This window comes from Pyrus communis, chromosome 6 (genome assembly GCF_041283825.1).
Source record: "Pyrus communis isolate YQ-2024b chromosome 6, ASM4128382v1, whole genome shotgun sequence".
NCBI classification, from domain to species: Eukaryota; Viridiplantae; Streptophyta; class Magnoliopsida; order Rosales; family Rosaceae; genus Pyrus; species Pyrus communis.
In genome coordinates this window covers 18,920,797-18,990,188 of record NC_142570.1, presented here as the reverse complement: position 1 = coordinate 18,990,188, position 69,392 = coordinate 18,920,797, and the positions used below count along the sequence as shown (strand labels likewise).

The 69,392-nt window shown below is 37.0% G+C and overlaps 4 protein-coding genes, 1 long non-coding RNA gene and 1 pseudogene across 5 annotated transcripts; 4 read left to right on the top strand and 2 right to left on the bottom strand.

Moving 5' to 3' along the window:
• Positions 1–5,423: 5,423 nt before the first annotated feature.
• On the bottom strand, positions 5,424–6,036 carry LOC148696394 (uncharacterized). Its single transcript, XR_015963829.1, has 2 exons — positions 5,876–6,036; positions 5,424–5,759 (listed from the first exon to the last, which is right to left on the bottom strand). It is a non-coding gene; the product is annotated as an uncharacterized LOC148696394 (long non-coding RNA).
• Positions 6,037–16,253: 10,217 nt separating this feature from the next.
• LOC148696393 (uncharacterized) lies at positions 16,254–20,827 on the top strand. The gene is made up of 2 exons (XM_088695858.1): positions 16,254–17,374; positions 17,492–20,827. Exons 1-2 carry the CDS (start codon positions 16,768–16,770, stop codon positions 17,578–17,580), a joined length of 696 nt encoding a protein of 231 aa, XP_088551984.1. The 5' UTR covers positions 16,254–16,767; the 3' UTR covers positions 17,581–20,827.
• A 3,050-nt stretch (positions 20,828–23,877) lies between these two features.
• Positions 23,878–25,757, top strand: LOC137710513 (Eukaryotic aspartyl protease family protein). Its single transcript, XM_068449556.2, has one exon. The coding sequence runs from the start codon at positions 23,999–24,001 to the stop codon at positions 25,478–25,480; it is 1,482 nt and encodes a 493-aa protein (XP_068305657.2). The 5' UTR covers positions 23,878–23,998; the 3' UTR covers positions 25,481–25,757.
• Positions 25,758–40,650: 14,893 nt separating this feature from the next.
• On the top strand, positions 40,651–45,102 carry LOC137710328 (vesicle-associated protein 1-2). The gene is made up of 8 exons (XM_068449275.2): positions 40,651–40,979; positions 41,101–41,171; positions 41,532–41,613; positions 41,706–41,821; positions 41,915–42,079; positions 42,173–42,220; positions 43,460–43,537; positions 44,508–45,102. The coding sequence occupies exons 1-8, from the start codon at positions 40,928–40,930 to the stop codon at positions 44,616–44,618; spliced, it is 723 nt and encodes a 240-aa protein (XP_068305376.2). The 5' UTR covers positions 40,651–40,927; the 3' UTR covers positions 44,619–45,102.
• Positions 45,103–47,868: 2,766 nt separating this feature from the next.
• LOC137711125 (small heat shock protein, chloroplastic) lies at positions 47,869–49,154 on the top strand. The gene is made up of 2 exons (XM_068450332.2): positions 47,869–48,275; positions 48,556–49,154. The coding sequence occupies exons 1-2, from the start codon at positions 48,038–48,040 to the stop codon at positions 48,963–48,965; spliced, it is 648 nt and encodes a 215-aa protein (XP_068306433.2). The 5' UTR covers positions 47,869–48,037; the 3' UTR covers positions 48,966–49,154.
• Positions 49,155–49,515: 361 nt separating this feature from the next.
• Positions 49,516–50,704, bottom strand: LOC148696392 (uncharacterized; annotated as a pseudogene).
• Between the last annotated feature and the right edge of the window lie 18,688 nt (positions 50,705–69,392).

The following is a 69,392-nucleotide window of genomic DNA, read 5'->3' as shown; positions in this document are numbered from 1 at the left end:
CCTTTGGCGTGTGAAGGTGCGAGTTGTGCTAGTTCAAACAAGGGTTACTTAAGGCAATAAAGGGTGTGGCAGCCTTGCCACAAGATTGGTCTGCTGAAAGAAAAGAAGACACTTTGGATGGAGCACATAGTGCAATTATGTTGTCACTATTTGAAGAAGTTCTTCATGAGGTGGATGATGAGACTACTACAGCTGGTTTGCGGCTTAAGTTTGAGAGTATATATATGATCAAATCCCTCACTAATCAGTTGTATTTGAAGCAACATTTGTATATGCTCCATATGACTAAAGGTACGCCTATCTTGATTAGCTAAGTTTAATACGGTTATTATGGATTTGAAAAGTAAAAATAATAAAATTGATGATGAGGATTAATCTTTGATTATGTTGTGTTCTTTACCTACTTCGTATGCGAATTTTGTTGAAAACTTTTTTATATGAGAGAGATTCTATTTGTATGGAGGATGAAAAAGCCGCTTTGAATTCAAGAGAGTTATAGAACAAAGTATTTGGCAATTTGAATTATGCTCATTCTGAGGCTTTGGTAGAAGAGGCAGAGTTAGGGAATATGGTTCAGGTAGTAATAGAGAAACTTCGAGGTCAAAGTCTAAAACCAGCAAAAATACATGCAACCATTGTCACAAGAATAGCATTGGAAAGTTAATTACTTAAAGATAAATTTGATGGTTCCTCTAATGTTGGGGCTAGTGCGACCGTCGTTGATGACGACTTCGACTATGTTCTATGATGATAGTAGGCTGCACCAGATTTGAAAAAGGAATTTGGTGTTTTGGGTACATTTGAATCTCTTCACTACATATGGAGATTTAAGAGCTTTTAAGGATTCTTTTGTCATGATTTGCAAAAGTTGCTTGGTAGACTCTATGTATGTTCATGTTATGTCAGTTGTCCCTTCATCTTTTTTTTGTTTTGAATATTGGTATGGTTTTGCCTTTTGGTAGAGTTGTATTTAGTGAGGGCCAATTTGTTGAGTTCTACAAAGTTGGGATAGTGTGACACCACATTATTTTGGATACACCACATGCAATGCGGAACATTTGTGTGGAACCCTCTTGTAGAAGGCAAGTTATATGCTTTCTAACTCTGTTTGGTCTATGGACGTTTGGTTGGATTTGTTTGCCACTGTTGTTTGGTTGTTGGTCTCCATAATATGCAACTGGCTTTCTTGAAGACTCCAGTTCAGGTATGTTTTTGGATCCTCTTCTAATTATTTGAATTTGAAATTTTTGGTTGTTTTGTTGGTGTTCATGTGCGGATGGTAAGTTTGAGTGAAAGACATAAAATTTAGTATTCCTAGGATTTGAATTTGGGGTGAAAAAGGTTTAGTATGCGGTATGTTGGAACTATGTCACCAAATTTGTAATCAGCTTTAACTTGAAGAATGTGCCATTATATGTGAAGGAGTTTGTTATTGCAGTTTCACACCATGGTGTTTGGGAACAGGTGGAGTTCGTTAGGTGTTCAACTATGTTATGGTGTGCTTGGTTTTTGTTGGTGTTATTGAAGAAATTCAGTTTCTTTGTTTGAATCACTTGTTTTGATCAAGGCATTTATGGTTTGCACAATGGGAGGCGACGGTGAAGAAATGTTCTATGTTTGTTGACTTTGGTATATTTGAGTCGAGGTGGAGAGTTTATGAGCACCGAGCTTGAGGAATTTGATTTGGATTCAGTTGTTGTCTAATTCGTATTGGAGTTGCTTATGATGATTGTTGATTCGACTCTTCATGTTTCTATGGGAATTTTGCCAAGGTGGAGATTGTTGAATATGTGGCTCATTCGCTCACCCCTTTCCAATGGGTGCCCACGTATCCTCTCTCTTTGGTCCTAATGTTGCCCACTTTTTCAAACTCACCGACTCCAACTATCTCTTTTGGCTTAGTCAGATCAAGTCGTTTTTCGTGGACATAATTTATTTGGCTTGATGGCTGATAAGTCAATATTATATTACATATTTTACCTTAATCTTAGTTTATTTTGGTAATTATTTTGGAAGAATTTTGATACTTTTAATTGTATTTTAAATCCGACTTCTTTTGGGGGAAAATGTGATCAAATGGATGAATTTTGGAGTAATTCTACTTGAAAGACGTTCGAGGGTTGCTTAGCTTGGTCGTATCAAAATATCAGATTTTTCCATTAAGCGGTTATTTTCTAGCAATAGAATAAAGGAGTAGTGCGTGGTGTTGAAAAAGTGACATTTGGGTGCGTGGTGTTGAAAAAGTGACATTTGGGGCTTAATGTGAATTTTGAAGCCTATTTTAGGTTCAGGCCCTTCCAGAGATGTGTTTAGATTGTTCTAATCTTTTAAAACAAGCTATCATGGGCCGAATTTCGAAGAGATTTAGGTCTAAAACGTGGCTGGACAGATTCATTGTAACATCCCTCATTGCCCAAGGGAGTGGATCCTGTAAGCCTTATATGTATATTCCCATTTCTACCTAGCACGATGCATTTTGGGAGCTCACTAGCTTCGAGTTCCGTAGGAACTCCGAAGTTAAGTGAGTTCGCACGATAGCAATCCCATGATGGGTGACCTACTGGGAAGTTCTCGTGTGAGTTCCTAGAAACAAAACCGTGATGGCATGGTGGGGGCCCAAAGCGGACAATATCGTGTTACGGTGGAGTCGAGCCTGGGATGTGGTGGGGGCCCAGGCCGGATGTGACATTCATGGGCAGATTCTCCTAGTTAATTTGGGATTTTGTTTCCTACTTTATCTTAATTTATTTGTTTCCTAGTTTTATTCTATGACCTTTTCTAGGAAGGATTTTATTTTTTATTAGTATAAATAAGGCTATTTAGCTAATAGAGGGGACACACTACTTTGGAGAATCCGGCTTAGAGAGCTTTTGACAATTCGGGTTTATTTTTAAGGTGTTTTCTATCCATGTTCTTAATAATATTTTGTTTTATGATTGTTCGTAACTAATTTCTTTTACTACGGTGAGACCATGAGCATTAGCAAAAATATGTAGTTTCTTTCAATTTACTTAAGATATTATGCATGCATGTTTTGAATTATTAATCACCGTGTTCATACTATCTAATTGTCTTAGTGATTCGCAACCATTAAGATATTTAGAAAAGTAATTTGATGCAATTTTAGTTGGAAAGTTCCCTGAAATTGGCGCTGGCTTATGGTTAATAATTGTAATTTCACTTGGGATGAACACCATGTCTCAAGGGTTGCATGATTTTTCAAAGGGTTTTCACAAAACTTAATGAGTCTTTCATGTTCATATCTGAGCCAAATGTCCAGATAGGTTGCATGTTAGATGTAGGTTTTATGTTGGAGGTTCTAAGTAAGACATACTTTATGAAAACCTTACCTTCAAAATATGTATGGATAATTCATAAGTAATTGAGAGAACTACGAATGGCGGAGCTAGGAAATTTTTACCGGTGGGCTAGCTTAAAGATTTAAATCTTTATATACAAAGAAACTTGATATTGTAGTTTTCACAGTACCCTCTAGCTTAACTTAATTTTCACAAGGTGAGCTATTAAACAAATAGTGTTAAAATTCAAACAAATTCAAACTTGTACATGTACAAGAAGTGATGAGAAAAATGATGTATAAAAAGAGATGGTTTGTAAATTTTATTATATAATTTTATATGGTCAAACCAAGAGAATTTTGATTAGTGACTAAATATATGATGAGCTACATTTGAAAATCAATAAAAATTACATGTAAAATTTTAATTTCTTATGGAAAACTACATGGGCTATAGCCCATGGTAGCTCTTAACATGGCTATGCCATTGAGAGCTACGTAGTATTATTAAGGTGATCATAGAACCCTAGTGCTTTTACAAATTGATTTTCAAAACCGTTTTGTTTTAGTTTATTTTAACTTTGCCAATTTCTTTATTATTCTCATCTAAATTCGTTTTTATTATTTTAAAATGCAAATCAACTTTTTTCAAATTTTGTTTCAAATAATTAATTAAGATTTGATTTTAAATACAAATTATTTACTCAATCCCTGTGGAAAACGATCTTGCTTGAGTTGCTATACAACGATAACCTTGTACTCTTGCAAATATTTTTAAGTGTTTTTATTCCTACTTTTGCAAATGGTAAAATTCATATCAATGGCTCTATCTTGGCTCCTGTTGCCACTCTTCCTGCTGTGGACAAGGAGCCTGCCAAACCGAATCCAGCCTTCGCTACGTGGTTTCAAACTAATCAACTGGCCATCAGCTATTTGACTTCCACTCTCTTTGAGCCTATTTGGTCACTCACCGTCTTCATACTTACTTCTCTCAGGCCTCCCTAGCCAATGCTACTAATCTCCGTTTTCAACTTTTGGCGCTTACTAAGGGCTATCGTTCCATCTCGGACTACCTTCAACAAGCTAAGTTTACCGCTGACTCTCTTGTTGCTATTAATCAACCTGTCTCTAATAACGATTTGGTGAGTTGTGTCTTTAAAGGTTATGGTCCTGATTATTCAATGTTTGTCCCCTCCCGAATTTCCCCGACTTGCGCTCTCGCCTCGTGACTTTTGAGGCTCAAATCAAACCTGACTATGGCAGTCTTGCACTCCTTGCTGCCGTACCTGCAGCTGGTCTCCCTGCCCAGCTCAATCCTTCCGTGGGCCCAGCTGTGCAGCCCATGAAGCCAAATGCCTTGCTGCAGCCGCATGCAGCCCATCTTCCTCAACAGCCCGCTGCTGCCTTTAATGTCCCGGGCCCGGATTTCCAGCAGGCTCTACATCGTCCAAGGCCCAATCCAGGCCGTGGGGGCTTCCACAACCAGCGCTTCTGTGGCGGCTGAGTGTGTGGTCGTGGTGGTCTTCGCGGTGGTGGCCGCGGTGGTCAAGGCGGATGGCACTCCAACCAATGGGCGTTTCATCCGAATCAAAAACAAAGTATTCGAGGTGCCCCTCCTGTACTTTGGTGTAATCTAATGATTGACTGTGTTTATGGTCGTTCTTATATCTAAACATACTCTAATCATTAACACTCATTGAGCAGACACTGAAGAATGAAGATCAGTTTAACAAATAGCACCTAATTATTTATGCTTTAAATCATTTTTTTTTTAATTTAGAAAGAAGGGTCGTTCATACACAGATTAATTCGTATATAACAAGTCAAAAAAGCATAGACTTTATTAGCATAAACAATAATATATGTATATGTATATGCAGAGTCTGGTCACTGCTAGGTCAAGCTAGCTGGCGTCTGGAGCTTTACAGTAATAAGATGAAAATGACAGGAGTCGGACAATGACACCACTACGTCCACGACCAAGGATTTTTCGTATGTTTTAGGTATGCAAATTTGGTACCATGCATGATTAGAACAATATATATATATGCTTGGGGCCTCGAACATAATTATGTGGGGGCATGGATGAAAGTGAAATATAAAGAATACGGACTACAAGAAAATATTATTTGCCTGACAATATTTGGCCCGATGAACGACAAACTACATTTCATCGGATCGGTTGGATTTGCCATATATGTAATATATACGTGTATCTACATGATTGTGGTTGTGGATGTTCGGTCCAAGCTACATGTCATGAGCGCATGTAGTTGGATGCAGCTATATATTTGGTTTTTATGCCTTCAACTCCGTATTCTCTTGCCTGTGTGGCCTGTGTAAATAACAGGGTTTGTTTTTTCCGATGGAAGAAAGCCATGTTAGTAGCAAGGTATTTTGGCAGTTGCATGCAGAAAAAAACTTGCTTGATGTCGCTGACAGGTATGTAACGTGGAAAAACCTGCTATTAGAAGGGAAACAACAACTGAAAACGACTGTTAATTCCTCGTAGACTGAGATGTATCCAACTTAGGAGTGAATGTGTTTGATTAGTTAGTTGGAGAGGCAATAACTTACCAATATGTTGATCATTCACTGATCCGAGAGGATAATCAACTACACCTAGTTTGAAAAGTAGCCAAAACACCTACTGTGAACTTTCGAAATGGATAAAAACCTAACGAAGAAAGCATGAGATAGAAAGCATCTAGATCGTGAACTTCTTTTTTTGAAGAAGAAGCAATGACGATACTTATGAATTAACATCGGCTAACACTATATTATATGCTAACAACTGTGGTGATACACAAGCACGCAAGCATGATTCGAAATGATTGGCGTGGAGAGTTTAATAATTGATGCTTTCAAGTCTCCAATCATTACATGATGTAGAATATAAGGATAAAGAGACATAGTGATTACGGTGTCCTCTAGCTCAGCCTAAAATACCAGAAAAATAAGTCATATCAAATGAGCGTTTTATAACCTACTCCTTCCACGCACGCACGCACGCAATTGTATATTTTTCGAGTTATGTTACCGTCGACAAAATCCTTGAACTGATGCGATTTTTGACCGCCAATCGCGTGCATGTACACATAGACGACTAAGCGTATACGTTGACGGAAATGGATCTTGTTCTCATCCCTTCCATCAAATCCATCTAATCAACTAATCCGGACTCTTGAAACTTGATCAAACGGTTAAAATTATTATAACCTTTAAAGGGGTCCCTTATTTGTAGCTGTTGGATCAAATTTTGTTGGTTATTTATTTTATTTTCTTAAAGAATCAAAACTTTATTTATTATTATTTTAAATAATAAATATGAAGAGTCATATCACTTAGAGAAGTCGTGTATTTTACCGAAGGTTATATAGAGTTTTATAAATGGGGAACTCCACAAACATTAATAAAAATTAAAAATGTTTTCCTTCTCTCCCTACTACAGTACTCATATATAATCCTTATTATCTTCCTACTCATCATGATCATCAATGAGCAATTGATCACTACTTGGCACCCTGTCTACCGTAATCGTGCTTATGGATTTGACATTCTGTGAGATTCAAGGGTTATATCTTGGAGTTGTAGGTAGCCATTATAACCGGCATGTAGGGAGCTGTCTACGGCTTTAAGACAGTGACAACATGCTTCTCTTGATATCACAGGCCAGATCATTCTTTACCTTTTCCTTTTTATTGTTATGCTTATTGATATATGTGTTTGATGCATTTGAGTATTATCTAATTGATTGAATTTACATGTGTATTATGATCATAATCATTTATTTTATCTTACAACTAAAGCGGTAAATTGTATCCTTACTGTCGTGGAAAACCCTATGAAATTATATACGCTGTTATTTTGGTTGTGTGATCAATTATCGCAATTTATTAATTTCGTAATTTAACGAAGAGGTGTTTGCATGTATATGCATCGATCATCCATGTTACGTATCTTTATGGTGTTTCGTGATTGAGTAAGGCGGGTGATGATTAAAACATATTTTGCCTACATTGCTTGATTATCTCATATTATTGAGATAGTGATAAAACTCAAATGTATCTGAGTCCTCTGAGGCCGTCCTTCGTACTGATTTGGTACTGAGGTGCTTTTATAAAAAGTGGGTATAAAAAAAGTTGATCTAAAAAAAGTGTTTGGTAAACACTGAAAAACAGCTCATTTTCACATTTTTGGGTAAAAAAAGCTGAAAACGTGAAGCAGCAAAAATGAGCTTATTCTCACAACACAGCAGAAACAGTTTTTTTCCTTCAAAAGTACAGCAATACCAAACCAGCCCTTCCTCTTACTGGGAAGAACAAGCTTTATTTTTTATGTTAGTTTAATATTTGGGTAAAATGAAAGAAACTTTACATTACAGACCATGTCTTTTCATACGGATTTTCTATTCGTTTTATAGGAATACAGTATACATAGAAATATTTTAAATTAGGGTTCTTACAGGTTTAATATAAGTTCAATATTCTTTGCGCTTTCTTGCTTGTGTAATTGTTTTCTTGGTACCTCCGATGACTTAGCATTGTGGTTTAAAAGATTGATATTAGGGGTTTGCATCTAGAATTATTTGAAAAAACCAAAAATCCTTCTAAACTCGTCACTTTTCTTGCCTGGTAAATATTCGCACGGGCATCAAATGCCAACAAGAATTATGTAGTCTTGCATATCTTTCCTAGTATTATAAAATCCATATATTATTTGCTAAATTTCTTTGTGAGTTGATTGAGTTATGATCATTTCAAACAATGACTTAGAATCTGGAAATTCTGGACGAAAGCATGTTAATTTGGGTTAATTGGGTTTCGGATTCTATGTCGTCAAAAGGGAAAAGTAATGCTCTATGTAGTTTTATATATATCATACTAAGAAATAAGTGTGATTGGTTTCCTGGAACCAGTCATTGGAACAATTAATTTTATATATGATTATTCCTACATGCTTCTTGTTCTTGAAACTGAATAACTGTTTGGTAATAATTAATTTGACCGAAAGGGGCCGGTATTATAGTTTGATTGCATCTTTACATGGTACACAACTTGGAAATGCAGTTATATCGCATCTCTTTGATATTAGACATTTACCTCTGATCATGTTTTTCGCAAATTTGCATGGTTGCAGTTAAAAAAAATATTTAGACACAATCTGTCAAAAATCGTATAAAAGAAATACAGTATGACTTAAACGCTATAGGTAAACTAAATCATAGAATATGAATTTATTGAGTTTTCATGGTTCCTTGATTTCGTATGTTAGACACCTTGCTATGTATTAAAATTCATTCATTGTGTATTATATCATCATCCTCATATACAGTAACCTGCAAACAGATTTGCAGTATGTATTTTCATAAGTTTTACTTGCACTATTAATTTTTTTTTTATGTTACTAATATTGTCAATTATTATATATATGAACGATTATATATTGACTACAGAGAAGTGTAATTTAGGATGGACCGCTGACTTTGTATGCCTTGGTTCTTTCAATGCATTTGATGATAAAATAAAATCAAAAGCGTATATATAAGTCCGTGCCGTGGGATTCGGTCAAAACAATATATTTGTTGATCATCTTGGTTTATACTTTTGAAAAGAATAAAAAAAAAAAAAAAATCATGGGAAAGTATATTTGTGAATTATATGTTGTTTGAGTTTTGCTTTGTTGAGCTTTGATATCACAGTGAGAATAAAGTCACAAGAATAGATTAATATTTTGTCTTCATTGCGAGACATGTAAGTTACTCTTTGAGAACAAACAAATAATATTAAACTTTTCTTCAAGGCGCATGTAATTTACTCTTACTTTTGATATCTTGTATGTACTGAAATTGATTTGAGATTTTCATGAAATTAATTTTTCCAACAAGCTCCTATAATGTGGGGGTATGTTTCATTGCTTGTACTCATGTTTATTCTAGTGAAGCTATGAATGATTATGCACCTTAAACAACTTATTTGTGAAATTATGACTAAAATATTTTTAGCTTGCAGTTAGTTATAACGTGCAGGTTTAAAAGTGCTGATGAGCAAATATATGACCAGAAAGAAAATATTTTTAGCTTGCAGTTAGTTATAACGTGCAGGTTTAAAAGTGCCGATGAGCAAATATATGACTAGAAAGAAAACTTACATATACCTTGTGAAGGCAATCATAATAAAATGACTTGTTAGTCAGATATCTGCATGCCTCGCGGAGACTAAATGCAAAATTGTCGAGGGGTATGTGCTTAAGCCCGTAAGGGAGTCACCTAAGGAAGAAGCCAACTTCTGTGATTGGAGATCCCATGAAGGAAGTTCAATGTGGTAGAAACAATCCATATTGCGTGATTCATTATAGCACTCTGTTGACCCTATAAATTACAATGCCTACGTGGCGCGCAGGCCGAGTAACTAACCGGCTAACTAAGTCCTTCGGTTGAATGCGGGGCGTGCCAACTCGTCGACCGAGCTCGACCGAGGAGTAAAATCCGTTGTTTTCGCGTTGAGCGCGTTGCTGACTTCTTAATCTTGCGATTGCGATCGAGGAAGGAACACTCTCGGTCTTTGGGTTCTAGAGCCTGAAGACGAGGCTGCTAGTTCTGCGAAGTTCACAAATCGTCGGTGCCTGATTCGGTTACCGTGATTATATTCATAAGAGTATAAGCACGTCGAATCGACACCAGACTATACGGACACAAATATTCAAAGGTAATGTATGTCTTGACATTGAACGTGGTTCGGCCGTCAGAATGCCGAACTCTAAAACTCACCCGTGAATACCTAATCATAAAATCACTCAGCGTTCGATACGTCGAATGTCGTAACTCGTGACACCTTACTTTGCCGAGAAGGCTAATAAGATGACCCCTGCCAATAAGGATCCGAAAACCCTCCTCGGCCGAGACTTGGATAGGTAACCAGTCGGCCTCGACGCACTGCTGTTTATCCAAACCGAAGATGCCCCTTGGTCAGCTGATTCTACGGCGCCAGTGCTGTTTATCCAAACTGAAGATGTTCGCCGGTTGCCTTCACAGTGCTGTTTATCCAAACTGAAGGTGCGTTGGCAGAAAAAGAAAAGGAAAAATATCAAGGTGTTTGAGAGGTTTTGCGCAGGGCAATTGTATGTTGAATTGAAGGTCCTTTTCTGTTGCATGATTTCTTGTATTTATAGCACCCATTCCTTGAGACCGAATCGAATCCCTATCTGGATTGGGAGTCATCGTCCCGTTCCAACTTTACTTCGAACAAACCTACTCCCATTAGGACTTTGAACTTTCCCCCCTTCCGAGGCTTTATTCCTTGCTGGCCGGGAATCTTGGTTGCTCCAGGACTTCCTCGACCCTTTTTATTTATCTGGACTACTCCTTCTTAAGACAGGACTCAACCGACCCTGCTAACTGGCCCGGAATCTATCACTCAGCCCATAGCATTTGACACAGCTTTGGGCCGAGCACAACCCTCTGCTCGGCCCAACAATATTATTTCGGGCCCAAACACACTCATATTATAATGAAGATATCCAGGAGATATTCTTTCGCTCATCCCTAGGACTTTAGTGCTATTTTATGTGGCGTTAGGAAGGGTATTAACCCTAAATGAGTTTTGAGGCAGGCAATCTCCCGCAGGGTACATGTCACATGTACTCTTGGAAAACTCACCTAAGTGAGAGTAGTTGTGAGGCTGCGACTGTGAGGATTGGGCTGTCCCCTAATAACTCTCATGAGAATCAAGATTAAGCTCATGGCCATAAATAGCGCTAACCCGCACCAAGTTTTCGATTGGTACCATGTGTGTTACATTTAGTATTCTGGTCAAAAAGAGTCTAGTTCAAGACATAGTTCACTATGATTCCTTCATATGAAAGTTGTTAACACTAAGTGTAGGTTCAAGTTCAAAAAACACCTACATCCATTGCATGGTATACAAGTTGCCCAAATTTTTTCCATTCATATACACACACACACACACACATACGTCTTCTACATTTCTATGGAGTTTTGAATCTTGTAGGGGATTGTTGGTTATTTATTATTATTTTAAATAATAAATATAAAGAGTCGTATCACTTAGAGAAGTCGTGTCTTTTACCAAAGGTTATATAGAGTTTTATAAATTGGGAACTCCGCAAACGTTAATAAAAATTAAAAAAGTTTTCCTTCTCTCCCTACTACAGTACTCATATATAATCGTTATTATCTTCCTTTTCATCCTGACCATTAATGGGCAATTAATCACTACTTGGCACCCCGTCTACCGTAATTGTGCTTTATGAATTAGACACTTTGTGAGATTCAAGGGTTGTATTTTGGAGTTGTAGATAACCGTTATAACTGGCACGTAGAGAGGCGTCTACGACTTTAGGACAGTGACAACACGTCTCACTTGATATCACAGGCCATATCATTCTTTACCTTTTCCTTTTTATTGTTATGCTTATTGATATATGTGTTTAATGCATTTGGGTATTATCTAATTGATTGAATTTAAATGTGTATTATCATCGTAATAATTTTTTCTATCCTACAAATTTTAAGAGCTCGGATTGATGGATTAGGTGAATTTAATAGAAGAAATCTGGAGGATCACTTTCCTACGTCGACCTCAAAGTTTTGTCCTCATTAGCGGTCCCCATTCACACGTGGAAGAAACACACCTGTGTAGCAGCGAGAGCTTGGCTGTGATAGGCAATTGGAGTCCATGGCCTGAACTCTATTGGCCGGCATTGAGCGGTGCGGGGCTCACGAGAACCTAGCTGTTTGCCAAAAGCTAAGAAACCAAACCAATAGGCCCACAAAAGAACTGCCATTTTGTCGGGAATCGAAGATGAGGATCTTAGAGATTTTCATATTCCATACGTTTTTTTGTACATCTTGTGATCAGTTTACGTAGATATTATTTGTATTTAATTTTAAATAAAAAAAATTTAAAATGATTTCTATTCACACAATATACAATGAACGGATAAGATGTGAAGATGAAAAAGAATTCGGATGGAATCGTCTTCATCCTAGTTTCTTCTCTTCCATACTTTTTCCTTTATTTTTTAGATTTTGCTAGGGTTAATTGCTCTCTTCCAAAAATTTTGCTTAATTTTTAGACCTGAGAGGTGGTCAATTTACAGAACTTGCTGGCCTTGATATACTTATCTGAGTGACGGTTGGATTATGAACTTTATAATCACTGATCAATTAATATTTAACTCAATAAACCAAGTTTTAACAGAAAAAGAAAACAAAAACATTCCTCCTGTTACATAGAAGAAATTTTCCTTAAAGAAAGTATGGTTCTTTCTCAAATTGTTTTAGAGCCTCGTATGAGCCTTCAACACAAAATATGCGAAGAAAATAGAATAAGCCGCATAATTAATCATAGGGTGCTTTAGATTTAGCCCCTTACAACTATTGAACTCTAGACATAAACCCACCTATATTAAAACATCTAAATAAAACCCAAATTTTAAATTTGATGTCATGTAAGATAAAAGATGTCCATACATTTAAATTTATTTACAACACCATGCCACCAACATTAATATGGCTATTACGGTTTTTTTGTAGACTTTTAATTTATTGTCTTTTGTTTGTCAACAACATTCAATTAATTTAAGTTTTTTTTGCTTTTAATTTAAAAAAACAAAAAAAAGAAGTTCTTTTCTTCTTTTATGTGAAATCGCCTAATCCAAATCTAATTAGTTCAATATACATTCTATTGAAAAAGTAGATACATTAACTTGTGAAAATTCAAAAAAAAAAAAAAAAAAGGTAAAAATAAACTTGTAGATACATTGTTTCTTGTAAAAACTAAACAATAGTTACATTTTTTTCTTAAAAAAAATAAACAATGTGTAATTTTTTTTTTTTAAATTACACAATAGGTACACAATTTTTGTAAAAATTAAATAATAGGTACTTTATTTTTGGAAAAATAAATAAATAAACTAGTAGAAACATTGTTTCTTTTAAAAATTAAACAATGAATTTATAAGGTAAATTAGTTTTTATGTATTTTGCATATATGGGTTTGTTATTATGTAGGTAAACTATTTTTCATGTATTTTACATATACTGGGTATATTATTTTTCTTTTTTTAAGCAATCTAACATTTTAAAATTTTAATAGTAGGTGCACTATTTGAATCAAATGTTTTTTTTTTTTTTTTGCAGGTAAATTATTTTGCATGAATTTTGTGACATCCCACATCGCCCGAAGGAGTGATCCTTAAATGTATATTCACATCTTTACCTAGCACGAGGCCTTTTGGGAGCTCACTGGCTTCGGGTTTCGTAGGAACTCCGAAGTTAAGCGAGAAAGGGGCTAGAGCAATCCCATGATGGGTGACCCACTGGGAAGTTGCTCGTGAGTTCCCAAAAACAAAACCGTGAGGGAATGGTAAGCCCAAATCGGACAATATCGTGCTACGGTAGTGGAGTCGGGCCCGGGAAGTAGTCCCGCCCGGGCCGGGATGTGACATTTGGTATCAGAACCTAACCTTGGTCGCGTGTGTGCCGACGAGGACGTTGGGCCCCTATGGGGGGTAGATTGTGACATCTCACATCGCCCGAGGGAGTGATCCTTAAATGTATATTCACATCTCTACCTTGCACGAGGCCTTTTGGGAGCTCACTGGCTTCGGGTTCCGTAGGAACTCCGAAGTTAAGCGAGAAGGGGGCTAGAGCAATCCCATGATGGGTGACCCACTGGGAAGTTGCTCGTGAGTTCCCAAAAACAAAACCGTGAGGGAATGGTAAGCCCAAAGCGGACAATATCGTGCTATGGTAGTGGAGTCGGGCCTGGAAAGTAGTCCCGCCCGGGCTGGGATGTGACAAATTTTGCATATATCAAGCATTTATATATATGTGTGTGTGTGAGAAATAATTTACCTACATTAATATGTAAAATATAATTTTATGGAATTAATTAAGCTTGTATAATAACATATATTAGCCATGTTTTATGTTATTATATATTAGGCAATGAATTTAATTATAACATTATTGTTTTTTTTTTCTGTAAAATCATTAATTCTCCCTTACCATCTATCCGCATGGCATTAATTATGTACAACAAACATTCAAATAGGGTTTATAAAAATAAAAAAATTGGGTATTTTAGGCATCCGAAATTTTTTAATGTGTGAAGTCAAACATAATTAATGAATTTGCTGATATCACATCCCATCCCGGGGCGAATCATTTCCCGGGCCCGCTCCACCACCGTAGCACGATATTGTCCGCTTTGGGCTTACCATTCCCTCGCGGTTTTGTTTTTGGGAACTCACGAGCAACTTCCCAGTGGGTCACCCATCATGGGATTGCTCTAGCTCCCTTCTCGCTTAACTTCGGAGTTCCTACAGAACCCGAAGCCAGTGAGCTCCCAAAATGCCTCGTTGCTAGGTAGGGATGGGAATATACATTTAAGGATCACTCCCCTGGGCAATGTGAGATGTCATAATCCACCCCCCTTAGGGGTCCGACGTCCTCGTCGGCACACACGCAGCCAGGATTAGGCTCTGATACCAAATTGTCACATCCCGGGCCCACTCCACCACCGTAGCACGATATTGTCCGCTTTGGGCTTACCATTCCCTCACGGTTTTGTTTTTGGGAACTCACGAGCAACTTCCCAGTGGGTCACCCATCATGGGATTGCTCTAGCCTCCTTCTCGCTTAACTTTGAAGCTCCTACAGAACCCGAAGCCAGTGAGCTCCCAAAAGGCCTCGTTGCTAGGTAGGGATGAGAATATACATTTAAGGATCACTCCCCTGGACGATGTGGGATGTCACAGCTGATGTGGAATCTAGTTAATGGGTTTTATTCAAGAAAAAAACTTATGTCGGGTTTTATGTAGAGAAAATTAAGTTTTAGGGGCTAAAGTTATAATTTCAGTTAATCATATTAGACTATTAGTGAAAACTAATTGTACTTTATTACTACTAATTGATTTTGTGATGAATATCGTAATGAAGAGAAAGTCGCCGTATTGCCTAAAATAAATTGAAGAAAAAAAGTGTACAATTTGTGAAGCTAAAAATTCAAAAATAAAAAGTTCGCAGTTTTGAAAGTTTAGCTATATATTCACGCCATGCATGTCCATGGCCGAATTGCAAGCCATTACAATTAAAATGTGGATTCAAAATATTAGGTATTTGAAATTCCAATCCAATCGCGCAATGCCACGTTCGTACATTCATGCTTTGGAGGCCAAGGGATCAATCGTAGTGAAATTACTTTGTTTTGGCTTGAATTTATTGAGCTGCATGAATCTATGTCTGCATCTAGAAATCAAAGCTGCAGTTTTATACTTGGTATAAATGATTCTGGATTTCTGATCGTCGACCGGAATCGGATCGGAACAGCTTGGAATTGTGGGAAGAAGAACCCTTTGGTTGTTGCAACATTGCTCTCCTTCCTGATGATTTGAAGGTTCGCCCCAAGCTTGCGCTGCCTGCTGTAGAAAAATTGACGTGGCTCAAATTAATGTTGAGAGAAATATTTTATGTTGAATTAAGCTGATTAATTTTGTCTTGTTTAATGCACAACTTTACGTGTTTTTTTGCATGTATTTATACGTACATGGGAAAACAAAAGCGTGCGTGAGCTGGAAATGACCACTAAGTAACCAAATGTAACTAATTAACCAAAACTTGTTTCGACTAATTTAATCAGCTGCTTGAAGCTTGATGAAGATAAGAATGATGGAGATAACAATTAAGCAAAGTTTCAATTGTGGATACAAAGTCAAGCAAACAAGATCAAGCAAAATCATACTTTGTGATTGCAAAGTCAAGGGTCTATTGTATAGGCACTCATTGTTGTATAGCCTAGCTTTTATTACATGTAGTTGGATGTAGTTGGGAGTTGCTGCCTTTATTGCATGAGACTCCGACACTCCTATATAAGGAGTTTCTTGTACCATTTCTTAAGTGAGACAGATAAACAGATTATTTCTCCAAAACAGAGTTTAATTATAAGTTTTCAAATACCATTCTCTTCATGGTATCAAGAGCCATTTGTCTAACGATAAATCTTTGACTATAGTTTTATTTTTAGTTTCCTCTTCTGCCTTACCATCTTCTCGACTTTTCTTCAGCTTCCATGGCCGCTTCTTCTCTTCTTACCAGCTCCCTTCCTAATATTTCCTATTTGGTTTCCATCAAACTTGATTGAACCAATTACATGTTGTGGCTTGCCCAATTTAATCCCTTACTTAAAAGTAATGATCTTGTTGGCTATGTTGATGGTACAAGAACATGTCCAACCACGTTTCTTGAGGATGCTACTACTCTCAATCCCGAGTACGTGACTTGGCAGCGACAAGACCAACAATTGTTGAGTTGGATTAACTCAACTTTGACACCAAATGTGTTTTCCATCATCTCAACTTGTGACACGTCCCGAGCTATTTGGGATACTTTGAAAACACGATTTGCTTCTCAATCTCGCACCCGTGTTCTTCAACTTAAGTACTAGATGCAGTCCACTAAAAGAGGTAACATGTCCATTACAGAGTATGTTGATAAATTAACTAACTTTGCTGATCAATTGGCTCTTGCGGGAAAGCCTATTGATGATGATGATCTTATGGAGCTGATTTTAAATGTTGTTTGTCCTGCTTTCGAAAGTACCGTTACTTTAGTTAAAGTAAGAGAAAATCTTATGAGTCTTAACGATATGGTTGTTTTGCTCTTGAGCGCTGATAGTTGTATGGAAGACTATAACACTACTTTCAGTCCTGATCACACTACTACAGCTCTTTTTGCACCTTATGGCTCCTCTACAAATCATGGTCGTGGAACCACACTTCACCGTGGTAATGGTCGTACGTCCTCATTCCGTCATGGTGGTTTTCAAGGTGGTGGCTCCTTTCATGGTCGCGGTGCTGGTAATCATTTTGTTGGCCGTCGTGGTGGTTCAAATAGTGGTTTGTTTCACGGTGGATCCAGTCGCGGCTTATTTCAGAGTCGAGGAATTCTTCCTACACCTGCTGTTGCTTTTCTTCGCTTTTCCTATCTTCCCAACCATGTTGCGGTTGCTCCTTCATCTTCTGGATATCGTAACATTGGTTCTTCCCCTAATGGTTGTTACTATTGTGGTGATCATCGTCATTCTACTACAAACTGTTTCAAGTCTCATTTTTTCGAAGGGCGATATCCGTTTTCACAATCTCATGCTATGATGGCTGCATCTCCTGTAGGCAATGAACAGTCCCCTACATGGTATACCGATAGTGGCGCATCGTCACACATCACCAATGATTTAGCTAATTTGAGCCTCTCCACATAATACACTGGTCAAGATCAAGTCGTTGTTGGTAATGGTGCAGGTTTTTCTATAAAGCATATTGGTTCCGGTTTCGTATCTAAATTTCCTTTAAATTCTGTGTTGCATTGTCCTTCTACTTCCGCTAATCTACTGAGCGTTCATCGATTTTGTTGTGATAATCATTGCTATTTCATTTTCACTCCTACTGACTTTTTTGTGCATTTTCACTCCTACTGACTTTTTTGTGAAGGCTCTATCCACGGGGAAGACGTTTTTCCATGGCAAGAGTGAGAATGGATTGTATCTGTTTCGTGTGGGTTCGTTGAAGTTTCCCTTCACGAACATGGCATTCTTTGGACAACGAACCTCTTCATTTATGTGGCATCAGCGTTTCGGCCATCCATCTCATGCAATTTTTACTAAAATTATGTCTTCTTTTCCTATTAAGGATTCTAAGTTACCTAGTTTTTGCTCTACTTGCCCATTGGGCAAAAGCACTAAATTACCTTTTGCTTTGTCTCCATCTGTTTCCGTTTGTCCTCTTCAATTGATCCATTGTGACGTTTAGACTTCACCAATTGCCTCTGTTAAGGGTCCCAAGTATTTTATAATATTTCTTGATGACTATTCTCGTTATACTTGGATATTTCCTATGAGATTTAAACATGAAGCTTTTTCTTATTTTCAAAAATTTAAATTGCTTGTTGAAAATCTTCTATCTATTCATATTGTCTATAAGATAAAATCTTTACAAACTGATGGCGGAGGTGAATTTATGAGTAAGGAATTTCAACAATTTTTAACTGATAATGGCATTAAGCACCGGTTAGCATGCCCTCATACTCCTGAACAAAATGGTGCTGCTGAACGGAAACAACGACATATTATTGACATGGGTCTTACTTTACTTGCCATTGCTAAAATGCCTTCTTCTTTTTGGGTGGATGCTTTCTACACCTCAGTCTATTTAATTAACCGTTTTCCAGCACACCAATTGAATTATGTTTCGCCTTATGAAAAATTGTTTAGTCGCAAGCCTTCTTATTTATGTTTTCGTGTTTTCGGTTGTGCTTGCTTTCCCTATTTACGACCTTATAATAAAAATAAATTGGAATTTCGTTCAAAATAATGTGTTTTCATTGGTTACTCACTTAATCATCAGGGCTATCGCTGTTATGATATGCCAAATGGGACGAGTTTATTTGTCACGCCATGTGGTCTTTGATGAGGAAACTTTTCCATTCGACAACCCTGCACAATCCTCCTCAATCCCGCCGTCAGAAGCTTATTCTCCTGTGGTTATCACTCTTTCTCCCTTACCACTTCTTCCTCAGGTACCTTCATCATCTCATATTTCTATTTCTCATAATCTGACATCCTCTTCTAGTGCAGCACCTCTCCCCCTTGCAACCTTCCTTTCGAGAGGCAAATCAATTGTCTCATTGGCGTGATGCAATGACATTAGAGTTTAAGGCCTTGAAAGATGCTGGTACATGGGAGTTGGTACCTTCCTCATTTGCTACTCATGTTCTGCCTTGCAAGTGGGTCTATCGCATAAAGCGGAAATCTAATGGTACGGTGGAGCGATATAAAGCTTGTCTTATTGCCAATGGATTTCATCAAAAGATGGGGGTTGATTACATCGAGACTTTTAGTCCAATGGTTAAGCATGTTACCATTCGTCTGGTTCTTGCCCTTGCAATTTCTTATAATTGGCCTATACGCCAACTTGATGTACAGAACACGTTTTTGCACGGGAATCTCTCTGAAGAAGTTTTCATGAAACAACCACGTGGTTTTGAAGATCTGAGTATCCTCATCATGTTTGTCGTTTGCGCAAGTCCTTATATGGCTTGAAACAACCCCCAAGAGCCTGGTTTCATCGTTTTTCTTAATATCTTATTGATTTAGGCTTTGTGGCATCACAAGCAGATCATTCTCTCTTCATTTTTAATAACCATGGAGTGTATTTGATTCTTCTAATCTATGTTGACGACATCCTTATCATAGGAAATCAATGCTCTTATGTTGATTCACTTATCCATGCACTTGGTTAGAGTTTTTCTATGAAAGATTTGGGACCCCTCCATTTTTTCTTGGGTCTTGAAGCAACTCGTGGAGATGATGGGTTACATCTAAAGCAAACAAAATATATTGTTGATTTGTTGAAGCGTGTAGATATGTTGGAAGCCAAGCCTTGTGCTACTCCAGTTCAATCTAGCTCCCCACTTCGCTCTCTTGATGGTGTTCCCTTGCATAATCCTACCAGCTACTGAAGTGTGGTCGGCGCTCTACAGTACTTAACCATCACCAGACCTGACATCACTTATGCAGTGAATCAGGTATGTCAGCATATACACCAGCTCACCTCAGTTCATTGGATTGCAGTCAAGCGAATCCTTCGTTACTTAAAAGGCACAACTGAGGAAGGGCTCCAGTTTCTTCGTGGTGGTACTATTTGGTTGGCTTTTCAAACTCGGACTATGCCGGGGATCCAGACACTAGACGCTCCACTAGTGGTTTTTGCATATATTTTGGTCCAAATTTAATTTCTTGGAGTTCCAAAAAGCAATGCACAGTTGCTCGTTCAAGTACCGAATCAGAATATCGGCAATTGACCATCACGGCAACTGAACTTGTTTGGCTCCAACAACTGCTGCATGAGCTTTGCATCAGTATTTCGACTCCTTTGATTTGGTGTGATAACACAAGCTCCATTGCATTGGCATCTAATCCCGTGGTCCATGCTAGAACAAAACATGTTGCTATGTATTTTCATTTTGTGCGTGAGCTTGTAGTGGCAAGGTCATTGAATGTCCGTCATGTGTCTACTAAATTTCAGATTGCAGATATCTTCACTAAGGGCTTGTCTACTGATTGTTTTCATTTCTTAAAGTCCAAGCTCGTTCGTCGTCCGCTCATGAGCTTGCGGGGGGATGATGAAGATCAGAATGATGGAGATAACAATTAAGCAAAGTTTCAATTGTGGATACAAAGTCAAGTAAACAAGATCAAGCAAAATCATTCTTTGTGATTACAAAGTCAAGGGTCTATTGCATAGGCACTCATTGTTGTATAGCCTAGCTTTTATTACATGTAGTTGGGAGCTTCTGCCTTTATTGCATGAGACTCCAGCACTCTATTTAAGGAGTTTCTTGTACCATTTCTTAAGTGAGACAAATAAAAAGATTATTTCTCCAAAACAGAGTTTAATTATATGTTTTCAAATACCATTCTCTTCAAAGCTTTCATTAGTTCAGTTCGATCAGTTTTCTGCTGCTTTCCTTTTTGTGATTTGGGTTGTAATATCAGGTGCCAAATAGGATTAGTTAATGGAATATCTTTCTTTTCAATCAATTAAGGTTTTACAAGTTGCTTCAACGTGCTTCGTCTCAATAAACGTTTTTTTAACAAACAATAAGATAAATTACACTAAATTGATTTTAACTACGAAAATGGAAAAGAGTATGAACCTGGAAGACAATCAGTTGAAGAGGTCTTGGCAAACTTAATGCATTGTCATCGACTGACCAACTACCTCTTACCAATGATAGCTTGGAAGAGATCTGACTTTTCACTTAACGAAAATAATATAACAGTACCAAATTATTCTTAGAACCTAATTTGTTTTGTTAAATTTAACTATAAAAAATAAAAAAAATAAAAATAAAAATAAAAAATCTAAAAAGTAGTATATTTCTTGAATACATAAAAGTCAAATTCTTTTCACTCCTACAAGTCCCTGATCGTATCCTCCATATGGACCAAAGCATGTAGCAACGAAGAAGGTCGAACCAAGGAAGGTACGGTTCCCGGCCAAGTCTACCAAAAAGTCTAAAGACCAAGAAGATTGAAAGGAACTGAGCTGTTGGCCTGTGACCTGTCACTCTTCAAGTTCAAATTCCACTTTGCTTGCATTATTCGTCGACTTTGTTTTTGTCTCGACTTTGGGCTGCTCAACCTGCTTTTTGAGGGGAAGTTTCCCTAACGCCCAGAAGATATCTTTTGAAATCATATTGATACATTAGAAAACCTAAACTCCAAACAAGTTGTGCATGTAAGCAAAGTTCTAAAAAGTGTTAGGCGATAGTTGAAGTAGTAGTCAGCTACTTAGTGTCTGGACAGAGCCTAGACGGTGCTAGTTTTTGAATAATATATAAGTTAAGTTAATTAATTAAGATAATATGTCGGCCTCTTGGATGCAAATTTCGAATTCGTATCAAAGACAACAAATGTTTGTCCTATATGTATGATATATGAGTGTGTTTAATCACATATAGCCTGTTATTGGTATGGTAAATCCTCTAATTAAGATTATTAAGTTGATAAGTAGTGGTATAGTTGGACTTTATTGTTGATAATTAAGCCATGACGATTCCTATTCCGACTTTAATAGGTGAGTTAGTGGCACTTAATATTGCAGTCTAGTGATATTCTTCTTCACTTGTAAGTGAGAGGTCTTAGATTCAATTCTTGTCAAATGCAAATTTGAACCATGTTATAGCTCGCTAATTGTGAGGCTTAACCCATTCTCCCATCCCTTAATGTAATATCGTTTGTTCATTAAAAAAAAAGAAAAAAAAAGCGGTGAGTTAGTTATAAATTTAGAGGCTATAAAGGATAGGTCCTTGCTCTCACAAATATACGGTTTCATATGGAGCTAAAGCTCTATTGGATGGCAGAATGATTTGCTGAGAATAGAATTGTTGGGTGGGGGTGGGGGGAAGCGGGTCAAGCCGGGTCTATTTAGGATGGATCCAGACTCGACTTTTTTTTTTTTTTGGGTAAATGAGTCTGAGCCAATTGGGTTCATATGGTCATGTTCCTATGGATTGAACGGATCCGTTTCCAATCACATGTTGTATAACAAAAAAAAACAATATAAAACAATCTTTATTTGTTTCTGCTAAGAAAGAATTACGTCTAACAAAGTCAATACCAACAGTTGTTTTACTTCTTAATGTTAAATAGATATGGAATATAAATCATGTGCTTCATTGTGGACCACGAATAAAATGACCAGTGCTAAAATACTTAAACTGACCGGGCCGGGTTACCGCACATAAGCAATATGAACTTGACTTTGGACTCATTTTTATACAAGTCATGTCCATTAAAATAAAAACTGAATGATTTTATATTTGACCAGATTAGTATGAATTTCTTTTGTTAGTAATTGTTTTGGTTAATGATTGTTTGCATTGTTGTCATTGAAATATAGATGTATCTTACCTTGTGATCTTGTTTCAACCTGTATATTGGTCTTAAAGTCGATCCAGTTGTCGACTCTTTTTAGCTGGTCTTTCCTTCGGTTTCAAGCGAATCACGCCCCGAAGTTTATGGTTGACAATGGCCCAGGCCATGCGTCTTTGAGGAGAGAGACTCAATTGTAACATTTTGTATACCTCACTTTATTGCACTCTTCCTGGATGAGCTTATCGCATTGCAAATAACATATTTTGATTGTGCAAATGTTATAAACAGAAGTGTTGAATTTTTTAATCTTCGTTTCTAGGTCACTCCTACAAAAAATTATTTCAATTGGAGACAATTTAATCATTCAAATGTATAAAAAAATATTGACAGTATAAGTACTGAGTAATATTTTCAGGATGAACTTTTTATTTATTTGATTCGTTTATATGACTAAATGATCTCCAATTTGAATGATTTTTTTTTATAAAATTGATAATCAAAGGAAGATTAATAAATTGAACAATACTAATAGTTGATTTTATTCGATTAAGATACGTTATTAGTAAATAAGGTCTGGTCTTTTGTTTTGTTTGAGTTGTACTTTATTTAGCTCGACTACAAGCAACACGCATCATTTGAGTTAAAGCACATTAGCTCATAAATAATGTTACGGATATGATGAAATATTAGTCTTAGGCAAAAATTAGTACATTGTTCAAAGTACAAGAAGCTTTACTTCAGTCACACCCATTCGCTAATTGACCCCGTTTTTGGTCCATTGCCCTTAATTAAACTTATCTTATTAAGTTAAACACAGATTAAACAAAGCAAACTTAGCTGATTAGTCCCTTAATCATGTTTCCCATTTACATGATTAGAGGATAATCCTTTCCTCAAAACCCCTCCTCCCACCCACCAGAAGCTCCTCCCGTCTCACTCCCCTTTATAAGACAGAGGTGGATTGTCTGCCTTCTCATTTTCATACTCTCTCATGCCCTCCTGTGATGTGTGATCGTGGTTAAGTTATGTTAATATTTTTTATTAATTTTTTTGTAGAAATAATAAATAAAAAAAATACTAAAAATATAAAATATTGAATTGGCTTAACTATGATCACACAAACAGAAAGTTTTAATATAGAAATGGGAGGGCAGTCGATCCACCTCCTTATTAAGACCCCTTCACTACTCTTTCTCTCACTCTCTCTCTCTCTCTCAAACATCATAACTCTACTCTGTTTTCCATGGCTTCTGCTCTGTTTCTAATACTCTGTTGCATCACGCACTTCTCCCTTTCATCCTCACAACCACTCTTTCTCCCTCTAACGCACACCCTCTCCCAAAACCAATTCAACAGTACCCCCAGCCTCCTCAAGTCCACCTCAGCGCGCTCCGCCGTCCGCTTCCACCACCACCACAACCGCCACCACTACCACCGTAAAACCAACCAAGTCTCCCTCCCCCTCACCCCCGGCAGCGACTACACTCTCTCCTTCACTCTCAACTCCAACCCTCCCCAACCCATCTCCCTCTACATGGACACCGGCAGCGACCTCGTCTGGTTCCCCTGCTCCCCCTTCGAATGCATTCTCTGCGAAGGCAAACCCAACTCCACAACCCCTCCTCCCAAAATCCCACCCGCCGCTGCTGTCCCATGCGACACCACCTCCTGCTCCGCCGCCCACTCATCCCTCTCCCCCGCCGATCTCTGCGCCATCTCCCGCTGCCCTCTCGACTCCATTGAAATCTCGGAATGCTCCTCCTTCGCCTGCCCGCCCTTCTACTACGCCTACGCCGACGGAAGCTTCATAGCCAAGCTCTACAAGCACAGCTTATCAATACCCATGTCATCTCCTTCTCTCGTTCTTCGAAACTTCACTTTTGGGTGTTCCCATTCTGCCCTCGGCGAGCCGATTGGGGTGGCCGGGTTCGGACGCGGTTTGCTTTCTCTACCGGCCCAGTTATCCACCACCTCCCCCCACCTCGCCACCCAATTTTCATACTGCTTAGTTTCTCACTCATTTGACCAGGACCGAGTCCGCAGGCCGAGTCCACTCATTCTGGGACCCTACGACCAGAAGCAGAAGCTACTCGGGGACGCCAGCGTCGGCGGTGAGTCGGTTGAGTACGTCTACACCTCCATGCTCGACAACCCCAAACACCCTTATTTCTATTCCATTGGACTAGCCGGAGTCTCGGTAGGCAAAAGGGTTTTTCCGGCGCCGGAGACTCTGAAAAGGGTCGACGAGAACGGGAACGGTGGTGTCGTCGTTGACTCGGGGACGACTTTCACTATGTTGCCTCAGAGGTTTTACAACTCACTGGTGGCCGAGTTCGACCGCCGAGTCGGGCGAGGCCACAAGCGGGCGACTCAGATTGAGGAACAAACCGGGCTCGGGCCGTGTTACTATTACGACAAGGTGGTGGAGGTTCCGGGCGTGGCGTTACATTTCGTGGGGAATAAATCCAGTGTGGCGCTGCCCAGGAGAAACTACTTTTACGAGTTTGTGGACGGCGGTGATGGGGCGGGGAGGAAGAGGAAGAAGGTGGGGTGTTGGATGTTGATGAACGGCGGTGATGAGGCGGAGAATAGCGGTGGCCCCGGGGGTGTTTTGGGAAATTACCAGCAGCAGGGGTTTGAGGTGGTTTATGATTTGGAGAAGCATAGGGTTGGGTTTGCAAAGAGGCAATGCGGATTGCTTTGGGACAGTCTCAACAAGCGGTAGAAGGGATGGGAGTTGAAAATTTGGGGGTGGTCACCGGTGGTTTGACTCTTTTGGTCGAGGTCAAAGGGGATTTGACTTTGACCGTCTGAGGGGTCTGTGTAAATGGGTCGGGTGTGTTGAGTAATAAGGTGGGCTGTACATTGTAACTTGTTTATGTTTTTTAAGTATTTTCATAGGTTGGATTTGATGCAAAAGATGAAGTGCAAAAACAGACACAAAAAGAAATCAGACAAATTTGTAAAGTTTGAGATTAAATAATATTGTGTAATTAATCTAAGTGAAGTTTTTTTTATTTCTGCAATGTGAGCTGGCATGTACCTTGCATAAGCATCTCAACAACTTTCACACAATGTAATTCTTAAAATTAAAGTTTGTTGTCAGTACTATGATTTAGTAGTATTTATCGTTCTTACTTGTAAATAAGATTAGGTTCGATTCTAATCAAAGATGAATTTAAACTACTTTATTGTTAGCTTTTTGTGAAACTAAACTTATTCATTTCTCTTAATATAAATAATATCATTTTTTTTCAAAAAGAAAAAAAATTATAGTTTGTTTAATTTACGAGCAATTTGAAAAGTAAAATTTGTTACTTGACAATTTTGTTCTCCAATAAATTCTACAAATTTAATATTATTTTGTATACCATCTAATATGAAACGAGTTTGTTTCACATTTTTTTGTTATTGAATTAAATAATAGGAATGGTGAGAAAAGACGCATTATTATAACAAAAAGAATGTTTAAAGGTTTAGAGCATTTATAAAAGAGATGTCAAAAGATAAATGTCAAATGTTAATTTGATAACTGATGTGGAAATGTCAGATTTTCTCTTTTTCCAACCGATATGTTTTTTGGTTATAAATGATATTTGTAGGACTCATTTTAAAAAGAAATCAATTAAAATACATTTTTCAAGATTTATAATTGGTGCATTAATAGGATCCACATAATAAAATAATTAAAAAAATTGACATCACCTTTTCTCATATGTCAAATTTGACATATGAAAACTCATATATCAATCCACGTAAATTTGACATATCGGTTGGAGCTCATTTCTACCTTCAAATTTGATTACATGGAATTTCATCTAGGATTTGACATCTCCAAAACTTCTTTGGAGATGGTCTTAGAAACTCTCTAAATGTAGAGGGTGCAACACAAGTTATAAATTTAACAACCCTTTTAGAGATGTTCTAAGCAAATTGCTGAAAAAAGACCAATTTTTTTTTTTTTGGTCAAACGATAGATTTTATTAGCTTAGATATTAGATTAACTATAGACAGACTTTGAATTCACACCATCATATAAAAGTTCAATATCTTTCTATCACTGTTTTAAAAGACTATTTGCACCCAAAACAGATTTTGACTTGGTTCAGAAAGTATGCGCAGAGGAAAGGACAAGGATTGTCTGCCCTCCCACTTTCGATGCCCTTACGTTCCCTCCTGTTTTGTGTGGTCACGGTTAAACCAAATCAACATTTTATATTGTTTTTTTATAGAGATAATAAGACAAAAATGAATAGTAATATAAAATGTTGACGTGACTTAACCGTAACCATACAAACAGGAGGGCACTGAAAGTGGAAGGGCAAACAATCCTAGAGGAAAGCTTTATCTTAGGAGGGTTTGTCTGATTTTTTTAATAAATGGGCATATAGCTTTAGCCCATAGGCAATAGGACACCATCAAAGTTAATAGAGGTGGGCGCACCATAATTATTGCTAATTAATGTTTGTCATGTTAGTACTATAATAAGGTGATGTTCTTCTTCAACTACAAGTATAAGGCTATCTCCAACTGAATGTTGGCTAGTCATCTTCAACCAAAATGTCCAGAAGGTTAGAAAGCCAAAAATTGCCCGAAAATCGTCTCCAAACGAGGGCCCCACGGAATCTGAAAGGGCCAAATGGCCAACCGGTTGGCCCATTCCAGCCAGCCAGCTAGCCCTGGGCTGGCCCAAAATTTTTATTAATGCTGTTGGATATAACTGATAGGAATAAAAGCAATAGTGTCATTTATAACCGACATGAATAGTAGGCAAAAATTTGAATGCAACAGTTAGTTGACGTGAGCTAGCTGTTGTATTCAAATTTTTGTTAATGAATTCAAACCTTTTTTTTCCTATAAATACCTAAGTCATTCCTACACAATTTCTCACATAATTTTCACCATTCCATATTATCTCACTTCATTCTATTTCAATTCTTCACATTATATTTTCTTACATCTTCCAATAATATTTCCTTCAATTTTTTCAATAATTTTCAAATGGCCTCATCTGTAATGAAAGGTAGGGCTTGGACTTGAAAAGATGATAGGAGCATATTCATGCTACTTAATTAGCTTGTTCTCGTGCATTTATGTTGTGTTTACTTAGTTATTTTAGTGTTTAAGGCCACTTTTGTGTATTTTCAGATCATAAGGCCAAAGTGCGCAAGAAGATGCAAATTGGAGTCTTTTGGAGCGAAAGAGGAATGAATGAGTTAAAGACTTGAAGAAACGACGAATTCCTACTCCAACGATGAATTCTTACCAAAACGAGGAATCCTACTCAAACAAGGTTTCCTATTTGAAGTAGGAAAGTTAACCCTAAGTTTCCCGTTTTGGTAACCTTTCCTAATCTAAACGTCCGTATTTTCTAGCCACTTTGTAGGCCTTGTATGCACTTTAGGACACAAAACCAAGGCCCTAGCCCAATTACATAGCCTTAGTCGTGACTTTTCCCTTCTCCCCTTCCCTTGCCGTGCAAGGGGGGGCATTTTTGTCTAATGTTATGTAATTAAACCCTATTTCCTTCTCCTAACCTAACCCTAGCCGCACCCTTTAATCTTTCCCTCTTTAATTTCTGATTTTATTTCCTAAATTCTAGAAGCCTTTGAATTTATTTTCTTTAATAAAAATAAGCTAGGGTTAATTTCTGGAACCAAACATATTTCAAACCCTAGATTTTACATAATTAGCCGCACCTTTTTCCTAATCCTAGTGCAATATTCATTCATATTTTCATCAATCATTCAGCCACCAAAAGCTATTGCTACCACCTAAGCCGTCACTCCCCTAAAGAATCTATCCCATTCTTCTAAGCCGTGGCCCCCCCATCAATTTTTCACCCTAATTCATTCCAGCGGCAGCAACCATTCATTATTCTTTCCAGCCGCACTTTTTCCCCTCGAACGCAGCCACCATATATTTTATTTTCTTCTCTGCCGTGCAGAAGGGAGACCAATTCCAGCCTTCCCCCATCTTCACGTAGCCACCATCATTCTATCCCATTTTTTCCTCCCTAAGCCGCAAGAATTCTCTCCCAAAACCTAACAGCCGCAGCCACAATACCCTTTCTCCCTTCAAGCCGTGCATTCACCACACCAATTCCAGCCACAATCTACCATCACACACACACCATTCAGCCGTGATTCCCCCAAAAATTCTCCCATAATTCTTAACAGCCGTCACTACCATATCCCATTTTTATTTAACAGCCGCAACATCCACCATCACCTTTCCTACCACCATCCACACATCCACACATCATCCACCCTTCTTGCCGCACCACCAAACCTCCCTAAACCCATCTATAACCCAGAAAATCTTCCAAAAACACCATTTAACCTCGCTGCCGCAGCAAGGAGAAGAGGAAAGAGGAGCTTCGACGCGCAGAAATTCAAGTGGATTCATTGGGCGTTTTAGGTGTAATCAATCCTTTGTGCTTTATGTTTAAATTCAATTGTATTTCTCTTTTTGTGAACATGAGAGGCTAAACCCCTATTTAGTTAGGGGGTGATTCGAAACCATGTTTATGCTTGCAATATGATTTGATTACTTTTGGTTGGAATTTCATGAATGGTGAATTCAATTTGTTTAACTGCTTGATTGATAACTTATTTGTGTATGTTTATTGAGAGTGCACGCTTAATTTTCATGCATGAATATGACGCTAGAATATAAGTGAATTTCACCTAATAGTTATGAACTTATTTTCACAAGTAGTGGAGGTTGCTTATAAACAATCGCGTTAAATGAATTCTTGGCACTAGTTTCATGCTCATCATAGTAACGAATGTCTCGTCAACACTTATAGTTTTCATGATGCTTAATGATCTTTGATTGTATCTTTATTGTGCTTTTCACGTAAAGGACTTTTGGAGAATGTTTTGAATTGCGTTGCGCTAACCCATCCAATTCATTAACTTAAGGAAAACTTGACGGTTAATTTAAGCAGACCTAATTAACCCGGGGTGTTGAGTTTCATAATTGATCGAAAGACCAACTGAAAATCAGCTTGTATGCAAGTGTAACGTGTGTGGAGAAGAACCTTCTAGCTAGCATTCATCCATATCTTCATTACATTCATATTTACATTCTGTCTTTTAATTACAATCTGTGCATTTAGTTTAATTTTGTCAAAACCTCAATCCCTTTTTACTTTAGTGTCCAATTTAGTTAGAAAGTATCTTAGTTTGTGTTTATAAGTGTTTTGCATTCTTTGAGTCTTTTGATTTGTTTTAGTGTTTTATTGTTTAGTTTTGCATACTTTGAGTCTAGTTTAGTGTTTTAAACTTTATTTTACGTTTTTGAGTCAGTTTCCAAGTGATTTTGCAATCCCTCCTAATCCCCGGTTAAGAACGATCCCTACTTATACATATACTACAATTGTCACAAGAGGGTTTTAATTTGTGTGCTTAATTATTTCGCATCAAAAGAAGATGAAGCTCTTTGCAGGGCCTATAGATAGGTCTCGGAAGATAGTGTGAGGGAGATTTCTCAAACAAGCGAAGGTGTTTGGACTTATGTGTTCAAAAAATACTCAGAGTTCTACGAAGGCACCATTCCATTGAATACCCAAAACCGCAAGAGTTGTTCTTCAAGATGGAAGAAACATCTTCATCTAAGTTTGAATAAATGGCAACAAGCACTGTTAGCATCCGCAAGTAGACATGAAAGTGGCGCCAATTACTACGACGAATTTAGTGTTTTCATAGTTTATTTTAAATGTTTAATTATATTACATTTAATTTCATAAATTAATTTCCTTTAATTTTTGTAATTATATTTTCTAGGTATGCCAAGCGGAGGAATTGTATATGGAAGGCAGCTCAAAACCCTTTCAATTTCACGGTTATTGGGAAATTTGTAAAGGGTGGGTGTTATTTGAAGATCCAACTGAACATAGAGTAGGTCCTACACCGGTATTCGGAATTGCATCCCCAACTGTAGATATGGATGAAGATGGATCTCCTACCATTCAACAAACAAGGGTAGAAAATCCATCTCTGGACGAAGGTTCCTTACCTAGGGCTATGGGACGAAACAAGGCTTGAAGGTTGAAGGAAAATGGTAAGGCAAATGATGATTACACCGCTCAATAGGAAGTGGCGACCTCATTGCGATTACTGGCTGAGCAAAATGCCATTGTCGTGGAAGAAAGGAACTGTAGGCATGATGAACGGGCCAAACAAATACAAGAAGAGATGGATGATAAAAATATGGAAAGGAACACTACAAATTACACTCCATTGCGTAAAGCCTATTTTGATAGGGAAAAAAAAAGAGATTATGACCCGGCAGCAGTTGTTTACCTCTGACTATACTCCTATAATGGCGGATGATGAAGATGATGTTGATTATGGATATTAAATTTAAGTTTTGTAGTTTTTAAATTTAAGTTAATGTTGTTTTTAAATTTAATTTGTAGTTTTAGTTTTTAAATTTAAGTTATTGTTGCTTTTAAATTTAAATAATAAATTATGCTTGACCCTATGACCCTTTGGTTTTCGGTTGGAGACGGTTTTTTGTGACGGGGCTAAAAGGAGCCCTATGGCCCTTTGGCCCTTGGTTGGAAATGAAGGCAAATATGGTCATATACTGTTCATTGAAATATTAATATCTTGGAGGGCCAGATGGCTAAAACGAGCCCTCTGGCCAGCCATCAGTTAGAGATAGCCTAATGTTTTAATGAATAGTACATGATCATATTTGCCTCCATCTCTAACCGAGAGCCAAATGCCCATTGGGCTCATTTTAGCCCTATAACAAAAACCCGTCTCTAATCGAGGGTTAAAGGATCATAAGGCCAAACATAATTTATTGTTTAAATTTAAAAATTACAACAAAGATCCTAACACGATTTTTTACGATTTAATGGTTTCATGATTTTTATGTCGACCCCTAATTGAGATGAATATCTGAATATCTGAATATCTCTGTCTTTGACAAGACCTCTCATTACTCGTATAACCTTTACAGCCACGTTTCCCTTTGGACAGTTGGACGTAGTCTTAATCATCCACCAAAGGCATGGACTTCCCTATACTTTCCTATTGGCCAGAAGTTGAATCAACCGCGAGGGTTCGTACGCCATTTAACCCTCGGTGGCGTAAATCTAAATCACATTGCACATAGGATTTACATGTATTTATTATCGAAAATCAATCATACACGTACCCATATGCTTTTGACTGGAACTACTCTCCAATAAGTTGAATTTTGGAGGCAGAGTAATTGCCCATATTTGGATGCTTTTTTCATCATTTTTTATTCATACAATCACAGTTAAGTTATATTAATATTTTATATTTTTATTATTTATATAAAAAAATTAATATAAAATATTAACATGATTTAATCGTGATCGTATAAAATAAGAGAGGATGAGAAGGGCATCAAACAAGGCGGCAGACAATCTGCCTCTCTTGAATTTTGCTCATGTTGTTATTGGTGAGGGATTATTTATACTTATGTGCGTGGCTAATCACAACTGTTCTTTTTCTTTCTTTTTTTTTTTTTCTTTTTGGCATGAAAATGATTATTAAACACATTTTTTCTCTTTTTGCACTCCTACTTATGTTTACGAGAAAATTGTAGTAATAGTCCACCAACTTCAATTTAATTGAAGTAATAGTCTCTCAATTAAAATATTTTGATCCTTAACTCATCAAAACGTGCAACTATAGTAATTTTCGTCAACTCCGTTAGTACTTCAGTCAAAATGAGTCGTGTTATGCACATGAAGCTGAATCAATGTGCAAATATGGAAAATCAAATGAGAAAAATTATAGAAATGATCTCTCAACTTTAATCCAAATTGAAGGAATGGTTATTCCAACATGACTTATTTTGACAAAAAAAATGAAGTTGACAAAAAAAATCATAACAGCTTATTTTAATAAGTTAAACGACTAATGATTAAATATTTTTAGTCGAGAAACTACTACTCCAATTGAGTTATAATTAGAAGATTATTTTTATAATTTTCTGTTTTGATTCATTAAATTTAGTAATAATAACTAAAGAAAACTGTGTGAGAAAGAAAATAGTGCGTGCAAAATCACTTTCATGCATTAGGTTCTTTCGTGGTGTAGTGGTTCATCAGTCCATCGTATCGATCATATTCAGTACTCCTACCCTTATAATGTTTATTCTTTCCAAGCAATAGAAATGATAGCTAGCAATCATGTCGCAGTAGGAAGAGTCCAAATGCATGCATGCCCCATACATTTGTCTGTTCCTTTCATGTCACAGATTCACATTCAGCTTTCCCTCCACGAGGTGGATGTGACAAAATGTGTCAAAAGCAAAATATGCAGCTAATGCAAACTGTGCGTGATAAATACAGCATTTTTTGGAAACCCGAGTGCACCTTTCAAAGTAACTCGGAACTTTTAAATAAATGAATCCCCTCAATGTTCCCTTGGAAGAGGGATTGCATGCATGCTGCAGAACTTGGTGTGCATGTGACTTATGCATACGACTGTGCGTGATAAATACAGCATTTGTTGGAACCCCGAGTGCACCTTTCAAAGTAACACGGAACTTTTAAATGAATGAATCCCCTCAATGTTACCGTGGAAGAGGGATTGCATGCATGCTGCAGAACTTGGTGTGCATGTGACTTATGCATACTGTTCACTAACTAAGAATTAAAGTAAGCAAGAATCGGAGTGAATAAGAATTTGAGTACGCAGGAATCAGAGTAAACATTGATTGTAGTTAGACAATCTCATTTAACCATTTACTAGTTGTGAAGAATAAGAATGAAAATAGAGCTAATTGACATTGAAACTATTTTACAATTTGTGAGTATCGATATCCAAATCAATCAATCTGATTACCAAAATCCTCAATTTTGACGTCCTAGATGGAATACGTTTACTTCTATTACGACATTATTCTAAACTACTAATATAATGTCATGTGGAAAGAGTTTTACATATGACCCGAGCTACTAATACAATGTAAAAGTAGTGGTAAATTTGTTTTGTGCAAGTTCATCTCCTACTGAGGACCAACTTGCTCTCGTATTTACAACCAATTTTTTTTATCAGAAACAAAACAACCTAGACGCGTTTTAATTCTAACCTATTATCTCACGTTACTGTACCAATTTGGTCCATTGTAAAGGACTTAGAATATGTGGTATACTTATTTTATTTTTGGAGGAAATTGTAACAATGATTCCTCAATTTTAACTTAACTGGAGAAATAGTCATTTTAACATAACTCATTTTGAATGAATTCTGACGAAATTAATGAAAATGACCATAGCTGCACGTTTTGATAAGTTAAGGGACCAATGATCATAAGTTTTTAATTGAGAGACCATTGTTCTAATTGGATTAAAGTTAATGGATCATAAGTATAATTTTTTCTTTTCTTTTGGTAACAAAAAGTTCAAAAGAAATTAGCTACTTTCACCACAGCATACCCATAATTTTATTCACATTACACATAAATGATTACATAATTTTAGAAAATGAAGCTGGTAAAGCTTGTTTTAGAGTAGCATCTTAATTCTACAGTTTTCGTTTTTGTAAGGTTCTTCTGAAACTTGGTACATAGTTTTCACGCCTCACCGATTGTCTTGTATAATCACTTGCACTCTCTTTGTAATAAAAGTAGGTCGCTAATGTATTTGAGTTTGACCTTTATTAGGTTTAGTTTGGTACTGAGGTGATTCTGAAAAAAAATTGGTATAAAAAAAAGTTATGAGCTGTTTTTGTGTTTGGTAAACATTCAGCTTTAGTTTTTTTTCACAATTTTGGATAAAAAAAACCAAAAACAAGAAGATGCAAAACCCACCTTTGAAAAACCAACATTTTTTCACATATGTTTTACATAAAAGTTTACCAAACCCTATACTGCTTTTTTTTTTTTTTTTTCAAAAGTACTTTTACAAAAAAATTTACCTAAAACTCTGTTGGTTTATTTCACAGCTACTTATTCTCACAGCACAACAGAAGTATTTTTTTTTAAAACACAGCAATATCAAACTAGCCCTTAGATAGATGATATAAATAGATAGTCAAAATAATATTTTGTTAAATGTGTCTCTGTCCAGAAATATTTTTGCTCACAAATTAAGTGGAGATATTTTTTAGTGTAATCGTTACACATGGTGGTACACCATGTGTAATTATACAATTGATGAGATATGTGTGTTAAAAAGTTAATAACTTAAAAAATAAAAATTTATCATCACTTATATATAAACACGTGATGTACCATCTTTATTCCCATCACAATGAAAAATTTCTCCCTTCAATGATGGTGATATTTACTCTCTGTTTATCACTACGAATGTGTTTAAATTTCAACATCTATTTAATAAATAGACACAGATCTTAAAATATAAATTTATTCAATAATAATAAATAAGATGACAGACTCGACTTTGGTGAGTTTTACCGAGTTCGGATCCTCTTTGTGAGGATCCCGAAAATCAATGAATAATGTCCGTTCATCATACATCGAACGATCATAAATTATTTTAAATATTTTTATTTAAAAATAAACATAAATAGTATTTAATAAAAATTGATTGCACGATATACGATAAACTAATATAATTTACATATCTTTAAAATGCAAAAAGATTTGAAGATGATCCTGTTGGAGTTTTACCAGCACTTAGTGATTTTGCAGCGTCTACGTCACCCAAAGCTGCCAGAGACTCCACTCATTGAAGCCAGCTGTACACGCACAAGCAGGTTGATTAGCCTTTTGGCTTCACTCAAATGAAAGATTAAATGCCCTTAATTCCAATTATTTTCTTAATCCGATCCCACATAGTGAGCATTGCCATTGTTTTCGATCAATCATATGAGTCCTGTTTGTTGGTGTAAATAAATATCGTAGGCCTGACCTTATAATATTACTTCCTTTGCCTTGGCATTACACGTGTACAAATAATATAACAAAAGAAGCCGCCAACGTCCCACCAACTTTCGTTTGAAAGCGTGGGCATGACGTCAGCATATTTGCCGTTTCCCAAGGGTCTGAAAGCGTGTCTGAGAGACTGGATACAGCTAGCTCATGCTGTCACCATACGTGTTCTTCTAGATGCTTCTCCACGTCCATAGTCATCTTCTTCCTCGAAAATTACAAATAAAATAAATATAAAATTAAATGTTCAAGAACAATTGACCTGACCAAACATGGGATGTGGATGTGTCATTCATGAGTGTCTAGTGTCTGATCGGAGTGCATGAATGTTGTTTAGAGAAATAAATTATTCGACATCACATTTATTAAAATCACATGGGCATGTAAAATGATGTGATTAAAAATATTGATTTTACGGTATAATCGTGTGGCATTGTAATAGAGAAAGTTGGACTAAGTCATATAATGGACAGCTTAATTTGAAATTGAATTCGTCATTCACGAGATTCGAACTTAAGATCTCTTACTTCCAAGTGAAGAAAAATATCATCAGATTATAGTACTGAATAGCAACTAGTGGATCAATTAGAACAATTTGAATAATCATATCACACACTAAATAAAATGTTAATCATCAAAGGAGCATAAAAAAGTTCTAAATAGGCATAAGGTTGTTTTCAGGTTTGAAGGTCCAGTGGTTTTGGGTTTGAAGACCCATTGGACATTGACTCATTGAGCCGATTGATATAAATTGTGTGACAACTGAAAATTCAAAAACCCATGGGCCTATAACCCCACCAAAATCGGCCACTTGCACTCCTGCATATACACTGTCGTATTCGTAGGAAGGCGGAGAGGTTGGATGACGGCGGACTAGTGCTTTCGCACCATAGACGCCACTGCATGTTCGTGGCTTGCTCATCAGTAGCCACTGTTATTCACTGTTATACAGTAACAGTGCCTTTTGAAGCAAAAATGTCATAGTTACCCTTGTCGTGGCCTCCAGATCAGAGGGTATAGATCAAATATCTTGTAGTGACTAATAACACTTTTTTTTTTTTCCTTTCATAAATTTAAAAAAGTAATACTTTTAAGGACATTTATTCATTTGCAGTTGCGTTAAAATCCGCTCTACATTATGCAATGATTCACATTTAATCTTGCACATACAATTAGAGAGATAATATACAAGATGATTAGTTAACTAGTGACGGTTGGCAAAGCATCTCACGTTGTAGAGGGTTAAATGGTCCAGCTCGGGCTAAAGCCAGCCTAACTTTGGGACCGGACAGGAAAAAATGGGTCAAGTAAAGCATGCCAATGTTATATATAATAATTAAATGGTCCATGATGTGTTGAGTTGCATTAAGTTGGACTCCCACTTTAGCTTTTTCATGACATTGGACAATTCTGAAAATCTCCCCCTACATTTTGAAGTCAATATTGTCGTCCCAACGTATATGACAAAGCAACTTTTTAAAAAAGAAGCTGATGATGTGATTTAGCTTTGGTACTAGTGAATTGTGTTGTCTTTTCGCATCGTCTCGATAAGCTGTGGCTGCTCATTGTTGCAATAATTTCATGTCCAAATGATGCATGCAACTAGAATTTCAGATGAGAAGTTCTTCAATCATTTGGGTAATAGATGGCATGCATCTGGTTAGTCATTGTAATATAATTGTAAGGTGTCGTATTACAATCTGTTCTTTTTTACTTATATTTAAAAGGGTTTAGGCTTGAATTTTGTAAATAAGAGATCTTAGGTTTGAATTTTTTAAATTGCAAAATAAAATTACCTATAAATTATAAATGATTAGAACATATTGAAAACGTGAGGAACAAAGTATGTAATGTGTCACATCCCGGCTCGAGGTCCACCACATCCTGGGCCCGCTCCACCACCGTAGCACGATGTTGTCTGCTTTGGGTCCCGACCATGCCCCTCACGGTTTTGTTTCTAGGAACTCACACAAGAACTTCCCAGTGGATCACCCATCCTGAGATTGCTCTCGCGCGAACTCACTTAACTTCAGAGTTCCTACGGAACCCGAAGCCAGTGAGCTCCCAAAAGGCCTCGTGCTAGGTAGGGATGAGAATATACATATAAGGCTCACTCCCCTGGGCGATGTGGGATCTTACAATCCACCCCCCTTAGGGGCTTGACGTCCTCGTCGGCACACCACGGCCAGGGTTATGCTCTGATACCAAATAGTCACATCCCGGCCCGGCGTTCACCACATCCCAAGCCCGCTCCACCACCGTAGCACGATATTGTCCGCTTTGAGCCCCGACCACACCCTCACGGTTTTGTTTCTACGAACTCACACGAGAACTTCCCAGTGGGTCACCCATCCTGAGATTGCTCTCGCGCAAACTCGCTTAACTTTAGAGTTCCTATGGAACCCGAATCCAGTGAGCTCTCAAAAGGCCTCGTGTTAGGTAGGGATGAGAATATACATATAAGGCTCACTCCCCTGGGCGATGTGGGATCTTACATAATGAGTGTTTATTCAAGTATTCAATAAGTATCTTAGATTTTATTGAAAAAAATAAAATGCAAAATGAAAGTTATTGATTTTCTTTCTAAGTAAGAGTCGCGACCTGGGTACGTGCCTAGGTGGGTCTAAGCGGTCTAGGCACCATTTCTTAATTTCTAAACGCCTAGTGATTAATTGGGGCGGTGGACAATAGCTTAACGCTTAGGCAATGTTAGGTGGGGATAGAACAATGTTTCTACCTGCAAGAAATATATCGATTTATGATACTCCAATTTGTTTAACGTATAAGGTTAGCAAGATTAGTTATTTTCTGTCAAACATAAACTTCATTGATAGAAGAAGATGTCACATAAGATAAACATAAATACAAGCTGCAATTAGGCCAAAAGGATAAGAAGCCCAAGCAAAGCACATACTGACTTAATCAGACTTAGTCCATTGACACAAGTAGACACTACCATAGCCACCGTGCACCTCGCCATTCCACCGCTTAGGCCAATAGATTCATCATCAGCACCAACAAAAACCAAAGGCCCAAAACAAAAACACATACAAAGCATACCCAAATTAAAAGCCAAACAAATTCCTAATTTCACAACATCCAAGATCCGTAAACAATACATTAAATTTCTCCAAAAACACTAAGCCAATGAAAGAAACAACCATGTCCACTTGGAAGCTAAACGAAAATATGTCAAATCTCCAAGAGATGGCGGAAAACGAAAATGAGGGGGACAAAATTGCCAAACCAAGGTTGATCTTAGGCCCACCACCACCAAAAATTAGGGATTGGGGGCTCACCACCGATAGCTCCCTAACTAATCGAGATGTGGGGAATATCATATTCCATGGAAATGGAAATGGATATGTAGAGAAGAAGAGAAAGAGGGAGAGAAGAGGGGAGAAACGTGAAGGGAATGGGTTGCCACCGACCCCAAAGGTAGATAGAGGGGACGGCGGCAGGAGTTGCTTCTGTTCTTTTTCTCTCTAGTGCTTTTGTGTTTCTAAGCAAAAGTTCAGGGAAAGCCATTTTCAATAATATAAAAAACGATTGTTAGCTCAAGAACTACTAAAAAAGTTATTGAAATTTCTCACCGTGAGCAATGATGACGCTAGAGAACACGTCTTTGAAGATCCCGATAGTATGGAGAGAAATATGCTAGCTAATTAAGTTGTATAACGTGGAATACAACTTCTTTTTTTTTTGTTGTTGTTGAGAATTTTCAATTTCTAGCTATTGGATATGTTCACATTTTTTGGTTGGTTGTTACTCAATGTATCGGTTGATTGCTACCAAATACTAGTAGTGATGATGAACTTCCAATATGCGGTAAAAAGCAACCAAATATTTTGAAGATTTCCGATTGGTGGCTATTGCATCGTTATATATTGTATAGTGCATCCTCGATAATAATTTCTTGTTAGAGAAAACATATCTTTTCATATTGAATTTTAACAAATTGTGGGATCGTAATCCAACCATATAGAGAATCGTTAAGGGAATTAAGTACCCATACAAGTCTAATGACGTTTCCACAAAGCAAAAGCACTACTTCATCCAGATTCATGCGTTATGTATTCACATTGCGATAAATGTTTTTTTTATGCTCTTTCTAGCCATGACCTTTGTAATTTTGTATACACGTAAAATGCTGCATGAGAGAGAGAGAGAGAGAGAGAACGAATGTGACATATCATCCGTTTCAAGTGATTTTTGTTTGTTTTTTTTACCTAGACCAAATGTGACATATCAAATAATATGGAAGGACAGCAAACCAACAGCCAAGCCTAAAATTAAAGTATCGATACATCCCGTAAAAAATCCAAATAAATGGATCATAAAAAATAAAACAAAATAAAAAGACATGAAAAGAAAGAGAGGGAATGCTTTTATAAAAGTACGTAGCATTGACCAATATAAAATATAAATAATAAAATTAAAATTTTAAAATTTAACAGTTGTAAGAATTAAACTTAATGATTAATACTTATTGTAACATTGACTCATACATAGCATTAAATGGGAAATGAGAGAGTGCGATGTTCAATGAATTTTGTTAGTGTGCTCGTAAAATGGGATGATCCGTCACATATTATATAAGTGAATTTTTTTATTTTATTTTTAAGTGTCCATTTCTTTGAACAATGACATGTGGTGTACCACCTCATGTTCCGAGTACATTGAAAAATCTTTTCTGTTCAACACACATTTGACTCGATTCTCGTCAAAAAGTGAATTCAAACCACATCATTATTGCTTGTCCACTATGAGAGGGCTCGTTTGGATGTGCTTTTAAAATGATTGAAAAGACTTTTAAAGAAAATATTTTTGAATTCCAAAAACACTTAAAGTGCTTTCTCAAAATTTACTTGCATCTTTACTAAAGAATGATTTCAAAAACATTTTTACTAAAAACACTTTCAATCATTTTAAAAGTATATTCAAACGAACTCTTAATCTACTTTCTCTTGTTGATAATATGGTTCCTTAGAAAGGAAAAAAAACACACACACATTTGATAAAAATAAAATCAAAATTGGTAAATCTTTCATCAAAATTCAGAATAAAAAAGTAATAATAAAAACAAAAGTAATTTCTTTCGGGAAAAAAACCCACTCAAATTTATTATTAATTCACAAATCACAACCATATTATTCCGATTTCTCAATCTCTCTCCCTCTCCCTTTCTCTCGCGATCTCTCCGCCTAATATCTGTTTTCGTTTTTGTTTCCAAAATAATTCCAGCTCCACCAATTTTTTGCAATCGAATCGATCGAATCCGATGAGCACAGGCGAGCTTCTCAGCATCGAGCCTCTGGAGCTCAAGTTCCCCTGTCAGTATAACACGCTCTCTTTCTCTTTCGATCTGTTTTTCGTTTCCAGAAATTTGCATGTTGTGGTTTCGTTTCTGTTTTCAATTTGTGTTTTTTTGTTTTTGTTTTCAAATTTCTCCAGTCGAGTTGAAGAAGCAGATCTCCTGTTCGCTCCAGCTCTCGAATAAGACCGATAGCTATGTCGCCTTCAAGGTCAGCCTCTTTTGTTTGTCTGTGTGTATATATGTATGGATATATTGTAATATACACTCTGTTTGGTTGTTGGGAAAATGTAGGAAAAAGGAGAGCACTAAGAATGTGATGATTATATGATTTGCTTTTCTTTTTGGAACCTGAAAAATTACTGTTTCCACTTGGTTGTACTTAAATTTTTGTTATCTTTTAAAATATTTACGTGTTTTTGTAATTCGTACAACATCAAATCTGTAATTCGAATGGGGTTTGAATTTTATCTGTATTTTGATAATGCCAGGAGGCTGGTAGAATTTGAATTTAGTTTGTGAAATTTCTAGTTTTGCTTTGGAGGTTTGATATTTATTTGATTATGTTCAGGTCAAAACTACGAACCCGAAGAAGTATTGTGTTCGTCCGAACACCGGAGTTGTCTTGCCTCGATCCACATGTCATGTTATAGGTGCATACTAATTATTATTTGTTTCTGTGATACATAGATTCATAATATACATTATCGGTTTCTTTAAATATTATTTGTTTGTTGCAATATAGTTACAATGCAAGCCCAAAAAGAGGCTCCTCCGGACATGCAATGTAAGGACAAGTTCCTCCTCCAGAGTGTAAAAACTAACGATGGTGCAACGACAAAGGATGTTACTCCTGAAGTGGTAGTTATATTACAGAATGTTGTTAGTAATTTAGCACTGATGTTTTGTGTACTTATGCCGAGTTTTATTCATTGTGGAATTGGCTCTGTGTAGTTCAATAAAGAGGCGGGACATGTGGTTGAGGAGTGCAAATTGAGAGTGGTATATGTTCCTCCACCTCAACCCCCTTCTCCGGTTCCAGAAGGCTCAGAAGAAGGGTCTTCACCAAGGGTTTCTGCTACAGAGAATGGAAACGTGAACATTTCTGAGTTTTCCAATGTGAGTACTCGAGTTATGAAACCATCTGATAGTCTTTTTGTCTTCAGTCAGCAAAAAGATATTGACTGGCATGCGGTTTGTTGATGATTACAGGCTGCAAAAGCATTTACTGAGCTTGAACCTCAGGAGAGATCTGCAGAGGTACAACATCATGTCTGAGTATATGTGTCTTATACCTTATCCAGTTTCTGAATTTTTCTTATTTGTTGTTCAGAAAGTCTGGTATGATGTTGTTAGGCCAGATGATTGTTACATTAATGTCTGTTTATTTAACTTTTATTATTAATTATGACCAAGACTGTGTTAAAATTTGCTACAAAAATTGAAAGTTGGTTTTAACTAATAAGAATGTCAATAAACTTCATGCGAACTTTTAGTATCTTTGTTTTTTTTTTTTGGCTAATGGGTTTGATGTGGAGTAACACAATTTGTCTAGCCTGATATTTTTTGGTGAACCTCTCTTCTTCTTCTGTTCTGTGCTTTATTATACTAAAATTATATCTTAAGTGCAATCCTTTTACAGTGTGATTCATTTTATATTGTGAATGTTGGTCAAATGTTGGCTCTACACGGAATTTGAGTTCTTTTGTGTGATATAACAGTGCATGTTGTACCAAGGTATTTTCTTTTTCTTTTTATTAGGTTTTGCATTTGTATACTTTCAGAATTTTAGTATGGGATGTGCTCTTTAACGTTTTTTATGTTCTTAATGACTTATAATAATCTATAGAGCCGAGTACCTTAAGTGATGAATAAAAATAACAGGCTTTTGGTTTGTTTTCGTTTACCTTGAAAAAGGCAGTTAAGTGTTCATGGTCTGTTTTTGGTAACTTGGTTTCTTACACATAAGTATATGTATGGTGTTACAAAGAAAACTACGGTTTACATGTTCTGGATTAGGATTAGCCCATCATTTGAGAAAGGACTTGAAATATCATGGTTTTTGTCCCTCGTTCTGTCACCTTCCATGGCTTAGCCTTCCCTGAATTTGAGGCTTGTCCGTAAATTGTGGAATGTTTCCAGATTCCATGTTTTAGTTTATCCTGATTGTTCCTTGGATGGCTAGTGTTTTCTCGCTCATTGACTGCCCTTGAGATCTGGTTGCGGGATCTCAAAGCATCATAAACATATCAGAAATCTTAACTATTTTATGATTTTAATGGGGGTAAAAAAAATCTTACCGTTTCTTGTAAATGAAAGAGTATGTATTTTTTTTTTCATTTAGACAGCTTCTTTTGTGTTTTACCTTCTTCCCAAAGTTTTGCTTCTACCAATATCGCAATCTGTCTACACAGGATATCTCCCTAAGTAGTAGTCTACCACGTAACTAGTGGTGCTTGCAGTGCTGCTTCTTATATACGTTTACTTTTAAAATTGCAGGCAAGATCACTTATTTTGAAATTGACGGAGGAAAAGAATAAAGCAAATCAACAAAGTAACAGGCTTCGTCAAGAGCTGGTGAGGGCTTAGTATGCAACTTTAATGGGATTGTATTTGTTCTTTTCTTTACCCTTTTTCTTTACCTTCTCACCCTTCTGTATGCATATTTATCCTCGAAAACATATGCCATAGTGATTATATAGTTCCAATTTGCAATGGTCATAAATTGGTATATCATAAAGTGGGATGTAATTATGGTTTTACTTCGTTCATCCCGTTGACTGTTCCCAGAAGCTTAAGCTGTTAGGATGTGATCCAATAAGATATATATATTCGTACACTATCCCTCATATGTGTCTCTCTCCACCACTAGAGCCCCCAGTAGATGTTAAAGTATGTTGGTGACCCCTATTCCGAAAAGTTTTGTTGTGTATTCTAACGATATCAATAGAAAATCTAGCAGCTCTATAAATTCACTGTGTCATCCTCACCTTTTCCCTTCCAAATTTATGCAGTACAGAAATTCCTCAATTTAGTTTTTGACAGTTTCTGATATGATTTCTGATATATGTTTTATTTGATAAAATGCGCACCAAGAGTAGATGAATTAACCACTCCCTAATGTGGGTACTAGGTCTTGAATCTTGATAAGAAGTCTGAGGGTAGATTTGTTTATGGGAGTTTTAACGAAAAGCCCATGGTAATGTTCACTTTAACGGAAAACCACATTTTAACACAAAAAAGTTAATCCTGGTACTATTCACTTTACCCTTTATTTTGTCATTATCATTGAAACTCAAAGTTTTCAAGCCCTTTTCATTAGTTTTCCTTTTGTTTATTTTAGTTGAGCTCGTTAATAAGGTTGTTTCCGAAGCAATGTGAAGACAATTGTTATTTCTTTGATTTTTACTCTTCTACCTTTATCATGTTCAGGGTAAAAATGAAAAAGGCTTCACATTGTTTCTTCCACGGATTTCACTGTATCGGATTGTTAACTCTCTTGCTTCCAAAATATTGTTGCGTTTTTACTTGCTAAGTTATTGTGTAGGAACTCTTGAAGCGTCAAGGAAGCAAAAGTCGTGGTGGTGTTTCAATCCTTTTCGTCATTATTATTGGCTTGATCGGATTACTTCTGGGTTATCTCATAAAGAAGTCGTAAGCACTCTGTTAATCTGCTGTCAAATTGTTCCCTTCTCAGTCATTGAAGAATGATGGTGAAAGGGAGAAATTAAGGAGGGGGAGGGTGGCTCATTTTTAGTTAGCGTTGCTAAAGTTTCGAAACTTGTTTAGGTGGGTCTTGATCGATCTTAGGTGCTGGAATTCTAGATTAGCGTGTGGGACTGATCTTCGGAAGGCTTACGTTCTTATTGTAACTTAAAGGGATTATTTCACTTTGTTTCTGTTGTGGTTCGACGTGAGATTTTGGTTAACTGTATCTTTGATGGTTAATAATTTAGGATGAGGTTCCTCTCCGGATCCTCTTTGTGAGGATTCCGGGATCACTTTATGAACGGACATAAAGTGATCTCCGGGATCCTCACAAATAGGATCCAGATGGTATCCTATTCCAATAATTTATACATCTCACTGTGATGTAAAACACATGTTCGGTTGTTTTATACTAGTGGTGTTCAATTTTGTTAGTAGCTATCTATGTTAATTAATCCGGTAGACAATTGGATCTGTAAATAGAATTTAACCATGTTGGTTTTAGGGACGTTATTATCATGGTATAAATAGATGATAAGAACAACATTTTGCTTAAAAATAAGGAATGCGTTATTTTCTTCTCTAAGTTGTTACTAATTTAAGACAAGTACCATCTTTTGGATACAATCTAATTGTTATTGTAGGAACTTTAAAATGCAACCAAGAAAGAGCTCATGCATTCCACGTCGTACGTACGTTCTAAAACAAGTACAAAATTGATGCAATAACATCACCCGTTTCAGCACAATAATAATCCAAAGGAAATGCTTTCGTTCGGTTTTTTTTCATCTTAATTTCATTACTATTTAGTACTTACCATATATTCTTGACATCCACTAATTCTCCTTCCTAACAACTATCTAAACTACTAATGCTATTCGTTTGATAAAAAAGAACTATATATTCTTGCGGTTGTTGCAACCTATTTGTAGTGAAGGAAATAGGAGACGGTGCGGCACAGGGAGAGGGAGGGGGGGGAGGGAGGGAGGGAGGGAGAGAGAAGGGAGGCTTGAAAAAATTTGGGTGATGATATTCCTCATATCTTGTGCTTTGGTTTAAACTAATCATCACAGGTTTTATTTGACCTACAAGTATTACAAAACCCAATAGGAAAGAATCTTGTAGATTACATAGGTTTCCTATATATATCAGATATATATATATATATATATATATCTACTTAATTAGGATTTACACAATCATACACATAATAGGAATATAACTACAACACTCCCTTGAGTATGTAAATACTCAAGTAGTTGGTGCATCAGATCTTCATGCAAATGTAGAAGCGGTTGATAAAGTTGTATCGTCTAGCCGGCATAAGTAGCAAACGTGAGTCTCAAATACGGAATGCATATAGGAGTAGGTCTCATAAAACTTGTCTATGGTAATAATCAGTAACACAAACCCATGAGGAGAAAAGTGAGTTAATGCATTTTTGTCAATATATAACATGTTTGGTACATAAGTTGGACACACACAAGGGTATGACCATCTCAGAGGAAGTGCCTTGTCAAAACTTTGTCAGGCAATAAATACTCGAAGTAAAAATGTTCCTAAGGAAAAAAGAGTACATTAGGTCAAATGACTTCAGGATACTCATCCTAAGTTCAACAAAACTTCCTTTAAGAACTATAAACATTGCAAATCAAATAATTTACGCATACTAATTTTTTGGACCAACTTCTGGAAGGTTGACTTCAGCAAAGACTTCATGAAGAGGTCGACAAAGTTGTCTTGGGATCATATCTGTTTAACTTCGACTCAATATGTTTGGTGTTGTCTCCCTTGATGTATCATTTCTTAATTTGGTTGATACATGCAGTGTTTCCTCTCAAGAAACAATGCGGAATTTTCACAATTTCCTTCATGGATCGTTTTTAGGACATCAACGACAAATTAAAAGTCCGCAATATGGTGAATAGTTCTATCCGAGTCAATCATACCCAAGTATTGGGTTTTCAAGCGGCACTCCACATGTCATAATGCAAGTGGAGAAAATGATATATTTTTTTCGTATCCCTTAATTTACATGAAGTGCTTGCTTGACATTGGGTACTTTGAAATTTGGGTAAATTACACTTTCATACCTCAGGTTTGGGGTTTATTTCAATTCCTTACAACATCTTCAAAACATTTCACTTTCACACCTTAAGTACTATTTTATTTCAAAAGAATATATCCGTTACATTTTCTATCTATTGATCTGTTAAGTGCTGATGTGGCCACCACGTGGCTGCCAAATGTGTGCCCCCATGGCAAAAAACACAATTTTTTTAATTAAAAAAAAAAACCTAAATCTTCTAAATATATTAATTTAAAAAAAAAAACAAAAAAACTGAAGTTAACCTTCCCGTCATCCCCACTTCCCCCAACAAAAATCCCCGTTGTCCCCTCAAAACCAAAAACCCAGAATAATCCCCCCACCCCACCCGCATCCTCCCCCCCCTGCCCGCATCTCCCCCACCCGTGACCCTCCCTTGCTCCGCACCCATCCTCTTCCCTTCTCTACACACCTCCCCCGCTCTCCTCTACACCCCCCAACTCCTTACACGTGACAGACAGGTTTTAGGTTTTTTTTTGAGAAAATCCAAGTTTAAAAAAAAAAAATGAAAAAATTATTATTTTTGCCACGTGACAGACATTTAGCGTGACATATATGTGGCAGCCACATGAGTACTTAACAGATCAATAGATGAAAAATGTAACGGGGGTATTATTTTGAAATAAAATAGTACTTAAGGGATGAAAGAAATGTTTTGAAGATGTTGTAAGAAATTAAAATAGACCCCAAACCTAATGTATAAAAGTGTAATTTACCCTTGAAAATTTCTCGGGGTCATGGCAACTTCGAATAAGAAATCCAATATTTTCTTATTCATTTTTTTGACATATAATAATTTTTTTTGTTTAATTTACATGACATCACAAAACTAGATATTTGAGATTCACTATGTACCACGTCATCAAACAAGCAGAGATATTTTTACAAAAGTTAATGGTAAGACTAATAGTGCACGTCTTGTTAAATTAAAAGATGTAAATTAACACAATTTTAGTTTAGGAACAAATTCTAAACTTGAATGAAAGTTCAGGGACCAGATTCTAAAATTTTAGATAAAATCTTTTGGCTTCTAGAATTTTCACCTTCTATCTAGACATGGTATGGAACCTTCTCCAATCCTCTGTTTTCCCCTCCTCCACGGTTCCCCTGTGATTATCACATCGCATGTGTCTCCTCTATATAAAACCCCTTCACTTCGATCCTTCTTCAAACCCAACAAGTTCAAATCCAAATTTCCATTCACAAACCGATCAAAAACCCCAAATCAAAGCATCGTCAATCTCTTTTCTTGTAGAACAAAAATGGCTGCGTCAATGTCAATCCTTCTCAAAAGGGCCGCAGCACCAGCACCAACCATCCTCTCCAAGCTCTCCAACCCCATCCGTTCTGCCTCTGTATCTCCCCTCGTTTCTCGGTCATTCAACACCAACAGCCAAGTCACCACCTACGATCAGGATGAAAGCTCAGTCCCCGTCGGTCGCGGCACCGCCGACATGTCTCCCTCCCGCCGCCGTGACCTCGGTTCTCCCTTCTTCTCAGGTAGTTGTTATCTGTGTTATCTTTCCTTTCCGCACTTCTAAAACGGTTCCATTTGTTGATCAGATATTTGAAATTCTTAATTGGGTTTGGTTTTCGATCACGTATCTCGATTGGGTTTTGTTTGTCTTGTGAGTTGCACTCGGATTTCTCCAATTGGGTTTTTTCTCGGTCAAAATTCTGAAATTCTGAACTGGGTTTTGTTTCTGGTTTGAATTCCCGGTTGGGCTTTCCTTTTGATCAAACATCTCAACAGGGTTCTGTTTATTTTTGTGAATTGCAGATGTGTTCGATCCGTTTTCTCCGACGAGGAGCTTGAGCCAGGTTCTGAACATGGTGGACCAGTTCATGGAAAACCCATTTCTGGCAGGGCCACGGGGAGGATCGAGAAGGGGATGGGACGTGAAGGAGAACGAGGAGGCTCTGTTTCTACGAATGGACATGCCGGGACTGGACAAGGAAGACGTGAAGATCTCGGTGGAGCAGAACACGATGGTAGTAAAAGGGGAGGGGAAGGACTTGGAGGATGAAGACGGCGGAGCGAGGAGATTCTCGAGCAGACTGGAACTGCCTCCGAATCTGTACAAGATCGATTCGATTAGGGCTGAGATGAAGAATGGAGTTCTGAAGCTGGTGATTCCGAAGGTGAAGGAGGAAGAGAGAAAGGATGTGTTTGAGGTTAAGGTTGAGTAGCGACCGACTGGAGAGAGGGAGTTGGGTTTGGGAGTCTCTGAATTTGATGACTTGGGATCTTTGAGTTAGTTTGATGATGTAAATTAGCATTTTTCGGTTTTGTTTCTAGTCTTTCTATTTTCTTGGATGGTTGGACTTCGGAGCTGAGCTTTTGGATAAATAAAATGAAAAGGGTATTTGCGCTCTTAATGGAAGATTTTGGAAAAAAAAAAAAAAAAAAAAATTATTTTTAACAAAGTCTATTTTTATTTTTAATGTCGATAATATCGTTTATTGAAAAAATATGTACGTAGATATCCGATTGGGCGTCGGTTGTTTCCCGGGGAACTCCGGCTCAAAACTTAAGCCTCCGCCCCTAAACAAAAATCAGAAGGGAAGACCCCAATGTATCCCAGCCATAACCTCCCTGCAAATTTTTGTGGCTTCACAATCTCTCGTTTATGAAGTTGTGTAGGTTTATATGTTGTTCAGAAACATAAAGGATGAGTTATGGTGATTGTTCATCATCCCTGTATATACAAGTGTTGGATTTTTCGTCCTCAACAAGTAGTTAGGATCAACAGGCTTCTTATGGACCAAAAAGTACAACTGCAACTCACAATGTTCATTGACAACAGAATCAATTAAAAGGAGAATCAAGAGACGGAAACAATGGGATAAATTAAAAGTAAGTGATTTTCGCTCCCTCTTTCTCATCATACACTCCTCATTTCATGTAGGCTTTGGGTTAAATAAATTAAAGGAGAATCAAGCGATGGAAACAACGGCAACTGCATAACCCAACCTATACTTGTCTTCTTCTTCTGTCACAACCCTCGGCTTCGCTTCCTCTTTCTTCGTCTTCTTATTTTTCTTAAACTCGTCTTTACCATCACCTCCCTCATCCTCCAAACCCTTAACAGGGTCAAAAATCTTAATCCCTTCAAAGAGACTTATGCCCAGGCTTCAAGTCCATTGCATCAGACTTCGGCCTGGTTTGGTACTGAGGTGATTCTGAAAAAAACTGGTATAAAAAAAAGCTGAAAGCTGTTTATTCTCACAACACAGTAGAAGTAGTTTTTTTTCAAAGCACAGCAATACCAAACCAACCTTTCAATTCCATTACTGCAGTAGGCTCCATCCCTTGGATCACCGGAGCCAAGCCACGGGCAGTCCGGACCTGTTCAAGACGAAACTCAGCATTCCTTTTCCGCGACTGTTGGCGCTTGAGCTGCTCCTCTTTGGCGGCAGCCTCTTCGTCCTGCCGCACCTTCTCTCTGTTATCCAAGTTGTACACATTCTACCGCTTCTGAGGCAGGATATTCAGACCTCCATGACCTCCCATCAATACTTTTAGTTTCACATTGTACCGCTTCTGCATATATTTTGTATTCGCAAAAAAAAAAAAAAAAAAAAAAAAAAAAAAAAAAAAAAAAAAAAAAAAAAAAAAAGGTAAATTACACACAATTACTTAAATTATTGATCATTAACAGTTTCATACTTCGTATTTAAAAAGTTTCAATTTCATACCGTATTTTCGAATTTGTTGCAATGTCATACTTTTCGTCAGTTGTCTGTCAATTCCTCTGTTAAATGTTGACGTGACACATTTTCTATTAACAAATTAATAAAAAATTATTAAAAACTAAAACAAAAAATTATTTAATATTTTTTAAATATTAAAATAATAATTAATTAAAGAAAAGTTATTTGAAAAATAAAAGACCCCAAGTTTGCCTTTTTCCCACCCCCTTCTCCCCTACCTCTTGTAACCCAAAAAGAAAGAAGAAGAAGAAGGGAAAAAAAAAAAAAAAAACCCCAAGTTCATCACCCTAACCCCCCCCCCCCCCCCCCCCCCCCCCCAAAAAAACCCACACCCACAACCCTTGCAACCCAGAAAGAAAGAAAGAAAAAGAAAAAGAAGAAGAAGAAAAAAAATCATCATCTTTCCTGACCCTCCTTTCTCTGCAACCTAGATCCGTCTTCCGTCGATTCCGTGGGTGGAGAAATTGGGCACGAAGAAAATGGGGGGAATGAGTGTGGATTTAAGGAGTGGGGTGTGTAGAGGAGGGAAGATGGTGGGTGCGTGGGGAAGAAAGGGGTGGGATGCAGGGAAGAAAGGGGTGGGATGCAGGGGAAGATGAAGATGGTTTTTTTTTTTTTTTTTTCCTTCTTCTTCTTCTTCTTCTTCTTGGGGGGGGGGGGGGGAAGACGAACTTGGGGTTTTAGTTTTTTTAATAACTTTTCTCTAATTAATTATTATTTTAATATTTAAAAAATATTAAATGATTTTTTTTAGTTTTTAATAATATTTTATTAGTTTTTTTAATAGAAAGTGTGCCACGTCACAAGCCACGTCAATATTTAACAGAGGAATTGACAGACAACTGACGGAAGATATGACATTACAACAAATTCGAAGATACGGTATGACATTGAAACTTTTTAAAGACAAAGTATGAAACTGTTAATAATCCAGTAGTTTAGATAATTATGTGTAATTTACCCAAAACAAATAAGATAAAAGAAATCATATATAAATGGTTGTATAAAATTGGAGTCTTTCAGTTCAAATTAAAGATAGATTAAGCAAAAAGAAGAACGATTACAAGGTAAATGCAGGAAATTTCATACGAAAATAGAAAATCCAAATTGAATACAATTGGGGGTAGCTATAAAATTAGGGTTAGGGAATTGGTGAATTGAGCTGTGAATCGATCCAATAGGAATATGACAAGAAAACATAATACTATACAAAAAGGGAAAGCAGAGACGACAATAACTTACAGTTTCGACCTCAAACAGGAAATCCCAAATCAAGAGCTCCAAAGGCTCTCCACCTTCGTTGTCTGCTCCAGCAGGGTTGGGTTTTGCAGTATTTGAACCTTTTCTTTTAACAGGCAAACTCACCTAAGATCACCAACATGTGAGCAGCACGTGTATATAATTATTGACGTGACAACATTTTACTGTATAAATGTCAATCTCTAAACTATAAATTCTCTTTGTTATTATTTAAATAATCATCTTTTCAAACATCATATCATTTGGAGAGTTTATTTTATTTTATTTTTATTTTTATTTTTGTTGAAATTTAGAGAATGTTCAATCATGTATTGAACAAATTGACGGTTATAAAGAATATCGTCATAATTAATAGTTAATTTGTTTGATTCATACGAATGACAAATTGGTTTCCAATTTAAAAAAAAAAAAAAAAAAAAAACCTTTTAGAGAGGGTCATTAGATGATGATAAAGAGAATGAACAACATAGATTATGACGTTTGTACATGTTTATATGTAAGTCAAGCACTGCCCACAAAGGAGAGGAGAGGGGGGATGGTGTTTGATGGATCGATTGAACTAATAATTGACTTAATAAATTTACAATTAAAGCTCGAGCTTTACACTGGATTCGACTTGTGTTTGGCCCGTTAAAGCTTGGCTCATAAAAGAAACAAGCTAAGCCTATATTCAACTTGAAAAGAAACAACTTATGTTTGACATTGGTATGTTTGCCTTGTAAAGCTCCTCACCAGCTCATATTTTTTTTCCCAAAACAACTTAAATTGAATTCTATTCAAGAAGCTGCTTGGATTCAAAGATCTTGTTTGAGATGTTGGAGAATTATGTTTACTTTTTTTTTTCCTTCCAATTTTATATTGAATTTTTTCAATTTGATTTTGTTTTGGAACACAAGTTAGCAGACGTAACTAGGGTTGGTTTGGTATAGGATACTTAACCGAAATCCTTATCCCGATTCTTAAACCGAAGTTTTGGGAATCCTAATTTCAAGACCGATCCCAAACCAAAATTTCGGAAATCCCGAAATAGTTTCAGCAACAAGCAGATTACTCAATCAGAAAACACATTCATCAAGATTTAAACCCATGGGAATCAGCTGTAATTAATAATTATCAATAATTAAAAGTAATGAACCAGAAATTCTAGCAAAAATAATTCACAATTGTACAAATACAGTAAAATCTGCATTCCAATCAAACATAGGGCATGGAAAATCGAAGTGTGGATGGGAATTTACAGACTTGGACGAGCCAAACTAAATTTCAGGCCTAACTAGTAACTACATCATTATTCAGTCACAATCCAAAACAATACTGCTATGTTTATATTCTAAACAAAATTAGCTTACTGTAACTCAACCATTGAAGCCCACCCATCCCCCTATAATTCGTGCACCCACCTTCCCAAAAACCTGCAGGTCCTGCACTGCACCCACCCTAAACTGGAACTCACCCAACTTGAAACCCTCCCAAAAACCTGCACCCATCCTAATCCGAAACCCACAGTCCTCAAACCCTCACACATTCGACAAAATGCTCAAAAATCAAGTTAATCAACATGAAATTTGACCCTAAACCCTAAAGAACAAAAACCCAGTGAAAATCAGAAACCTTTACCTGGATTTTGGGTCTCGATTCGTGTCGGATTCGCATCTTCCTGCATCTGTGTATGGTCGGATGATCGTCGTTGAAGTGGATGGAGGAACGGCGTTCGAACTAGACGGGCTCGACGGAGGGTGAGTCACTTGTCTGATGTGGAAGAAGGAGAGAGATCAAGAGAAATCGATGAGAGTGAGTAAGGTGAAAGGTGAGGTCGAGAGAAAATGCTGGAGTGAGGGTGAGGACACCGAGGAGTGAGGTCGAGGAGGGGTAGAGAGAGAGTCTGAGAGAGTGGCTTATAGTGAAAGTTTTATTTGGATTCAACAATTGAGATTAAATCTCAACCAAAATGAACGGCTGTTATAATTTCAAATATATATGTAAAATTAAATAATATATATATATATTTTTATTTCAGTTCGGTTCGGGATTACCGACCGAAATGAAAAGTGAGGCCGATTCTCGTACCGAATTTGTGGGATCGGTTTGGTATTAGGTACTGTAATTTTTCGAGATTTTCGGTTTGAGATGTTTTTGGTTCGGTTTGGAATTTTCGGTAATTTTTTTCTAGCCCTAGACGTAACAAAAAAAAAAAAAACTTTTACATGGGGAATTACAGTGGCAAAAAGAAAGATATTCATTGGCTTGTTATCTAGTTCGAATTGGTGAAATTATAGAATCCGTAAAAATTATTTAACGGGCTTGGAAGGAATTACTTTGATAGAAATGAATGTAGAATGGAATTATTTTGAATATTGATTTGTTAGTAAAAGGCCGTCTCCTATATTTGAATTGCCGAAACAAGAACTTTATGTGAGAGTCAAAGCCCCAAAGGGAGATTTGGGAGTTTTTCTCATAGGGATCAATCCTCCCACCAGGTTTTATCAATTTGTAAATTCTTCTACAGTTTAGTTAAAAGAACAAAATTGGCTAATATTATGACAATACTAGGTAGTAAGATATCATTACGAGGGAAGTTGAATCGCAAATTCCGAGTTTGTATACGGAGAGCATATCTAAGTATATTAGTATCTATAATTGATTTCTTCTATGTAATACTAATTGATAGGGCCTCCTTGGTAAGTGCTACAATAAGGACTCTTTCCTTTCCTATTTTGGAGAGAGTCATTTTCTCTCCTTCAGAACTTTTGTGAGAGCTTTCCCGATCTAACTTCCATTCACCTGTCGACCCTAAGTGTGGCCAGGTCGGCGGCAACCTCCTTATCATTTCCTTTCTTTTTTTGTTTTTGTATCCTTTACTATAGTTACAGATTCTCCATCACGTTTGCTTTTGTTTTACCTTGTAGTCCTGAACTCCAATCTCTACCTTGTTTCCACTTCGATCTTCCAATTCATGTCCTCTTTCCCTTTGTTCATGTTTTTGACTTTTGATTTCATCCCACTTCTCCTAATGCTTCCCAATTTGTTCCTCTCTTTGTATCAGTTTCATCGTTCTTCTCATCCTCCCAACGTGCTCTATCCCTCTTTGTTTTCACACTAATCTTGTTATGCAACTATATCTCCTCACCTTGCTTTGATAGGGGTTTGTTGGAAGGTCTGTAGAGCTCATGCTTGAGTGTTTACACCACAACCTTCCACTTGTGTGCCTTTATTGGCACTAATGCCGGTGGTTTTCCCATCGACTTCTTATCAGTTTCTTTTCGTTTGTGATGGAGGATTGTTTGGTGTTGTTGCGAGGATGATGGAGCTTTGTGTTATTTCCTTCACGGGCCTTTGTTTGGTTGAATTTTGGGCTGCAATGTGGTGGTGGATCTTTGATACTATGGTGATGGTTGAGGTGTAAATTACTTAGGTTTTTTGGTTTGTTTGGTGTTTGTGCTAGGCCCAAAGCTGGCTTTGGGCATTGCTTTTTTTATATTTGAGGTCATTTTTCTTAGTTTTGTGCTTAACTTGTATCTGGGCCTCTTTGTTTGTATGTGTCTTTGTTGGTGATGAAGTTTACTTTGACAAAGAAAATTGACGATTATAATGAATATCGTCATAATTAACCGTTAACTTGTTTGATTCACATGGATGACAAAATGGTTTCTAATCGAAAGAAACTTTTTTAGAAAGAGTCATTAGATGATGATAAAGAGAATAAGTAGTTTGGATGATAACATTTTTACATGCAAGGAAGATTACCTCTTTACATGTAAGAAGTCGAGCAGTATCCACAAAAGAGACGAGACAGAGGTGTTTTGGGAGGGGAGGGGGGAGTTATATTAGAGTAAATGTAGAATTATAGAGAATAATCCGAATGATGACTTTGAGGTACGACTTGAATCGTTTCCTTAAAGTGTTATTTGCCCCTACTCGAATGAGTTTGCTAAAGGGTTCTTGGCAAGTCACTTCCAGGATACAACAAAATATGAAATATTCGATTAGCAAAACCAAATTGTATTCCCTTAGAAATAACTAGAAAGAAATTGTATGGATGTGATGGAGAGAAAAGAGAGCAAGGAATGTAGAAACAAATTTATGAAAAAATTGTGTGTGAAACATTATTTCACAATGTATTTATAGGCATTAAAGCACCCGTTCATCGAGTCCTTTCATTTTAGTTGAAGATATACAACCATTCTTAATAGTGTTGATCCAAAAGACATGTCTTTTATTTAGAATTTTTAGAAAATAAATTTGACTAATTAAATCTTTTAATTCTACTCATACAATTTGAGTAAGCATCATGTCTTTTAATCAAAAGTTGCAACCATTCAACAAAATATACAAAGGTTGAATGAAACCCAACCTTTTGTAAAGGGTTGCCGACTGTACACATGCTGCGCACTGCAGCACCATACACATGTTGCACAATGCAACACCAAATCATATACATATATATATATTCTTGAAATATTCAACAATCCTTCCCTATTTTAAGAATATATAAAAATAGTATTACAATAATTCTCTCTTTATAATTAATCACAAGCATACTGATATAATCATGCATATAATAAAGGTGTCTTTCGAATTAAACCTTTAATTAGTGTAAGTAATTCAAAATTATAATGAATGCGATGGTGACCTAAGTTTAAACCACCTATTCTTATGTTAAAACCGGAATCACTACACACATGATTATGTCTTATTTCCTTAAAGAAAGTTTTGAACTAATTAAGCACTATTATGGCTTTGTGCTTCATCCTGGCTTCATGAACATTTACAAGAGAAAACCCAACTCTTGGTAGAAGCGGTGCCACTTCTTATGTTCATGTAGAGGAGGTTCATTCCCATGTCCCTGCTACTATAGGCATAACTACAAATAACCTCATTAAGAGATAAAATTCATCCTCCTAAACGTAGCAGTCTTGCACTGATCATCCTGAAATGAGCTATATATTAATTTCCAATGCTTTCACAACCACTTATCAATAACTTGTTAGTACCCATTAAACTTTTAAACTAGTGATGTTCTAGACAAAGTCGGGTTACCATTATTGGTGGCTAATTTCCCCATTCCACTAGATGTACTAACTACCAAAGCTCTTGAAACTGCTTTCATTAACAAATCCGCCAAGTTATTACTTGATTTAACATAAATAATATTAATAACTCCATCAGTTATTAATTGCTTGACATATTCATGTCTCAAGCTAATATGTCTAGACTTTCCATTGTATACATTATTGTATGCTCTAGACAAAGTAGCTTCACTATCATAGTATAAAGAAATGGATGGCATTGGTTGTGGCCACAACTCTATTTCTAATAACAAATTTCTAATTCATTCCGCTTCTTTACTTGCTGCTGCTAATGCTATAAATTTAGATTCCATAGTTGAATATATGTTTGCTTCTTCGTAGCCCAAGAAATTGCTCCTCCGGCAATTGTAACAATCCACCCTGATGTAGACTTATTATCATTAGCACTTGTTATCCAACTTGCATCTGAATATCCTTCAAGTACTGCTGAAAACTCATAGTAAGTTAAACTCAGGTTAATAATTCTTTTAAGATAACCAAAAATTCTATTTATTGCTTTCCAATTAGCAGTACATGGATGACTAGTGTATCTAGAAAGTTTGCTTACTGCAAATGTGATATCTGGCTTGGTACAATGCATGGCATACATTAAACTTCCGATTACATTAGCATACTCTTGTTGTGCAATGAAACTACCAGAATTATCAAGCAAAGTTTCACTAGGGTCATAAGGGGTATTTGCTTCTTTTATTTGTAGATGCTTAAACTTAAGAAGCAATTTTTCTATATAATGTGACTGACACAAAGCCTAACCCCTACTATGCTTCTTTACTTTAATTCCCAAGATAGTATCTACTTCATTCAAGTCCTTCATCTTCAATTTTGAATTTAGATACTCTTTAGTTTCAGATACACCTTTCATGTTTGTACCAAAAATTATCAAGTTGTCAACATATAAACATATAACAACATCATAATCATTTGTGAATTTAGAGTATATGCATTTATCAGCACTGTTATGTCTAAATCCATATGATAAAATGACAAAATCAAACTTTTCATGCCATTGTTTTGGTGCTTGCTTCAATCCATATAACGACTTTACTAATTTACAAACCTTCTTTTCATTCTCAAGGAGAACAAACCCTTCTGGTTGTTCCATATAGACTTCTTCATCTAAATCACCATTTAAAAAAGTTGTTTTCACATCCATTTGATACACATGCAAATTATATAAGGATGCCAATGCAAACAATATTTTAATTGATGTGAGCCTATCTACTGGTGCATATGTATCGAAATACTCTATTCCTTTTTTCTGCTTAAAACCCTTGGCAACCTGACTTTAAATGTCTGAATAGGCCCGTCTGTATTGTATTTTCTTCTAAATACCCACTTACAAGCTATTGCTTTTGATCCTTAGTGCAAGTCTAGTAAAACCCATGTCTGATTAGATATTAATGTTTCAAATTCATCATCTATAGCCTCTTTCCACAAGGTTACATCTCTTGAAGTCAATGCTTCGCTTAGACTTTTGGGATCATCCTCAACATTCAACAATATGGGTATTTTCTTAAGAACCTTTGTTCTATTTCCTTCGACTAAAAATACAATAAATTGAGATGAAATAAAATCAGAGTCTAGAGTCTTTTCTTTTCTTACTCTATGGCTTTTCCTTGGTTCATTAACAGTTTCAGACTGTTTTCTTTTCTCACCTTGAGAATGACTAGTAGCCAAATTAGAGAAAGGTGTTTGATCATTCTCGTTTCTAGACATTGAGTAGTCGTTATAAATTTTATTTTCTATAAATTAGACATCTCTAGACTCAACTATTGTATTTGTGTCTAAATTAAGCAACCTATATGCCTTTGAATTTTCTGCATATCCTACAAATATGCTTTTAATTCCTCCTGGACCCAACTTGGATCTCTTAGGGTTGAGTGCCTTGTAAAAGGCTACATAGCCCCATACTCTCAAATATGACAAATTTGGTTGTCTTCCTTTCCAAGTTTCATATGGTGACACATGAGTCTTTGTAGATGTAATTCTATTGTGTATATGGCATGTAGTAAACAATGCTTCACCCCATTAATATTTTGGAGTATTAGCATTAATCATCATAGAATCAATCATTTCAGTGAGTGTCCTATTTTTCCTTTCTGCCAAGCCATTTTGTTGTGGTGTATAGGGTGCAGTTCTTTGATGTACAACACCATGCTCTTCACAAAAAATATCAAATTCATGTGAAAAATATTCACCACCTCTATCACTACGAAGACATTTAATTTTCCTTCCCTTTTGGTTTTCAACTTCAGTCTTATAGCGCTTAAAACACTCAAAAGCTTCATCTTTATTAGACAATAAATAAACATAAGTGAACTTAGAACAATCATCTATAAATGTGATACAATATCTTTTTCCTCCTCTTGTTAAAACACCATTAAATTCACATAAGTCAGAATGAATTAAGTCTAATAAATTTTATTTCTTTCGGCAATTGGAAAAGGTTTCTTAGTCATTTTCGCTTGAATACATGTTTCACATTTATCATTATAATCATCATTGCAAGCAATTAAACCAAGTGTGCACATGTATTTTAAAGATCTAAAATTTATATGTGCTAAACTTAAATGCCATAAATGAGAGGAAGATTCAACAATATAAGCAGAAGAATTCACTTTATTATTAATACTTAGTTTGAACATCCCATCACAAGAATACCCCTTCCCAACAAACATCCCATTTTTCAACATTATTAACTTGTCGAACTCTAGAACAGTCTTTATACCGTTCTTACATAATAAATTTGCAGACACAAGATTCTTTCTAATTTCTGGAACATGTAGTACATTAAGCAACGTCAATTTCTTCCAGAAGTAAATTGAAGTTCAATGGTTCCTTTTCCTAGAACTGTGGCGGAATTAGGATTCCCCATTAAAACATCTTGATTGTCCGTTGATGCTTCATATGTCTTGAATTGTGCCTTGTCATTGAGCACATGTATAGTAGCCTTTGAGTCAAGCCACCAATCCGAGGATTTTATTGCCGCTGTGATAGGAGCATATTTATGCACCTTAGTTTAGCTTGTTCTTGTGCATTTATAGTGTTTTTCCTTACTAAAGTAGTCTTTTAAAGCTAGTTTTATGTATTTTCAGGTTTTAAGGGCAAAGTATGCAAAAGGATGCATTTTGGAGCCTTTTGGAGCAAATTAGAGCTTGGAATGGATATCATATGCTTGGAGCCAAGAGGATGGACGAAATTGAAGACTTGAAGATGATGATTCCTACTTGAGCAAGGGTTCCTAGTTGAAGTAGGAAAGTCCCTAATGGAAGATGGTTTCCTAGTTAAATTAGGATTCCTAGTTAAAATGGGTTTCCTAGTTGAATTAGGATTCCTAGTTGAAATGGGTTTCCTAGTTGAATTAGGATTCCTAGTTGAAATGGGTTTCCTAGTTGAATTAGGATTCCTAGAAGAACAAAGTTTCCTACTCAAACAAGGTTTCCTACTTGAAGTAGGAAAGTTAAATCCAAATGGTCTCAAGTGAAGCAACAAAGAAGTTTTCCAAGTCCAAGAAGGAAAAGGAGTCCAAGATGAAGAATGAATGACAAAGACAAGGTTTCCTAATCCTAATAGGCAAAGTTTCCAAGTGCAATGAGGAGTCCTTATCCATTTAGGGCACCTTATCCATTTAGGATACCTTATCCTTGTTCTAGAAACCTTATCCACCCTTGCCGTGAGTTTTCCTTGCATTAGAGGGTTTCTAGAAGCCCTAATCTGCCCTATCCTTTAGTGCCGCACCTATCCCTTCTAGAAAGCTGATTTCCTTTGCCTTGCAAGGCATTCTAGAAGCCTTATCACCTTATCTCCTTACCTGCCGCACCTAGGAAGCATTATCCCTTTTTATTTCTGATTTCTAAGCCTATTTCCTTGTGGATTTGGGTTATTCAAGTCCATATCTGATTACACTAGGGTTTTAAGTGCCTATATATACTCATATTAACCCCTAGATCAGATCACCACCTCTCATACACATTCATTAATTCCAGAAATTCGTCCAACCCTCTCCACACCCTTGCCGCAGCCACCAAACACCTTTCTCCTTAGTTTTAAGCCTTGCCGCACCATCCCCTTTCCCTAAACACTACTACATCCCTCCACGACCATGCATCCATACACCTAAGGCCCTAAAACCTGTCCCTAGATCTTTGCCGCACCAAGGAGGAGGAGGAGGAGAAGGAAACTCGGAAGTTCATGCAATTCGAGTTCGCGTCGCTGGAATTTCTAGGTGTTTCTTTTCCTTTGATTTCAATGTTTAATTTCAATTCTCTTTGTTTTGTGCGTATGAGGAACTAAACCCCCCCCCTTGGCTAGGGGGGGATTCGAAATACATGTTTATGCTTGCGATATGATTTGATTACTTCTAATTGCGTTTCATAAGTTGTGAATTCAATTTACTTATCTATGTGAATTACATTGATTTGTGTGTGTTGGTTGAGAGTGCACACTTAATTATCATGCATAAATTGGATGCTAGGATATAAGGAAATTTCACCTAATCGTTATGGAATTATATTCACAAGTAGTAAAAGTTGATGATCTCAATTGCGTTAAGTAAATTCTTGGCATAAGTTTCATGCAATTCATAGTAACGAGTGCTTCGTCAATGCTTATGGTTTTCAAAGAACTTAATGATTCTTGCTTGTATCTCTATTATGCAATTCATGTAGGGAACTTGTGGGGAATGCTTTGGGTTGTCGTATGCAATCATCCAATTCAATAACGTTAGGAAAATCTGAGGGTTAATTAGTGCAATTCACGGTTAATCTGGGGCGTTGAGAATTCATGGGTTATTGAAAAGCAATTGGAAATCATTTTATATGCAAGTATAACATGTGTGGAGATGAACCCCTTAGCTAGCTTTCCATCCATACAATTCCATCAAATTCGTTTTTACAATCTGTTCTAATTTAAAAAGTTTGTTTTGTTTTTAATTTCGTCCAAAACCAATCCCCCTTTACTTTGTTGAGTCATAGTAGTTAGAAATCACTTTAGTTTGTGTTTTTAAGTGTCTTAGGTCAAGTTAAAACCAATTTTCGTCCAAGTTGTGTCTAGTGCTCAAAACTGCCCAGATTGTGTTTTTAAGGCAGTTTTGAGTGTTTTGGTGCTGTTTTGAGTCTTTTGGTTTGTTTTGGTGTTTTAAAGTTTAGTTTTGCATTCTTTGAGTCTAGTATAGTGTTTTATATTGTGTTTTTACGTTTTTGAGTCAATTCCAAGTGATTAACAATCCCTCCTAATCCCCGGTCCAGAACGATCCCTACTTACATTCTTCACTACAATTGATAAAAAGAGGGTTTAATTTGTGTGCGTATAATTCTCATCCGATTCGTGAACATATCTTGGACTTTGACGACGATTTTGAGCGTGAGTTGAGACGTAAGAGGAAGAACCCGGAACCTAGTGAATCAAGTGCAAGTTCCGAGTCCGTTTCTGAATTTGAAGAAGAAGTGGAAGACATGGCAGCAGACAACCGAACAATCAATGAGCTTTCCGCTTCGGGATTGGCCAATGCCGCACCCCTATGTATTCAATATCCTAGGGCGGCTCCAGATAAGACTGCTGAGTTCGAATTGAAGTCAAGTTTGCTACATCACATTCCGAAGTACCATGGGCTGTCCATGGAGGATCCAAACAAACACTTAAAGGAGTTCGAAGTTGTTTGTTCGAGCATGACCCCGGTGAACGTGGATGAGAGCATCTTGAAGATGAAGGCCTTTCCCTTTTCTCTCCAAGAGAAAGCGAAAGATTGGTTGTACAAATTGGCTCCCGGAACTGTCACATCTTGGGAGAGCATGAAACAAGCATACTTGGAGAAGTTTTTCCCAACGTCTCGAGTCATCCTCCTACGAAAAAGGATAAGTGGAATTCAACAAGATGAAGGTGAATCATTTCCTACTTATTATGAACGTTTTAAATCTCTTGTTGCTTCATGTCCACAGCATCAAATGAAGGAGGAACTACTTCTACAATACTTCTACGAGGGACTTCTACCTATTGAACGTCAAATGCTAGATGCCTCAGCGGGAGGAGCATTGGTGAACAAGATCCCTACGGCTGCAAATATGTTGATTGCTAATCGAGCGTTGAACGCTCAACAATACGAAGGTGTTGGACAAAGGAGCATGCCACGGCAACATCAAGTCAATGAGGTAAGTGCCATAACCGAACTTCAAAATCAAATGGCTAACCTTACTATGTTGCTTTCTCAGGTGTTGGAAGGTCCAAAAGTCAAAACCGTAGCTTCTTGTGGCGTATGCTCTATGCAAGGACACCCTACGGACAAGTGCCCACAATTGATCGAGAATGGAGGGTGGGAGACACTCAATGCCGTGGGAGATGGCAACCAATACCAATCACGTGGTGATCCGTTTTCTAATACTTACAATCCCGGTTGGCGTGATCATTCGAATTTCAAATGGCGAGACCCCCAACAAGGTCAACAACAAAGAGGATTTAGGCAACAACCCCCGGGTTTCTATCAAAAGCCGTTGGCACCACCACAAGCCCAAGCACAACCTGCCCAAAACAATGTAGGTAATTCAAGTAATAATGATAAGATTTTTCAATTACTTACTACTTTGACGCAGGAAGTCCAAACTCAAAACAAAGAGAGGCAAATCCAAGACAAGAGGGTGGACAACTTGGAGAAGCAAGTGGGACAAATTGCCGAGTTCATGGGACAATTTCGTGAGCAAGGAAGGTTGCCTAGCTCAACGGTGGTCAATCCGAAAGGTGGATTCGAATCTGCAAAAGCTATGCATTTGCGAAGTGGAAAGCAAGTCGGATCTGACCTCAACCCATCCAAATCACGTTCCAACAAGGAGGACGAGTTGAGAATTGAAGAGGAGGAGCAAAGGCCATTCACGGCCAAGGTGGAACCAAATGTGCCGCAAGTTCCAAGTGATCCCAAGTCGTCCAATTCATCCAATAAAGGTAAAAACGTGTCAAGTTCGGTTCCTACTAATGATTTTCCTGCGAATGTGCCTTTTCCTAGCAGGTTTAAGCAAACAAAAAAAGAGGAAGCGGAAAAGGACATTCTCGAGACGTTTCGCAAAGTTCAAGTCAATATCCCTCTTTTGGATGCAATCAAGCAAGTCCCGAGGTATGCCAAGTTCTTGAAGGAACTTTGCACTAATAGGAGGAGGATTTCGACCAAGGAGGTTGTAAAAGTGGGTGAAAACGTCTCAGCCATCTTGCAACGCAAACTGCCCCCTAAATGCAAAGATCCGGGTAGTTTCACAATTCCGTGTGTTATTGGTAATTCTAGGTTTGAATCTGCCATGTTAGACTTAGGTGCATCCATAAATGTCATGCCATATTCAATTTATGCATCTATGAATCTAGGAGCATTGAAAAACGATGGTGTTATTATACAATTGGCCGATCGTTCTAATGTTTATCCCAAGGGAGTCCTTGAGGATGTTTTAGTGCAGGTCAATCATCTCATCTTTCCTGCAGATTTTTATGTCTTAGAAATGGAGGATTCGAGTCATGCTTCATCATTGCCAATATTGCTAGGCCGTCCGTTCATGAAAACAGCCCAAACAAAGATTGATGTGGCCAAGGGAGCACTAACAATGGAGTTTGGTGGTGATATAATTAAATTCAATGTTTATGACTCTATTAAGAATCCTAACGATAGTCATTCTTGTTTTGTCATAGATGTGCATAAAGACATAGGGCCGAAAGGATCCACACTTATCACGAAGGATGTATCAAGAACCACCATTGGAGAAGAACTTGGAGTGATTGCCCTACAACCACCCAATATGGCCGAAAGTAGCCATGGTGACATTGTTGATAGGGCTGCCGATTTTGAGCCTTCACCACAATATGTTTGTAAGTCTTCAATCCCAATTTCAATTCCCATTTCAATTAATAGGTTGTTACCTTCTTTGGTGCAGGTTCCAAATCGATTTCAAGGTGGTGGGAGCGTCTACATGAACTATAGGAACCAAAATACCACCATTAGGGAGGATCACTATTCCCTCCCATTCATAGAGCCATATTACGAAAGTGTTGAAGGGCAAGTTGTGGAGGACATCCCACTCCATGCCGTGGGCTCCAAGAGAGGATAAGAAGAATGTTCGTCCGGCTGTACGACGTTAAAGCAAGCGCTACTTGGGAGGCAACCCATGCATTCAACAAAGGAAGACCGAGAAAGCACTCCAATTCCAGATTTGCGTTCCTAAACTCTTCTCTTTGTTGTTGATTTTGTTTCTGCCATGTTAGGTTGTTAGATGTTGTTTTGTTTGTTTGTTTGTTATTTGTGTGAGTTTATGCTTGAAACATTGAGGACAATGTTTGATTTAAGTGTTGGGGGGGGGGGGTAACCAAAGTGTTTTGATGCAAATTCGTAGGGTTTTGTCACCCATAATTTCAAATGTTGTTTCTTGCTGTTTTTAGGTGTTTTTAGGCTGTTTTGGTGTGTTTTAGTATTTGTTGTTCTAAAAATCCGAAAATCCCAGAAAAAATTGAAAAAAAAATTGTTTTGAAAACCCAAAAAGAGTTGTTTTTAAGTTGTTTGTGTCTTAGGGTACCTTCCAACACAATGATGAGGATTCGGTTTGTAATTGCATGACTGTTAAAGATAATGATTAACATGGATGAAAGTTTGATTTACTCTTTGTTTATGCTTGGTTGTGGTTATAACTTATGACTTCACATGCAAACATAAAAGAAAAAAATCAGTTTTTTTTGTAACATGCTTGAAGGAAGGAACTCAAACTAACGCTACAACCTTGTGAGACTTGAGCCTAAACGTTCATTTGGAGAGTTAAAATCTGTGCATTCTTGTTTTCTAAAGTCGTTGCATGATCTCATTATTCTTTGCTTGGTTACTACTTAGAAGGCGTTTCATCATTTAGTTCCAAACACTAGAACTCATGCCTAATTCATTCAAAGCATGTTATTGATTTGCATAACACATATTCAAGATGAAGTTGTGTAGTGACCACCATAGCCAAATTGCCATATTTCCCTATTTCATTTGTTTTGTAGGATTTAACCCCGTTGAGCCTTGTGTAGCCTACTTTCTTTGTTAACCCACAATTATCCTCACCTAGCCTAGAGTAGGACCACCCATACCTTTGTTCTTGAAGCATAGTAAAAGCATAACTCAAGATGAATTCCTTTTGATCATTGCATTGCAGAAAACAAGTGTGGGGGAAGGATTCTTGATATATGGGTGTGCCAAAGTCTTGAATGAGGCACGACAAAGAAAAGAAAAGAAAAGAAAAAAAAAAAAGAGAAAAGAAAAAAAAAATTTCGTGGAAAATAAGAAGAAAAAAAAAAAAAAGAAAAGTTGTGAAAAGAATGAAAAAAGAGTTGAAAAGATGTGAAAAAGTGTTCTCAAGTGTTGTTTGTTGAAGGAAGGGTCCAAAACATTGAATTCGGCCCTAATTGATTGCTTGAACCTTCCCTTTAAATTTAAAAGTTGATTTCGGCATTCTAAGGGGAATTCTAAGTTCAATTTCATTATGTTGCTTACTATTGCTTTAAAGAACGTTTGTTTTCCCTATCCTTTCATTGTTAGCCAACTCCCCAAGCCCCGTTACAACCCTTGACTTTAATCTTGAGTGTTGTGTGTTTCAATTTGTGGAGTTTGAATTTGGTTTGAGTATATGGTGTCACTGGTTCTCGCATCTAAGTAGTAGCGTTCCATTCATGAGATCATATCTAAACATGTTATTAACTCCGGAAATTGCGTTCTTTGTTATACATATATGTGAGCATTCGTTTTCATATTTACATCTATCTTCTCACATATAACTAGTATAGGGTGTGTAGTCAGAAAATCTGTGTGAAAATAGAGTGCATATCTTGTAAGGAATTGAGGAAATTCTCTAAGGCATGTTACTACATTCAAAATCATGTTTTAATTGGTTATGTGTGAACTAATGAGTAGTGACTATGATTAAGTAAATGCTTAAGTGTAAAGAAGGCTAAAATCTGGGGGAATGATGATTTTTAACATGTCATGTGCATTGGAAATCCCTGAGGCAATTGTTGGAAGGTGTAGGTTGTGTTTTACTCGTTTTACTTCCTTTAGTTACTTTGTTTCATTTTGTTTTGCTCGAGGACTAACAAAAGCTAAGTGTGGGGGAATTTGATAGGAGCATATTTATGCACCTTAGTTTAGCTTGTTCTTGTGCATTTATAGTGTTTTTCCTTACTAAAGTAGTCTTTTAAAGCTAGTTTTATGTATTTTCAGGTTTTAAGGGCAAAGTATGCAAAAGGATGCATTTTGGAGCCTTTTGGAGCAAATTAGAGCTTGGAATGGATATCATATGCTTGGAGCCAAGAGGATGGACGAAATTGAAGACTTGAAGATGATGATTCCTACTTGAGCAAGGGTTCCTAGTTGAAGTAGGAAAGTCCCTAATGGAAGATGGTTTCCTAGTTAAATTAGGATTCCTAGTTAAAATGGGTTTCCTAGTTGAATTAGGATTCCTAGTTGAAATGGGTTTCCTAGTTGAATTAGGATTCCTAGAAGAACAAAGTTTCCTACTCAAACAAGGTTTCCTACTTGAAGTAGGAAAGTTAAATCCAAATGGTCTCAAGTGAAGCAACAAAGAAGTTTTCCAAGTCCAAGAAGGAAAAGGAGTCCAAGATGAAGAAGGAATGACAAAGACAAGGTTTCCTAATCCTAATAGGCAAAGTTTCCAAGTGCAATGAGGAGTCCTTATCCATTTAGGGCACCTTATCCATTTAGGATACCTTATCCTTGTTCTAGAAACCTTATCCACCCTTGCCGTGAGTTTTCCTTGCATTAGAGGGTTTCTAGAAGCCCTAATCTGCCCTATCCTTTAGTGCCGCACCTATCCCTTCTAGAAAGCTGATTTCCTTTGCCTTGCAAGGCATTCTAGAAGCCTTATCACCTTATCTCCTTACCTGCCGCACCTAGGAAGCATTATCCCTTTTTATTTCTGATTTCTAAGCCTATTTCCTTGTGGATTTGGGTTATTCAAGTCCATATCTGATTACACTAGGGTTTTAAGTGCCTATATATACTCATATTAACCCCTAGATCAGATCACCACCTCTCATACACATTCATTAATTCCAGAAATTCGTCCAACCCTCTCCACACCCTTGCCGCAGCCACCAAACACCTTTCTCCTTAGTTTTAAGCCTTGCCGCACCATCCCCTTTCCCTAAACACTACTACATCCCTCCACGACCATGCATCCATACACCTAAGGCCCTAAAACCTGTCCCTAGATCTTTGCCGCACCAAGGAGGAGGAGGAGGAGAAGGAAACTCGGAAGTTCATGCAATTCGAGTTCGCGTCGCTGGAATTTCTAGGTGTTTCTTTTCCTTTGATTTCAATGTTTAATTTCAATTCTCTTTGTTTTGTGCGTATGAGGAACTAAACCCCCCCCCCCTTGGCTAGGGGGGGATTCGAAATACATGTTTATGCTTGCGATATGATTTGATTACTTCTAATTGCGTTTCATAAGTTGTGAATTCAATTTACTTATCTATGTGAATTACATTGATTTGTGTGTGTTGGTTGAGAGTGCACACTTAATTATCATGCATAAATTGGATGCTAGGATATAAGGAAATTTCACCTAATCGTTATGGAATTATATTCACAAGTAGTAAAAGTTGATGATCTCAATTGCGTTAAGTAAATTCTTGGCATAAGTTTCATGCAATTCATAGTAACGAGTGCTTCGTCAATGCTTATGGTTTTCAAAGAACTTAATGATTCTTGCTTGTATCTCTATTATGCAATTCATGTAGGGAACTTGTGGGGAATGCTTTGGGTTGTCGTATGCAATCATCCAATTCAATAACGTTAGGAAAATCTGAGGGTTAATTAGTGCAATTCACGGTTAATCTGGGGCGTTGAGAATTCATGGGTTATTGAAAAGCAATTGGAAATCATTTTATATGCAAGTATAACATGTGTGGAGATGAACCCCTTAGCTAGCTTTCCATCCATACAATTCCATCAAATTCGTTTTTACAATCTGTTCTAATTTAAAAAGTTTGTTTTGTTTTTAATTTCGTCCAAAACCAATCCCCCTTTACTTTGTTGAGTCATAGTAGTTAGAAATCACTTTAGTTTGTGTTTTTAAGTGTCTTAGGTCAAGTTAAAACCAATTTTCGTCCAAGTTGTGTCTAGTGCTCAAAACTGCCCAGATTGTGTTTTTAAGGCAGTTTTGAGTGTTTTGGTGCTTTTTTGAGTCTTTTGGTTTGTTTTGGTGTTTTAAAGTTTAGTTTTGCATTCTTTGAGTCTAGTATAGTGTTTTATATTGTGTTTTTACGTTTTTGAGTCAATTCCAAGTGATTAACAATCCCTCCTAATCCCCGGTCCAGAACGATCCCTACTTACATTCTTCACTACAATTGATAAAAAGAGGGTTTAATTTGTGTGTGTATAATTCTCACATCACGCTGCCATATTCAGTTCGATAATCATGCTAATATGCATCATTGATACCATTGCAAAAATGTTATCAATTTTAGAGTTTTCCACCATATTTGCGCTATTGGTCTCATTGGCATATTCCTCACTTGCTTTTTTGTATCTACAATCATGAATATA

What these genes read in the sequence shown, in the direction of transcription:
- LOC148696393 (XM_088695858.1), top strand. Translation starts at nt 16,768, where the DNA reads ATGCAGTCCACTAAAAGAGGTAACATGTCCATTACAGAGTATGTTGAT. An exon ending in CATTGGTTCTTCCCCTAATG is followed by an intron (nt 17,375 to 17,491) that starts GTTGTTACTATT and finishes CATCTCCTGTAG; the next exon opens with GCAATGAACAGTCCCCTACA.
- LOC137710513 (XM_068449556.2), top strand. Translation starts at nt 23,999, where the DNA reads ATGGCTTCTGCTCTGTTTCTAATACTCTGTTGCATCACGCACTTCTCC.
- LOC137710328 (XM_068449275.2), top strand. Translation starts at nt 40,928, where the DNA reads ATGAGCACAGGCGAGCTTCTCAGCATCGAGCCTCTGGAGCTCAAGTTC. An exon ending in ATCCACATGTCATGTTATAG is followed by an intron (nt 41,614 to 41,705) that starts GTGCATACTAAT and finishes GTTGCAATATAG; the next exon opens with TTACAATGCAAGCCCAAAAA. An exon ending in ACAGGCTTCGTCAAGAGCTG is followed by an intron (nt 43,538 to 44,507) that starts GTGAGGGCTTAG and finishes GTTATTGTGTAG; the next exon opens with GAACTCTTGAAGCGTCAAGG.
- LOC137711125 (XM_068450332.2), top strand. Translation starts at nt 48,038, where the DNA reads ATGGCTGCGTCAATGTCAATCCTTCTCAAAAGGGCCGCAGCACCAGCA. An exon ending in CGGTTCTCCCTTCTTCTCAG is followed by an intron (nt 48,276 to 48,555) that starts GTAGTTGTTATC and finishes TGTGAATTGCAG; the next exon opens with ATGTGTTCGATCCGTTTTCT.